This window comes from Sphaerodactylus townsendi, linkage group LG03 (assembly GCF_021028975.2).
Source record: "Sphaerodactylus townsendi isolate TG3544 linkage group LG03, MPM_Stown_v2.3, whole genome shotgun sequence".
NCBI lineage: Eukaryota > Metazoa > Chordata > Lepidosauria > Squamata > Sphaerodactylidae > Sphaerodactylus > Sphaerodactylus townsendi.
This window is the reverse complement of record NC_059427.1, coordinates 9,697,899-9,768,309: the sequence shown is the minus strand read 5'-3', so window position 1 is coordinate 9,768,309 and position 70,411 is coordinate 9,697,899. Positions and strand designations below refer to the sequence as shown.

The 70,411-nt window shown below is 45.8% G+C and overlaps 4 protein-coding genes across 8 annotated transcripts in view; 2 read left to right on the top strand and 2 right to left on the bottom strand.

The window, feature by feature from the left end:
• The window catches only part of LOC125428611 (zinc finger and SCAN domain-containing protein 22-like), a 30,903-nt gene extending 4,585 nt beyond the window's left edge, over positions 1-26,318 (top strand). The window contains exons 2-9 of one of the 5 annotated variants that reach the window (XM_048489028.1): positions 2,122-3,072; positions 8,200-8,320; positions 8,696-8,778; positions 10,657-10,783; positions 12,808-12,903; positions 15,115-15,249; positions 21,845-22,656; positions 24,322-24,505. In XM_048489028.1, the coding sequence (XP_048344985.1) occupies positions 2,347-3,072; positions 8,200-8,320; positions 8,696-8,778; positions 10,657-10,783; positions 12,808-12,903; positions 15,115-15,249; positions 21,845-22,656; positions 24,322-24,369 (2,148 nt within the window). In that variant the 5' untranslated portion in view covers positions 2,122-2,346 and the 3' untranslated portion in view covers positions 24,370-24,505. Of the gene's footprint in view, positions 1-2,121; positions 3,073-8,199; positions 8,321-8,695; positions 8,779-10,656; positions 10,784-12,807; positions 12,904-15,114; positions 15,250-19,860; positions 21,805-21,844; positions 24,289-24,321 lie in introns of those variants that run through there. The other 4 variants (XM_048489031.1, XM_048489029.1, XM_048489027.1 and 1 more) reach the window with 4 other exon arrangements.
• A 7,111-nt stretch (positions 26,319-33,429) lies between these two features.
• Positions 33,430-46,903, top strand: LOC125429926 (zinc finger and SCAN domain-containing protein 16-like). Its single transcript, XM_048491527.1, has 7 exons — positions 33,430-34,050; positions 36,342-36,468; positions 39,345-39,440; positions 41,080-41,583; positions 43,630-43,871; positions 45,884-45,964; positions 46,859-46,903. Exons 1-7 carry the CDS (start codon positions 33,511-33,513, stop codon positions 46,901-46,903), a joined length of 1,635 nt encoding a protein of 544 aa, XP_048347484.1. The 5' UTR covers positions 33,430-33,510.
• Positions 46,904-48,352: 1,449 nt separating this feature from the next.
• LOC125428835 (zinc finger protein 397-like) lies at positions 48,353-56,949 on the bottom strand. Its single transcript, XM_048489527.1, has 2 exons — positions 56,566-56,949; positions 48,353-49,379 (listed from the first exon to the last, which is right to left on the bottom strand). Exon 2 carries the CDS (start codon positions 49,303-49,305, stop codon positions 48,550-48,552), a length of 756 nt encoding a protein of 251 aa, XP_048345484.1. The 5' UTR covers positions 49,306-49,379; positions 56,566-56,949; the 3' UTR covers positions 48,353-48,549.
• On the bottom strand, positions 56,706-67,443 carry LOC125429921 (zinc finger protein 239-like). The gene is made up of 4 exons (XM_048491513.1): positions 66,917-67,443; positions 66,451-66,832; positions 65,690-65,889; positions 56,706-56,858 (listed from the first exon to the last, which is right to left on the bottom strand). Exons 1-4 carry the CDS (start codon positions 67,349-67,351, stop codon positions 56,706-56,708), a joined length of 1,170 nt encoding a protein of 389 aa, XP_048347470.1. The 5' UTR covers positions 67,352-67,443.
• Positions 67,444-70,411: the final 2,968 nt, after the last annotated feature.

The following is a 70,411-nucleotide window of genomic DNA, read 5'->3' as shown; positions in this document are numbered from 1 at the left end:
CCAAAGGAGGCAGTCAGACACAAAAATGACAGACACAAAATGGCTGCTGCAGTCAGGGCTGTATTATCCATAAGGCTACTAGGCTGAAGCCTAGGGACCCTGTTTGTTGTTGCAATTATTTAGAATCTCTATGATCCATTTCAGCCATATTCTGAACAAGCAGTCACTATGTTAAAAAAATTGAGTAGTTGCAAGGCACACTCGTAGTCAACCAGAGGCGGAGCTACCAGGGGACAGAGGGGGTGTGCATTGCACCGGTGCACGCCAGGGGGGAAATCACGGCGCCCCACCACACACTTACCTTAGTTCAGCCTGAAAGTACAGGCTGGAAAAGCGGCCTGTTCACTTGAGGCTGAAAACGGCCTGGTGGGAACTACACTTCCCAGGAGACCCTGCGAACCCCAAGGTCTCCTGGGAAGTGTAGTTCCCACCAGGCCGTTTTCAGCCTCAAGTGAACAGGCCGCTTTTCCAGCCTGTACTTTCAGGCTGAACTAAGGTAAGTGTGTGTGTGTGGGGGGGGGGGGAGGACGCAGAGTGTGCACCGGGCACAGTATGGCTCGGGCACAGTATGGCCGGGCACGGTATGGCTCTCTCAAAGAGAGAGAAAAAAAGAAAGAGCCATTGTGCTGTGAGGAAAGAGGTCAGCCGACTTTATTTCAACTGGGTTCATGTGAATACTGAACATGCAATCGATGGCATCACCATAAGCTCTGCTATCCAGAAATCTGCCTGTGAATTTGACATCTCCGTTAATAAGATAATTAGCTGTTTCCATATTGCTGTGAAACAAATTGTCTCTTCTATTGAAACGATTATCCATAAATTATATATTTCAATTCAAAAAAAATTATTCACTTCAAAATATTGCAGCATTGGACAATTATACTCCCAAAATGTGCTTCCCTGAAGAATTCTAGTTGAGCAATAAAAATATTAAAAATTGTGAGTAAAATTCTTCAGGAGACCTTCAAAATGGAAATAGGGCTATGCACTGCGGTCTAATATCTGCCATACCAGGGTCAGGCAGTCAGCTGTAGTGGGGTGAAAGATTGAAGAAGTGGCCACAGATGCCATGTTTAAATAAATAAATAAAGCTTTGTTATCTATATATATAAAAAGCTAACAATGTATTTGTTAGTGGTAGTATAACTCAGTAACTGCTCAGCCAATTCCCCTGAAAATTCCCAGCCACTATAGTCAGCCAGGTGAGAGTGTTTTTAGATGCTCACATACCTGAATTTTCACACTTGGCCCAGGTAAAACGCCTTTTTCCTGGCGCTCCATGGTGAAGGACATGAAGCTGCCTGTGTGTAACTGTCACCCTTAGAATGTTCGTGTAGCTTAGAATGTTCACTCAAATGGCCAGATATGAGCAGTGAAAACAGTACATAGGCAGTAACTCAAGTGAAAGTGAAACACATACACACACATGCACAAGAGGGAGAGGGAAGGGAGGGAGAGGGAGGGAGGGAGGGAGGGATGGCATGCAAGGGAAGAGAAGTGAGGGAGGGAAGAGAGTGAGGGGCGACATGCAAGGGACGGGAGGGAGGGGCCAAGCACCCTAGATTCCCTGAATACTGCTGTTACAGTTAAGAAAACCAGGCACGCATTACTCAGGAGTAAGCTCGGTACAGCAACCGTGACATACTTTGAATGGCTGTGTCGCGCCCCTCAGAGGGTTTCCTCAGAAGCGACACCCATTGCCACCAACCAAACTTACTCCCAGGTAAAGGATCATGACCAGCCAGCCTAGATGTGTGGGAGGGGTGCCTTTCCATTCCCCTCCCCCAAGGAATGCGGGCACACACATCAATGACATCGCACATTATCAGGCTGCGTGCTTGCATGAGCATGTACTGCTGGCCTCTGCAATTGATTTGCTGTTACTGTTCCTTTCCCATTTCACCACAATAAGTCACAGCAACACGTGGCCCGGCCCCGCTAGTGATTTTTCTATTTTGAAACAGGGAGATGCTGGAAAATAAGCTGACAACCTCAAAAGACTTTCGAAGGAAGTCACTTCAGTTACCTGTTCTTCCTTCCCTCCAACCCCCACCCCAACTCCAACTCTTGGTTGGTTGGTTTTTTCACCTTCTGTGTTGTGACTTCTTTTTGCTCAAGGTGGCGTTCCTCAGTTCCCCTGGAAGACAGTGCTTGGGATGTTCCTGATGCCTCCAGTTCCCTCATTGCTCACCTTCTGCTGTCACTCCTGAGACAAGATAAACAGCTCGAGACAGAAATCCTCTTTATATTTTTAATTAGATCAGGGTTCTGAGACCCTCAAAATTGTGCAGGGGTTAAGCGTCATTGCGCAGCCTTTCCAGATCTTTTGTTACTTGCGGGAACATGAAGGGGCAATCAAGTGCCCTTCCAAAAGAAGGGCCAGAAGGAGCAAGAAACCCTGTCAGCGTGACTCAGTCTGAATTCACAGGGGAGCGATCCAGCTGGAAAGCCACGCAAGAGAGCCGATGGGACCCCTCCAAGGGGATGCAGCAGCACTGGGAAACTCAATGGCAGGAATTCTTGAAGACTCTCCAGTCTCCTCACTCAGCATGGGGAGGCCCACAATTGGCAGAAACCCCCCTGTGGGATGATGCTAAAGCCTTCCTGACCTCCTTCGAGCAAGTGGCCCAGGCCTGCCAGTGGCCCAGAGAAGAGTGGGTGGCCCGGCTCCTGCCAGCACTCAGTGGAGAAGCCCAGCAGGCCTTTGGCATCCTGGAGGCCAGAGACAGAGAGGATTATGGGAAAGTGAAGGCAGCTATCTTGCGAGGGGAAGCCAACCGCATGGAAGCTCTGCGCCAGCACTTCCGGCAGTTCCGCTCCCGGGAGGTGGAAGACCCACGCCGGCTCTACAGCCAGCTGCAGGAGCTTTGCCACCAATGGCTGAGGCCAGAGAGGCACTCGAAGGAGCAGATCCTGGAGCTGCTGATCCTGGAGCAGTTCTTGGCCATCCTGCCACCAGAGCTGCAGAGCTGGATCAGGGCAGGCGGTCCTGAGAACTGCACCCAAGCTGCCGCCCTGGTGGATGATTTCCTGCTGACCCAACAAAAGGCTGAGACTTGGAAATGGCAGGTGAGGTTATATTTATATTTACAAGAAGAGCTGGCTTTTAGACCCTGCTTTTCTCTACCAAAAGCAGTCTGAGGCTCATTCCGCACATGCAGAATAATGCATTTTCAAACTGCTTTCAGTGCTCTTTGAAGCTGTGCGGAATAGCAAAATCCACTTGCAAACAGTTGTGAAAGTGGTTTGAAAACGCATTATTTTTCGTGTGCGGAAGGGGCCTTAGAGTGGCTTACAATTGCCTTCCCTTCCACTCAGACAGCTTTTGAAGTGGGGCAGAGAGAGTTCTCAGAGAACTGTGACTAGCCCAAGGTCACCCAGCAGGCTTCATGGGGAGGCATGGGGAAACAAACTCAGTTCTCCAGATTAAAGTCCACCACTCATAACCACTACTACACCATGCTGGCCCCCCCCCCCCCCCCAAGTCTCTAGTAGGGTGCAGAACAGTAGGTTATCGATATTATTTGTGTGTTAGACCAGCTTTTATGTTCTGACTGAAATTTCTAGCCAAGTTTTACAAATTAGTGCAGGGCAATATCACATATTATAAAAACTGTTAGACAACTGCATTGCCAACTGACCCAGAAAGAAAGTGTGCCAGTCAGTCCTTGTGCCCTAACCCTATCCTGGGCTGATTCCACATGGGCCAAAAACAGCAGTGTGAAAACGGTGTGGAAATGGTGTAAAAGGGTTTAAAACGGTGTAAAAGGGTTTATACTGTTTTCACACCATTTTCACACCACTGTTTTTGGCCCATGCGGAATCAGCCCTGGAGTCTACTTTTTGTGGCATGTAGACTGGTTGGTAACTGTGTACTATTGAAGGCTTTCACGTCCGGACTCTATTGGTTGCTGTGGGTTTTCCGGGCTGTGTGGCGGTGGTCCGGTAGATCTTGTTCCTGACATTTCGCCTGCATCTGTGGCCGGCATCTTCAGAGGTGTATCACAGAGATACACCTGTGACACACCTCTGAAGATGCCGGCCACAGATGCAAGCGAAATGTCAGGAACAAGATCTACCGGACCACCGCCACACAGCCCGGAAAACCCACATCAACCAACTGGCTGGTGACTCATCATCATCATCAACCTTTTTATTGGCATAAGTTTAAAATACAACAGGGAGGTTGAGGAAAATCAAGTTAAAATAAATAGGTTCAGACATTTCCTGCAGTTAAAACCATAAATAAATAAATAAACAAACTAAAATCTGTGGCGAATCTGCTGTGCCAGCGCCAGGAATTTGGCAACGTCTAGGGATCTCTGAGGAGACTGGTCACAAAGCAGAAAGAAGGATTTGACCTTGTCTGGTGAGTAGGCACAGAAGCTCCCGGTGTGCGGGTCTATATATTGTCCTCTGGATGAAGTATATAGTTCGCGAATCTAGGAGGATGTGCTCAAATTGTTTCAATGGCTTTTTGTGAGCAGGGACACGTTCTTTGTTGGGTATGGGATCTGGAGAAATCTGCCACTCAGGACTGCTGAAGGTAGGGCGCTCAGTCGGGCTAGCATTAAGGTATCGCCGGAGATATGGTGAAGATACATTGCAAAAGTACCTGGTGGTAGGCCCTTACCGAAGGGAAGAGGGTGGGAACCCTCCCGCAAAATGCCCTTCATGCATTGAGTAGATAGTGCTGATTTTCGGCGTCGAGTAGCCTTAGTTTATTGGCAGTTTGGCGCTTCATCCATGTTTATGAAGAAGCCCAAAGCGGGCCTAACTAATTAATTTTTTCCTTCGATCAGGAGGCTCCAAGCGGAGAGGTAGGAATCTGAAAAGCATTCGCTTTGTTAGGCTGTCCTGTTCTGGTCGGAAATGGAGGCGCAGCCAGCATCGGGGCCGGTGAGTACTGCCATATACGTGTTTCGGTGAAGATTTAGACCCACCTCCGAACATATGGAGAGAGATGACACGCTGTTCAAAATTCCAAAGTTGAAGCTTCATAAAGAAGCTAGATTGAATAGACTCAAGAGGCTTCAGGATTATGATTTAGCCAGATTGGAGCGCCTTACAAGGTTTTCGGGATCAGTTTCGCCTTCAAAGGCTCTCACCGCTGCTGGGACGCATTGACCCCTTTGGGAGCAGAAGAAACGCCTAATTGCTGTCACAAGCACTGGTTGGTGGAGAGGGAGATGTACGGTACTGCTCGGGTCCAATTCAAGCTATATTGGAAACGGATTCCCAAGTAGTTGAAACTTTTGACTTTGGTCAATTCTGTTCCCACCTCGATAGACCATGCTGCTGGCTTCCACGCTTTTGAGAATGTCACCATTTTAGTCTTCTCATAGTTTATTGTAAGTTGATTGCATTCGCAGTAGTCTGCAAAGGCGTGGAGAAGACGCTTGCGGCCTATCTTGGTATCACGAGCAATACCGTGTCATCGGCATACATAGAAGGTGGGTCATAGCGTTGCTAAGGATGGGGGGGTGAGCTCGAGCCGTTGGAAGGGAAGTTGTAAGGTCCTGTAGAAACAGGTTGAAAAGAAGAGGGGCAAGGACACAACCTTGCTTGACACCCTTATGAGAAATTATTTCGGGGGGGCATGGGCCAGTGGGATTGTAATGTATGCTGCAATTGGTGGCAGCATAAAGTCTTTGGACGAGAAGAAGCAGCGCTTCTCTATCCCCAGAGCACTTAGTTTGTTCCAAAGATGTTGCCTGGGGATGGAATCAAAGGCACTCCTCAGGTCGAGGAACGCAGCATATAGTCCAGAGTTCTTGGTTTTTCCATATTTCTCGGCGAGGTGCCTCAGTACCGCACAGTGGTCGTGACGTGGAGTGGCCCTTGATGAAACTGACCGCTCAGGACTGCTGCCAGGAATGGCCCATTCCAGAAGTTTCTCGCAGAGGTGATCCGCGTACAGTTTCCCTGGGATAGATAGGAGGCTGATTGGCCTGTAATTGGAAGGTGTATCATTATTTCCTTCTTTAAAAAATTGAACAACAGTGGCTTTGGTCCAATCTTAGGTAATTGGTCAAGCTATTATCAATTGATGCAAAAAGTTTCGCCAATATAGGAGCCCAGTTTCCGGCATAGTTGGTAAAGATTTCAGGGAATAGGCCATCCGGACCAGGGGCCTTTCCATGTTTGAGTTTTCTAATAAGGCGGAATACCTCGGTGGTAGTGACTCGAGGCCATCTGGGCAGGTCTTCAAGAGCAAGTAGCTCCACATCGGGTTGATTGGAATCTGGGTCAGAGAAGATTTTATTGTAGTGCTCCCACCAAGTTGAAGGGGTGATAGAGGAGGCCGAGATGTATGCGGTAGAGTTGCAAGAGCTGCCCTTTGAAATGAGGGTGGTTCCAAAATCTGCTCGGTGTTCTTTGCGTTGATTGTAGCGAATTGTGATCAGCCCAGTTTTTTTGCACCACCCTCGCCTCTTTATAATCAGGGCCTTTCTGGAACTGGGCTTTGAATTGTTGGTATTCGGCCATATGATCTGGCAGCTCGCATTTTCTAGGAAAATAATGCATGAAGGGCTCTGAGGTAAAAGCTTTCATTTGATAGCACTCTTCGTCAAACCACCTGGATGTTTTCTGTCCTGCGGCTGAGTATGGCACTTTGTTAGGAAGAGTAGCCTTTATCCAAGATGATAGGGATTCATACACCAACAGAGATCCTTCTAAGGAGGGAGTGTCAGACATTTTTTTGAGGGACTCTGACAGTAATCCTTCGAACCCTGCATTTTCCAAGGAGAGTTTGCACCTGGAAGACCATTTGGTGCAAGGAGCCAGGATGTCTTCCATCCTGGCTGGTGACACTTATTTTCTATCTGTAGGTGATGCTGCTGTTTGTGAAAAAGTTGGTTTCCTTAACCCTAACAACAGAAGTGATAATCTGTAGCAGAGGATTGAATGTTCTTTTCCAGTTGAACTCCTGCTGCCAGACCCCTATCCCCACGAAGATCATATTTGAATTTTCTGGAAGAAGTGCCACGTGTGGTATAGATGATTGTGCCTGCCAACAGTTTTTGGAAAATGGGCAGGTCTAGGTGGGGTTTTTTGCCTGACAAGCCTTTTGATTATCAATTGGAGATCTGATTGGCTGTGCAGATTTTTTAAAACGTTGCTTATGCAGCCGCTGCCTCCACAGAATCTTCAGTGTGTGACTGAAAATAAGATGTGTGCACGTGTTTTAAATGTGCGCGTTCATTATGAAAATTGGACAGAATAAAAACTAAGCATACAGCAAACCCAGTATGATCAAACAAACAATAGCTGTGACAACAGTGAAGAAAAGATTTCTTATAACATAACTATACTGTTGTTATTACATGCCAAATACAAGAAACAGTTATAAACCAAAGTTAATTTCACTCTTAAAAAATAAACCGCTTCAATGCAGAGCTTTGTGATTAAGGTAAATCACAAGTTAAAGTCCACAATAAATTCCAAAAGCAAAAACTTTTAAAGCTTCTCAGTACTGAAATTAAAATATTTTCTTTTTAAGCTTCTCAGTATGAAGTTTGCAACTGCTGTACTTTCTGTAATCAAGGGAAGGCATCTTTTCGAACAGAGCCTCTGCCTGAAATGTTGAAGAGTTACTATTAGAGTTATTCATAATCTTTCTCTCTGAGACTTAGCAGTTGGCTAAGCCTCCAGTGGTAGCCATTTTGAAGTGGCTCCACCTCTTTTGCCTGTCATTTTGCGGTTGCCCCCACTGTGCAAAAGGTACCCATAGGCTCAAGAAGGTTGGGGACTCCAATCTAGACTGACCTTCTGAGAAGTTATCCTTCTGGAGCAGTACTGGACAGAAACCCTAGAACCGTGGTGGCGAACCTTTGGCGCTCCAGATGTTATGAACTACAATTCCCATCAGCCCCTGCCAGCATGCCATGCTGGCAGAGGCTGATGGGAATTGTAGTCCATAACATCTGGAGTGCCAAAGGTTCGCCACCACTGCCCTAGAAAATACTTTATAACCAACTATGTAGCACCACGCAACATGGCCTGCAGGTCGGGGCATGGCTGTTCCTCCCCACAGCCCTCTGTCTTACTTATTGTTTCACCACTGCTGTGAGCGTTAGTCAAAACCTGATCCTCAGATTACCCATGCAAACAAAAAAAGATTTTGAGGAGCATGGGGTGGGGGTGGGAGTGGGGGAGTGGTCTCACTGACCAGAATTTTCCTTGCTGTTTCAGGAACCCTTGCAAGAGATGATCAGGGGCACCCTGGAGGTGGAAGAGTCTGCCTCAGACTTTGATCAGAGACCAGTCGTCAAAGTAACCAAGGGGAACAATAGCAGAGAAGCTGGTTTGCTGGGTAAGGCCTCAGTGAGTCTTTATTTACTCATCTGCACAACTCCCTGGGATCAAGTTCCGGTACATTCCCAAGTAAACGCACCTTCTGTTTCTTGCTTACGGGGTAATTTAGGCTCATCAGGAGTGAAGAGTGAAATTCGGGGGGGGGGGGGGTTAAATGTCATCTAAAGAACAGGGAACTTCACTAGTACAGTTTTCCCTCATTCCTGTGCGAGAATAATTATCTTGCTAAGTTCCCTTTTCTGTCTAAACACCCCCCCAAAATGCAAACATTCCACTCTGTTGCTTCTGGTGATCCTTGGCAGGATAGGACTTAGGATTTTTGTTCCCCGTTGTCTTCTAACTTATCCCTTCTGTCTTTTTTTTCTCTTTTTAGGCAGTCAAATGACATGTCCTAATGATTCCGATATCTCTCTTCCTCCCAAAGAGCAAGATGCTACCAAAGCTAAGCTAGCAGAGGTATGTGACTGTCAGGGTGTGCATATGAATCCAGGTTTATTCCTAACATATAAACATCCAGGTATGTGTTTATATGTTTTTGATGTTTATATCACATATTTCACATTACTTTATTTTACATGTTTTAATGTTGAAATGTTTGGATGACTGGTGCCTTCGGGGCCTGTGTCATGATCAGCCCGTTTAATCCTACCATGTCTCCTGTCTGGAGCGTGGGAACCATTCTGTTCGCATTCCCCCTCCCTGCTGTGCTCATGTTTTTCCGCTTTGCTTCTCAGGCCTTATCAGCTCAGTAGACACCTGCTGTTGTAGTTCTGTCAGTAGTGTGGAATGTAGGTAGTTTTGACCCTGTGTGGGGGAGGTGGTTTCTTCTTCCAACAGACCGTGGGGCTGGAGGGGTGCCATCCCCCCTCGGGAACTGGTAGTCAGGGGTGGGGTGACGTGACGTTGGGGATAATGGAGGCCGCATTGCTGGTTATGTTTAGTTCTGGCCATAGAAGTCAAATGCTTATTCCTGGTGCTGTTTCATGATAAAGAAATCAACTGAATACAGAGTCTTGTTATTGAACAGTCCAGGGGCACCACACCTGTTTGGGTAGAAAGGTGGCAACAAAATTTCCTAAACAAATTTATTTATTTATTTATTATTAATTGTATATACCGCCCTCCCCCTGAGGGCTCAGGGCAGTTCACAACAAGGTTAAAACATGCATTGAAACATACCGTATATACTCGTGTATAAGTCGACCCGCATATAAGTCGAGGCACCTAATTTTACCACAAAAAACTGGGAAAACGTATTGACTCGCGTATAAGTCGAGGGTGGGAAATGCAGCATCAATTGAGGCATCAGTAGGTTAAATGTTTTTGAATATTTCAAAGAAAAACAGTAAACTGGCTCTGTAAGTGGAAAAGAGGGTCAACAAGAACAATATGGTATCAACAATAACTTTAAAAGTACAAAAACCTTAGCTCATCCAGCAACCAAGCTAAAACACAATAGTTAAAATCTTCATAACTGGATTCCTCATCATCATCTGTATGTCCAAATGTAACCCAACTTAGATTTTAAGAGGGATATTATCAGAAATGAAAAATCTACTATTAGCTTCCATTGTAAACAATGGGGGATGGGGCATCCCCTTTGGGGGTCAATAACTTTGGATCCCCTGACCCAAACTTTACCAAACCTGGCTGGTATCATAAAGAGACTCTCCTGATGAGACCAGCCAGGTTTGGTGAAGTTTGGTTCAGAGGGTCCAAAGTTATGGACCCTCAAAAGGGTAGCCCCATCTACTAATAGCTCCCATTGAAAACAATGGGGAATGGGGGCACCTCCTTTGGGGGTCCATTACTTTGAACCCCCTAAACCAAACTTTACCAAACTTGGCTGGTATCATCAGGAGAGTCTTCTGAGGGTACCCTGAAACCTTGGTGCCTCTAGCATAAAAACTGCGTCCCCTGCTGGCCAGAAAAGTAAAAACACAAAAAACTTTTAATGACCCGCATATAAGTCGAGGGGAGCTTTTTCAGCATTAAAAATGTGCTGAAAAATTCGACTTATACATGAGTATATACGGTAATTTAAATATTAATTACATAAAAACAGAACCCCTTTTAAAAATATGGATGGCGTCTGGCTACTCCCCTCCCCCCCTTGTGCCCACAGGAGCATGAAAACACTTCCAAAGACTTGTGCTGGAGCAGAGCAGTGTCCTTCATCCTCTTTTCTTAGAAGAGCCAAAAAACTTCAGCTGAACCACCTCCATCACTCTTCTGCCCTGGGTTATCAGAAGCGTTTGAAAACAGAGTGTCTTTACGAGGCCCCTTCTGAACAAGGGACTTGGAATAAAAGGCAGAAATGCTCTTCTCTTCCAGATGCCAGCGACCCTCAAGGAGACTGGCGTGCCATTGCATATGGTCGAGCCAGCTCTGCCGAAGCCCAGCCAAAGGACGATGTTTTGGCAAGTCATGCAGGAAGATGAGGGGAATGCGGATTCTTTGGGTAAGGAATGCTCCCGGCTCAGCTTCAGTCGATGCCCCCTTTCTAAGAAGTCATACGTGTATACCTGTGGTGCCAGTCTGATTCTGTGGGACCCTATCCATTCCAACTCTCTATAAAGTAAAGGTACAAGCACCAGATAATTACTAATCCATGCGGTGATGTCACATCATGACATTTACTGTTGAAGCAGCGGATTTACTCAGAGTAGACCACCTTGTAGGATGCAATGTAGACAAGAACTGATAGACACACAGTCACCAGTGCAGTTCTATTTTATTGCTATTTGCTAATAAAGTGCTTCGCCAGACCACAGGTGTTTTCAGGCACACATCACACTGCTGTCTGTGCTAACTATATACAAAAGTGGTACCAATCAGGTGCCCTCACCTTATCAGGTTTACACACGGTACAAGCTGTGCACTCGGTACTAATCCTCACACGGCACCCATTTGAAGGAGGGTCCAGCTGTCATTTAGATTTTGCTCATCTAAACATTTACACATGTTCTGACATTTACTAGGCTAGCTATGGCCGTTTCCGCACGGCCCAAAAACGACGGCCTGGGGGCGGTAAAAACGCCGCCCCCAGGCCGCCGTTCGCACAGGCGGCAGCAGCGCCGACCTGACTGCGCTCCCCCCCCCCGGGCGGGCGCCAGGGTTTCCTAAACAACAACCCTCTTTAGCAGGTGAAGCGCCTTCCTCCGGGTGGCTGGTAAGCGTAATCACTGGAAGACGCTGTCTCCCTTCTCCGCCCCACTCACGATGTCTCCGTCGTCGCCTGCTGGCCGTGGAAGCTCCTACCACATTGTCCCTCCCAATCTCCAGGGGGAAGAGGGCGGCTCCGCGGCGAGTCAGCCTCTGCCGCTTGTCGGGTTTTCTGCTGAGGTACGCTTGCATGGCTGCATGCGGAGTCGGTGCTTCGCCTCCACGCCGGCGGAATTCTTGCCGGCGTGGAGGCGACAGAGAGGCCGTGCGGAAACGGCCTATGTTTACGAGGTGGTTTGTAATTGCCTTCCCTCGTCATCTCCACTTTACCCCCAGCAAGCAGGAGGATGGAAGGCGAAGTCAACCTTGAGCCAGGTATCTCAAATTGACTTCTGTTGGGAAAAATTAAGATGGGGCTCCACTAAAATCCCACTCAGCCTGAAGGAACTTCCCAGCATAACAAAAAGACAGCATGAATAGGGAGGCGCTGGAATTAGTCCCTTTCTCCCCTCAGAATGGCAGGCTATATGTCAGTGGCAAGGAAGGATCAAGCCAGCGATCATCCTTATTTTAAGGCAGTTGTTTTCCCAGGATCCAATTGTGATCTTTCCGGAAAAATTGAACCAAGGCGTATTCAGAGAAGACCGCCCGGAAGCAGCGGGGAAAGTTGGACAGTTACATACTGCCACGACTCCCTGGACTATTTAGGGGAAAGCACTTCTGTTTTAGCAAAAGTCTTTATGCAGAAACAGCGGTCCAGGTAAAATAGGCTACCAGATGTTTATTGACAGAATTGGATCTACCCAGCAAAGCCTTCCTAGAAATACAGAAAGCAAATGACTAACCCCCGTCCCCCCAAAACCACACACCCTTTTCCCAGAGAAATCCAGGAATTTGGCTAGCCCTCCTTATCGCTATCACAGGTGTCTAACAGCAACAACAGGATGTGGATTCCCAGGACAACTTGGGAAGTTGTGCGAAGAGACAGTTGACCATACCCACGTCCAGCCAGGAGGATAACTACGGCCTGGCCCCAGTATAAGACTGGGCATGACACACAGTAACTTCCAGTTCTGGAATCAAGGCCCAGCAAAATGTCCATGGTTGAATCAGCCATAGTTTAAAAAGCAAGTCCCACTTCAAAGTGCTCGAAGAATCACTGCCTGAGGAGATCATGTTAAATCTTTTTCAGCTTTATTTTTGCTGCCTGAATTTTAGTGTCTGTCAGAAAGCTAAAACCAAAAGGTAGAATCTACAGGTCCTTCTGTATTTCACAGCACTCTGGAAATAATGCTGTGTTTCTCTCTCCCTTCCTTCTAGAGGGACTTTTGGTTCCTAAATCTGGTCTGGAAAAGGGTGACGAGATGTTCGCCCAGTTCCCAGGGGAAAGTGAGCGGCTCCCTGGCCAAGATCCAGGTAAGGGGCATGATTTGGTACTTGTTGCAACACGGGCAGAATGAAGTTGGTTATGCAGGGGCTGATTTTCGTGACTCACAGAAGAGGAATGAGTTGCACACAGTTTCAGAAAAATATTCAGAAAGTGGTATTAGGATTATTTGTAAAGACGTGTCTAGAACTTAAGACAGAATAAGCTTGAATGTGAATAGATGGTGCCAGAAAAGATTTCAGACCAGATGAAGCTTAGAAAGTAGATTTGGCCGGCCTGGGGGGGGAGGGGTTGGGTTAATCACTTTTATTTCCTCTTCTCTGTTTGTGTTAATTTAAATATATGCTTTAATGTATCCCCAAATTGATTAATTTCCCCTTGCATATTTTTTTCCAAAGTCATTTATTTTATTGAGTAAAATACAATAAACACATTTCAAACAACGTACAAATTATCAAAAGGAAAAGGCTTACGGTATAGGCACTGCTAGCCAAATATATGCCCTGAACACATCGGTACAGTAAATTCAGTAATTCTTATAATCCATAGAATGACTTCTGTTCACAACTTGTTGTTATCTTAGAAAGTAACATTTTATCAATATCAATCTTTTCAATTAATAATCCATTGGAGAGAAATCTGCATCCATATTTCCTTTTAAGTAAGTAATCCATGGCTGCCAGTTTTCTATAAATACTTCTGCCGGTAGTAATCTTGTTTGGTGTACTCCTTTATCTAGAGTGAAAAATTGCCAGACTTTAGCTTTCCAGCCTTCAGGGGAAGGTATTATATTCTTTTAATTTGGTAAGAAAAATGGTAAAATTCCATCTCCCAAAACAAACAGATGATACATGAGATCCTTTAGTGAAGAGAATGACTCTTAAACTTTGCCTTCTCTTATTCTAGAAGATCTCATGGTTTAATTAAGTCACAGAATCATAAGAGTAGGAAGGGGCTACACAGGCCATCTAGTCCAACCCACTGCTCAATGCAGGAGCAGCCTAAATAATCTCTAATCTCTGGCTGCTGCTTGAAGATTCCAGTGAGAGGGGGTTCATCACCCCTGTAGGCAGCTGATTCCACTACTGAACAACTCTTACTGTAAAAAAAAAATCCTAATAGCCAGATGGTACCTTTCTGCCCATTATTTATACCCATTATTGCAAGTTCTGTCATCTGCTACCAGTGCATTAGGGAAACATCTTTCAGTTAAATTTTCAGTTACAGAATTAGCTACATTGTTGTAAGAACTCTGAAATATACCGTTTGTCTTTAAAGGTAGAAAATGTTCATAAGGAAAATTTACCTTAAGATGTTTTGGATCCCACAGGCTCCACTTTGGGGATCCCAGAACTGGTATTATGGGAGAGGGAGGGGAAAAATTCTCTCCATTCACTTTCTGTTTGGATCTACAACCTTGGAACCTGCAATAAATTTCTGCAAACAGAATTGGGGTTTCTCCCCTTTCCTGTCTCTTGGGTGACTGGGGAGTCCCAGGAACAGTGTGAGGAGAGGAGGGCATTGCAGGCCTGCAGCAGGAGATGGAAACGGGCACAAATCTCTTTCCTTGCACAGTCTCCCCTTGTGAAGACGTTGATTTTCTAGTCAACCAGTGGGGAAGGGGATTGGTTGTACTTGGTCTGGGCACACTGGGAGGGTGCTGATGCTGCCAGACCGTTGACCTTGTCATATACCTGTCCCTTTCTTCCACAATGCCAGCACCACAGGTCCTCTCCTTGGTTTCATGGGTAGAAACCTGACTGGAATTCTGGCCAGAATTGCCTGGAGCATCACTGTTTGGTGCACGCACCGGGGTTGGTGTGAATGTGTGTACCTAAGGCTGTTTTTTGCAAATCTCTCCCACCGGTTCTCGGTAAGAACATAAGAACAAGCCAGCTGGATCAGACCAGAGTCCATCTAGTCCAGCTCTCTGCTACTCACAGTGACCCACCAGGTGCCATTGGGAGCTCACGTGCAGGATGTGAGAGCAATGGCCTTCTGCAGCTGTTGCTCCCGAGCACCTGGGTAGCCAAAATTGAATTAATTGCAAGCAATATGCAGATTTGGCAGAGCTTGGAGAGTTTTGATTTTCATTGTTTAACTCAAAGCATGCACAGAAGGGTGGAGGGATGGGATTAAAAGGTGAGTTTCTGTCAAGGCCATGGAAATCAGCAGTGTAGGGAGAGGGTAGTCCAGAACAAAGCTGGGAAAACTTGGGAAATTTCTCTCTGTCTCTTCAGGTCTCGAGAAGAGAAGCCGGATCAAGATGGAGGGCTCTCGGAAGGGTGAGGCAGGGCCAGAGGAGACACAAGGGATGACAGCAGAAATATCACAGTGGAATTTTCCTGCGGCGACTGAAATTCATGTGCCGAGATGTGAGTTCAGTGGGGAACAGGGGATGAAACCCATGAAGGGTGAGAGTGAATGCCGTGAGATCACAGATGGTCTTACTGCTGCCAGTAGCAAAAACTTCTCATTGGCCTCTAAGGCAAATAATCCCTTGGTCTCCCCATATGATAGGAGGTATGAATCGGGACTCATTACAAAACATACTGGGAAGGACCACTATGTATGTTCTCTGCGGGGGAACAACTTCCAGGGAACATCAGACTTCTACAAAAGTTATATAACACCCGTAGGAGACAAATTGTATCAGTGCTCTGTGTGTGGGGAGAGCTTTCCTTTGAGTGCGAACCTGATCAGACATCAGAGCAGCCATACGGGAGAGAAACCATATGCTTGTCCTGAGTGTGGGAAAACCTTCACTTCCAACACATTAGTGAGACATCTGAGAATTCACACTGGAGAGAAACCTTACCAATGCCCTGAGTGTGGGAAACGCTTTATCCAGAGAACGGTATTAATGAACCACCTGAAAATCCATACGGGAGAGAAACCATACGAGTGTTTTGAATGCGGCAAGAGTTTCATTCAGAGAGTTCATTTGATTAGACACCAGAGAATCCACACAGGAGAGAAACCGTATCAGTGCCCCGAGTGTGGGAGAAACTTCTCTCGAAGCGATAAACTGATCAGACATCAGAGGACACATGGAGGAGAGGGCAGAGCCCTTATGAATGCCCCGAGCATGGGAAGAATTGCAGTCAGAAAACTACCCTAATTAAGTACCAGAGCATCAATGCAGTGGACTGTCAGAGTTCAAATTCCCTTGATCACCAATCATGGAAGGCGCATTTTGAGAAGCAAGTGTGGGATACTGAACTGGAATCTAAACTCCTTATGTTGTAATGTTATCTGTCTGCTGATTCACTTTTTGACAGATGTCTCCAACACCACATCAGTTTATCATTTTGATGGGCAACAGAGCTGCCTGTTGGCAGGCCTACGAAGCTGGATTAGCCTGCTGCTGTTGAAGTGAGCTTCAGGCTACAGAAATAAATCTCCCAAGTTTGTCCTTGTTAGTAATCAGGAAGTAGACCGGTGTAGACTGTTAATATGTGGCAGGAATAATTCCCATGGAACTTTATGAGTACATGTTTTTGACAGTCTTGGCAAACAGATTTTCAATTCAGGTCCTTCTGGTTGCTTTTCCCCAAAGAGTCCTGGGAATTGTATTTTGTTAGAGTGCTCAAAAGCCTCTTGGGAGATGAATGTGGTGCTGAGCCATTGCTTTTAGCCCACGCTAAGATGTATTTATTTACTGAGATATTTGTATCCTTCTTTTCTGCTCAAATGGCTTATTGCATTATTCTCTCTGCTTCCATTTTACCCTGTGAGGGAGGTTAGGCTGAGAAGATGCTATTGGCCCAAGATACCCCAGTAAGCTTCCATGGCAGACTAGCAGATTTGAATTGGTGGCCCTTTCCGCACAGTCAAGGGAAAGAGTCTGCATCAGCATTAATCATGCCGACGCAGGCTCTGGGGCCGTTCGCACAAACGGCCCCATGGGCTGCGCAGCTGTTGGAGCAAGCTCTGCACAGCCACGCAGCCCCCTTGCCTCCTGCTGGCAGCCGTCGCTCTGAGGAGGCCAGGGGACAAGCCCCACGGCCAGAGCGACGGCTGCAGCTACGGAGGCCCGAGGGCGGGTCCCCTGGACTCCTCAGAGCGGCGGCAGCCAGCAGGAGGTAAGGAGGTGTTTGGGGAATACGCCGGCTTCCACCCGCTGCCGTTCACATGGCAGCGGATGGAAGCCGGCGTTTGCAGAAAACCTCGCTCCCTGAGCAAGTTTTGAAAACACCGTTTGGGCAGGAACAGAGCGCCGCTGCATCAATTTGGCAGCGGCGCCTGTGCAAAGGGTCCCCTCCAAAACGGTGTTTTACCGGGCTGAAGTCATTGCTTTCTGCCCGTGCGGAAAGGGCCTAGGTCTCCCAGCTGATATTTTGACACTGACATTGCCAGGCTTGGCTGTGTTCCAGGTTCCTCCTTCCTTCTCTTTTTGTGTGTGCAGGAAATCCTGGTTAGAAACTGAGTAGTCATCTGATATGTGAATGCAGGCAGGCGAGTTGACCAGCGTTAGCTCCCCCAACCCCATACAAACTAAGGCTCTAAGCCCGGATTGAACTCTGGTTTTCAATCCTGGTTTGTGAGGAAGGAGGGAAACCAGCTTTGGTTAACCCACACACTTGCATTTGTGGAGACCTGGAGTTGGTTTTTAATTAGGATTCTCTGTGCAAGAAGGTGAGGAGAGACCGAGACTAACACAGAGACCTGGGAACAAGCTGGCGTCCTGGGCTGCAACCATTAAAAACGATGTCTGAATGCAACGCATTGGTCTCAGATTTCCTCAAGAAGCATAGTTTTCACTTTTAAATTAAAATGTTCTCTCTCCCACCCTGAAAATGATTCGAAGTATGAAAAATAGAAGAATGGACAGTAGGCCTAGTTTTCTCTTCCTGCCCCAGCCATGGGAAGTACAATGGGATTATGTAAAATAATGGGAAATGGAGAACTTGGGTTTTATTTAACGTATGCTTTGCACAAGCTGCAGAGAATTTGGATTATTACCTTGCTGCAGAATGTTCCGGTTTAAACCTGGGGTGGGGTGGGAGGAGGAAAATACACAACGCTTGTTATAAGGAAGAGGGAGATACAGGATGGGTTTATTGATTTATTTGAAACATTTATTAGCTACCTGACTTTTTTCAGAGCTCAGGGTGGAGAAGAGAAATCAGTTCCTTAGGTCAGTTAGCAAATATCAATGGATAGTTTGGCAGGCGTTTCTCAATCCAGCTGCAATGGAAGGCTGATAAGGAAGAGAAGTTGATAGTCTGGAAAGAAGTGACCTAGAGCCATGGACAACATTGTTCTCTGTCTGCCTGTTCAGGTGACGAGAAGAGAAATCAGTTCCACCAGGGATGTTAGTAGAAATATGCCAATGATATGTTCATGAGAGCTGAAATTTACAAGGAAAGATGTGAGCCCCATGGGGAGCAGGGGAAGAAAGGAGAGAATGAGGGCAGAAAGTGCACCAGAAATTGTACTGTTGCTGATAGTGAGATCTCTGCATTGCGTCCTGACGCAATATTCTTGACAACCTCCAAGTATGGTGGAAGGCACTCATTACAAAAAAAGTTGTTATGAAAATTCAGGACTCATTCTTTAGGAATCCTATCTTGAACAACATCAGACTATCTAAAATACAAGAGGCGGAGGGAAGTTTCAATTATGGGAAAAAGGTAAGGACCCATCAGAGGACCAATACTGGAAAGTTACCAAGTCTTGAGTGTTGGAAAACATGTAGATTAGGATTAGTGGAACATTAAAGGATCAGAGCTGTAGCTGTCCGCAGTGTAGGCAGTCGTTCCATCAAAGAATAGAGGCATCAGAGGATCCATATTGGAAACAAACCATTTGAATGTTCGCAGAGTGGTCAGTCCTTCCAACAGTGACTTGATATCAGAGAATTCATACAGGGGAGAAACCATATAATTGCCCCGAATGTAAGAGGAACTTCTCTTGAAGAGATGAATTAATCAAATGTCAGTCAATCCCTGCAGGAGAGAAACCACATGAACCAGACCATGACTGAGTATTTATTTTCAGAGAGAGAAGCTCCTTGGACATCAGAGAGCTCACAAAGGAGAGGGCCATGTGGTTGTACTGAGTGTGGGAAGAATTTCAGATGGAATAATACCCTGAGTTTAGCATCAGAGTAGCCCTTTTGCACAGGGACAGTTTCTTCACGCCCCATTAGCAGCTAAGTTGGCAAGTGAGTTGGCAGTCCTTGGGGGGGAGCTGGGTTTGACCCAGTAACCTGCTGTCATTGACCTTTCTAATGCTCTGAGTACTTCAAATTGTTGCATAGACTTTCTGATTTCTCCTCCTCAGTAACAAGTAGGATGGCTTAGGCCACAGCCCAACACCTGCCGTCCTCCCCCCTTACACTTTATGGGACAGAAAGGGTGTTTTTTAATTGGCCTGTAAATAATACATTAGACCAGTATACATCTCACTGCTTTCTCCCAAGGAACCCTAGGAACTGCATCTTGTGGGCATTCTTTAACCTCTTGGGAGACTCAAAGGTCTGTGGTACCTCCCAAAAGCACAGTTTCTAGGAACTGTTTGATTGATACCTTTTTGGTCTTTCAACAGAGACGCCATGACATGTGAAACAACCTATAGAAGGGTGATCTGGTTTACAGGGCCATTGTTTTTCTTCTTTTTCCACCCACAAACTATGCACAGTATAAGTAATTTATGCATAGAAAGTCCTATGAACACATGAAGCCTTAATATCAAGTCAAAGATTATTTGGTCTATCAAGGCCAGTGTAGTTAACTCTTGATGGGAAGTGCTCCGCCAGGGTGTCTGGTCAAGATCTTTCACATCACCTACTACCCAATCCTTTTTTAACTGGAGATGCCAGGGAATGAACCCACGACCTTCTGCATGCTAAGCAGATGCTGTATCACTGGGCCATAGCCCTTTCCCCTAAGTATGCCACAAGAAGATTGCAGTAAGCTTTAAATCATTTTTTTAAAGAGTTCACCACAGCTTGGACCATATTCCTCTCTCTGTCCCTTCAGGTGGTGAGAAAAGAAGTCAGATCAAGATTGAGCACTCTCAGCAGGAAGAGGCTAGACCAGAGAAAACACCCAGGACAGTATCAGAAGGAACCCAATGGAGCATGCCTGGGCCATCTAAAATTCACAGACAAAAGGATGAATATGTTGAGGAGCACAGGAAGAAAACAGTGGAGGGGAGGAATGAATGCAGTGAGGCCACAGATGCTTCTGAACCTTCTGTTAGTGAGACTGCCGCATTGTGTGTCCTGGCGAAAAATCCCTTCGTCGCCAAGTGTGGCAGAAGTGACCATCACGAATCGGATTTTCTGGTAAAGCATCCTGCAGAGGACTACTTTGAACATCCAACTCTAGAGGAGAACTTGGAGCAAAAATCAGACCTAGACAAATATCAGACACTCCTATTAGGAGAGAGATGTTACGAATGTCCTGAATGCGGGAAAATCTTCCATATGCGGTCTAAGTTCATGAGACATCGAAGTGGTCATATGGGAGAGAAATACTACAAATGTTCTGAATGTCGGAGAAGCTTTGCTTCCAAAGGAGCATTGACAAAACATCTCAGGTTGCACACTGGGGAGAAACTACACAGATGTTCTGAGTGCGGGAACTGTTTCATTGAGAGGGCTCACTTGATTAGGCATCAGACAATCCATACAGGAGAGAAACCTCATGAATGTTCCGATTGTGGAAGAACGTTTCCTCTGAGAGCCAATTTGATTAGACATCAAAGTAGCCATATGGGGAAGAAACCCTTACTGCTGCCCTGAGTATCGGCAGGGGGTAGGTTTCATTCAGGGAGATTCGAGAGATTCTGTATAGGACAGCAAATGTACAAAATGGCTGCTGTTAGAAACTTCTCTGGGAGAGATCAGATTATTACTCATCAGGTTTCACAGAAGACAGGTTAAAGCATCTATGTAGCACATTGGCAGGGGTTTCACTTTTAATGGGCACTTGATTTCCCCAGAGGGTCATTTCAGAACCAGGGTGAGCCAGTCCCTCCAGCTCTTGCTACTGCCAGACTTGGTCCTCTGGAAGATTTGTTCCCAAAGATGTCACCAATCTAGCATCTGAACAACCAACTGATATCTTTCAGTTTTGACCCTTGAACGCAGAGTCATTGATCTTTGCTGTACCCTGGGAATAATCTGTTATATGTACAAAGATGCAAAGTCCATCTTCTTAGTAGCAAGTAAGCTACCTTAGGCTTTAGAGGTTATATATTCCAAAACCAAAAGTGCCTGCCATTGTTTTCCTATAGGGCACTTTGGGAATTAGCATTCTCTGAGGGTGCAGAAAACTATAGCCTGTGATTGCCTCAGAAAGCACAATTATTTTAAGCTGTCGCTGTCCTCCTTCCAGAGGGAATACCTGACATAGGGACTTGATGGGTGAAATGGCAAATGACAGGTCTGTTCTTCTGTCTTTGCGGATGGTGTTCCCATTCCACTTCCAATAATAACAGCACAATCTGTGTAAAGTAGAACACTTTGTATAATTTATTCTCTTGGTCACTTCTACACATAGTTAAGTTTATCTTGATATGTATCTCTTCTGGTCATGTAATATTTTAAAGTGAAGAATTGGTGATGGTGGAAAGAGGCATCAAGTAGCAGCTGACTTACGAATAGCAACATTCAGAGGTCATTTGCCATTTCCTACCTTTGTGTCGTGACCCTGGTATTCCCTGGTGGTCTCCCTTCCAAATACTGACCAGGGCCAACCCTGTTTAGCTTCTGAGAACAGACAAGATCAGGCTAGCCTGGCCCATTCAGATCAGGGCAGGTGAAGAATTAGACCCTGGATATAAGGGGAGGTATAATATGATTGTTGAGTTATGAGAAGACATTTCAGTGGTGGCTGCCAAAATCAACCAAACCGATTGATAGGTAGGGCAGGAGAGGAGGATTGTAAAATGGAGGTTGCAGGATTCTAGTCAAGAGGTAAACGAGTATGGACAAAATTCCTCTCTCTGTCTCTTCAGGTGTTGAGAAGAGAAGTCAGATCAAAGTGGAGAACTCTCAGCAGGGTGACTCTGGTCCAGAGGAAATATATGGGACATTGGCAGAACTAGCTCAGTGGAATGTTCCTGGGACATTTGAAATCCATAAGGAGAGGTTTGAGTCTAACTGGCAACAGGAGAGGCCAGGACAGAATGAAGGAAATCAGTTCATGGAAGGCCTAGCAGATTTGTTTAGCAACTCCTACTTGACGGACACTGCAGGAAAACGGCCTGTGTTAACCAACTCTGGGCAAAAGCATCGCTACCAATCAGGACTTGTAATGATGCGTACGAGGGAGAATCCCAGCGACGACTCTCCCACGTTGGGGCAAAATGTCCAGCCAAAACACGGCCTTGATCAACAGAGGAGCCAGAAGGGTGACAAGCAGTTTGAATTAGTAGGGAAAAGGGATACTTTATTTGGGCATCAGAGCACCCACGTGGAAGAGAAACCTTGCAACTGCCCCCAGTGTGGGAAAAACTTCAGTTGCGTAAAGTCATTGAAGAGACACCAGGGAGTTCATGCCGAAGGTGCAGCCTATCCATGCACCCAGTGTGGGAAAGGCTTTCGATACAAAGAAACTTTGAAAAAGCACCAGATCATTCACACAGGAGAGAAACTGCACGGATGTCCAGAGTGCGGGAAAAACTTCACTTTGAGAGGAGCGCTGACAAGGCATCGGCGGATTCATACTGGAGAGAAACCCTTTGAATGTTCCCAGTGTGGGAAGTGCTTCAGGCAAAGGGAGCATTTAACGGTTCATCGGAGAACCCACACAGGAGAGAAACCATACATATGTCCCGAATGTGGCAGAAACTTCTCTCGAAGAGATAAGCTGACTGGGCATCAGAGAACACACAGGGGACTGAGACCTTATGGGTGTCCTGATTGTGGGAAGTGGTTTAGTCACAGAAGCACACTGACTAAACACCAGAACATCCACAAACCACATTAACATGAATTTGTATTCCTAGTAGCATTTTTTTCCTGGAGGCCATTGGGGCGGGGCGGGGGCGGGGTACCAGTGCTTTAATTCCTTATTGCTGTCTCAGATCTGCCAGAATTGTAAGGGTTTTGTTTCCACAAATTTTACAGAACGGTGTAGTGTTCACTTTTAAACTGGGGGTCCCCAACCTTTTTGAACCTGTGTGCAGCTTTGGGGTTGTGAGACAGGGCAGGGGGTGCAACCACCAAATGGCTGCGATAGGAGGTGCAGCTTGGTACAAAATGGCTGCCATAGCTTACATTCAGTCACACAGTAAAGATTCTTGTTCTGTGTTGGCAGCTGCATCTGAAAAAAAATGTTTTTAAAAATCTGCACAGCCAGTCTCCAGGGGCCAATCAGAAGGCTGGTTGTGCAGAGCCCTGCTCGGCCCCAATCACTTTCTAAAAACGCTTGGTGGGTCCCAGGCAACGAGTTGGCTGGTACCATGTTGCACCCAGGAACCATTTTGGGGACCCCTGGTTTAATCTTCCCCAGGCATTGACCCACAGGCCTAGGGAAGATCCCTTCTCTTGTATTCTGAGATTGCGATCAGTTGTACACAAAAACGCTTATTTGTGCATATTTGCAAGCAAGCTGTGACTAGAATGCTCAGGACTTGACATAAGGCTGCCAGTCATTTTTGAAACCATTGTACCTTTTGTTGCACTTTCCCACCCACCTTCTACCCCCAAGAACCCAGGCTCGCAGTTTGCAAGCATGCTGACCCCCTGGAAGGACCATTTCATAGCTGCCTGATAAAGTGCCACAATGTAGATGTTTGACCTGAGTGCACATGTACACTCTTGAAGCTGCCTTATACTGTGAGATCCTTGCATGACAATCACACTTTCCTAGGAATAAGCTGCACTGAATAGACTTGCAAAGGTTTTCGAGTGGACCTGCGCAGGGTTGCTTCCTTGCTTGATAAAGGTCAGTCTTGTCTGCTCAGACTGGACAGTGGCTCTGCATAGTTTCAAGCAGTCTTGCACACTGCCTATTACTTGATCCTTTTCAGTGGAGATGCTGGGAATTGAACCTGGCATTTTCTGCATGCAAAACAGAGCTCTACCTCTGAGCCACAAGACCCTTTCCTGCAATAGAGCTCTAACTTCCTATGGTTCCCATGGCTCTTTGGTCCTCTGTATGATTAGCAAAGAGCATGTAAAGTATACTAAGACAGTCCCAGTTGTATATTTTCTTTGGTGTACTCAGTGCCAGGTTTACAGGGGAATTTTATTTTGACACAGAATTAGAACTAGCTAGGTTCTCTTTTCTGAAAGGGAAGAATGCTGTAGGTGTAAGAGGGGCCATATGATCTTAGGAGCAGTGACAGAAAGATAAGTCCAGCAGAGGCTCCTGGATCAGCTGGGGGGGGGGAGGTTTCAGGCCCACCCACCCCCAAAGGAGAATTTGCTGGGCTTTGAACAAGCAGTGACCAGACCATGGACAAAATTCCTCTCTCTGTCTCTTCAGGTGACGAGAAGAGAAGTCAAATCAAGGTGGAGAACTGGCAGCAGGTAGAGCTGGGCCCAGAAGAAGCACACTGGTCATTAGGAGAAATCGCTCCCTGGGACAGTCCCAACACAGCAGAAATGTATGAGCAAAAGTACAAGTGCCATGGGGATCAGGGGACAAAGCCAGCAGAGGGAGAGCATGGGCGCAGTGAGGTTGCATTCACAGCTTCTGTCATTGCAAATTCTGCAGCAACACCCTGGGCAAAAAAGCCCTTAGTCTCCAAGTATGGTCGAAGATATCACTGCCGATCAGGATTTGTTACCAACCATACTGCAGAGGACTTCTTTGAACAACCCATATCAGGGGATAACCTGGAGCCCAAATCATATCTTGTTAAGCACCAGATGATCCAAATGGGAGAAAGGTCATACGTGTGCTCGGAGTGTGGCAAAAGCTTTCATCTGAGATCGAACCTGATGAGACACCAGAAGGTTCATACTGGTGAGAATCCTTACGAATGTCCTGTTTGTGGGAAAAGCTTCACATCCAGAGGAGCTGTTATGGTCCATCAAATAATCCACACCGGGGAGAAACCATTTGGATGTCCTCAGTGTGGGAAATGGTTCAACCAGAGAACAAATCTCTTGAGGCACCAGAGGATCCACACTGGAGAGAAAGTGCATGAATGTCCCAAGTGTGGAAAAAACTTTTACCGGAGAGATAAATTAAGTCAACATCAGAGAATTCATACAAGGGAAAAACGTTATGAATGCCCCGAGTGTGGGAAAAGCTTTATTCATAAGGAGAAGTTCCTGCGACACCAGAGAATTCATCGAGGCTTCTAGTGGTGTTTACACTCAGAGGATAACACCAAATAACCTTGTGAAACATCAACAAAAATTCAGCTAGCAGAGAATTTTTTGTAGTTCTTGCCTTTGCATACTTTGCATTATGTCTTTCTCCTGAATTTTAAGGAAGCTCAAATACTTTGTGCAGAAAACAGTTTGAAATGTGTAAACATTTGGGGGCACATGTGGGTTTTTTCTTGTATTCAATAAAATTAAATCTCACATGCCTCTAAAAGACATGTTCCTGAATTTAGCTGACTAGCATCAGTTTGCTCAAATGAAAGTCCCATTGTCTTCATTGACACAACATGTCAGGTAACTGTTGAGCTCTGGGATGAATGCTACCAAGGCTGTATCTCTGCTTAGAATAAAAATTAAACCACCAGGGAATCATGGAATATATTCCTTTTCAGGGGGCTTCCAAATAATGACACGACCCAGTCAACTTCAGAACCAGAATAAATTCTAGTAAAGTGGCCCCAAACAAGACATCCTGCACACCCAGATTTTAAAATCTAATTGATTCAACCAAAAGCAGTGGCTCTGAACCTAGATATCAGTCCTCCAGGATCCACTAATGGCACAAAAAGAGCAGAGACTTTGAGGAAGGAGCTTAAAACAGCCTGTAGACATCTTTTTAAAAGTGTCTGAAAATGGCTTTCCCCACTTTCTACATGCATCCTATCATGCCCCCTCCAATTAATTTTTGTGTGTGTGCTTAAGTTAATCTCTACTAGTGCTATGAAGAGCGATGATACTACATGAACAAATCCATGTTAATTTTTTTAAGTTCCCTGAATCATCCCCCTTCCACCGGGAAGTGAGGCTGCTAAGCACAGTGGGTAAAAATGTGTTATTTAATTGCATTTTCTTGATTCTAAGGATGGAAGGGATTTAATTTTGCTGACCCAGAGGTGAGGTTTGAAATGGTGGAGGCTTAAACGTGTGGAGAGATGCGAAAAGTGAGATTTTAGGGCTGCTGTGATGGCGGCCATTTTAAAATGTCAAAGCTGAAATGAACTAGCACCATCCTTTGTACTATTAGAAAGAGCCTTGAGGCTATTATTTGCCATCAAACCACACCTGGAGACTATAGGCATTCAATAAACAATAGTGATAGAATTTATTTGGGTTTTTTTTCCAATAAAGCCTTGGGATTTTGAGAAACCACTGCATGGTGTCTTTTTCCATCTTCCTTGAACAAGTTGGGACAAGAATGCTCCACTTCTTCTGAAATTTTAAATCTTTAGTTTGTATTTATTTATTTTTAGAATACTACTAAGGCTGTATCTCTGCTTAGAATAAAAATTAAACCACCAGGGAATCATGGAATATATTCCCTTTCAGGGGGCTCCCAAGTAATGACACGACCCAGTCAACTTCAGAACCAGAAATTCTAGTAAAGTAGCCCCAAACAAGACATCCTGAACACCCACATTTTAAAATCTAATTGGTTCAACCAAAAGCCCTTCCCATTGAAGCCAGGAGAATCTGTGTTTTCTTTAAAATATCCACTAAAAATGTGTATTCTCTCATTTTCTGCAGAACTCTCAAAGAAATCTCTCTCATTACAATGATGTCCGTGTCTTCTATCTTAATTGTTGACTCCTTGTGTATTTCCAGGATTTGTTCAGTCATTTCTTTGGAACTAAAGTGTATGATGTCTCTACACAGTCCTTTTTATGTTTGGATTTTTTAATGAGACTTGTAAATTTTTACAGTCATAATGTCAATTCTTCCTTAATCTTCAGAAGATCTGAAGGATCAGGCAGGGCGGCTCATATTGGAGAAAGCAGCCCTTCAAAGAATAGCTCTCTGGATCCTTGTTGGGATTAAATAAATGAGCATTTGTTATATTGAGCTTTTAAGTGTTTGAAAGCAGATCACACACCTTCATTCTCGCAACACTTTGGTAAGGTAGTCCTTTACATTTTTTTTAACAGAGCTTCCTTCCTTCCCCCATAATAAACCAGACTAATGAGGACCAAGTATCCTTTGTTGCCCTCAAGGAAGCATGGAAAATTAAGGACAGTTGAATGTAGTTTTTAAAAAAATGCAGAGGAAGGAGAAAATTGGCTTATTCAAGGTCTAACCATTGTATATTATACTGAAGGATGTGAAGTGCACGCTCCATGACTAGGGCTGCCAGGCTGCCAATCCCTTTCCCCACTGGTGACCGGTGGGGCAAGGGACTTGGCAACCCTAATAAGAACATAAGAACTAGCCTGCTGGATCAGACCAGAGTCCATCTAGTCCAGCACTCTGCTACTCGCAGTGGCCCACCAGGTGCCTTTGGGAGCTCACATGCAGGAGGTGAAAGCAATGGCCTGCTGCTGCTGCTCCTCCTGAGCACCTGGTCTGCTAAGGCATTTGCAATCTGAGATCAAGGAGGATCAAGATTGGTAGCCATAGATCGACTTCTCCATAAATCTGTCCAAGCCCTTTTTAAAGCTATCCAGGTTAATGCCAGGGTGGGTAGTGAAGGGAGCTCAGCAGCTATGTGATAGCAAATAGTCTGCCTTCTGAAGCTGCCATTTTCTCCAGAGAAACTGATGTCCGTCGTCTGGAGATCAGTTGACATTCCAGGAAACTGTCAGTCCTAACTGAAGGCAACCTCACACTGCCGAGGGTTCAGGGCTAGGCACGAAGGGAAATATCCCCAGAGATCAGTCATCTTGCCTCATGGGGGAAAATTTCCCCATCGATCGCGTGATTTGCACCAGCCCCAACTTCCCTCTGACAGGAAAAATTAAGGATTTTTGAGCCTGTGGGGCCAGTGAAACAGGACCAACCCTTGACAAAGGTAAATATTTCTGCAAACTTGGAGGGTTCCATAGGTACATAGAAAAATATGACTTTGTAATTAGAAAAACACAGCCTGATGAGGACTGAGCATGCTCAGTGACTTCCAAAAAGCAAGAAATGTGGATGGTTGCTGAGCACAGGAAAAAATAATCTGGGTTAATGGGAAAGCTTCCGAAAGCCATGCTCTTTTAGTAAAGGCTCATGGAATATTCAGCACCAGGTGATTTACTTCCATGTAGGGTTGCCAGCCTCGTTTAGAAAAAAGGAAGGTACAAATATAACTAGTAATAGCAGAAAACAAAAAACTACCAAAATCCAAAGTTGCACAAAAATGCATTCACTACTATACATGAGGTAGTTACTGCAGGCCACAGAAATCATAATTAGCCAACGGGACAAAAAAATGATTGTCTGGTATATGGACCTCATTCTTGGGCCTTCAGAAACCAGAAACGCCCTTTGACCTGGAAGCGCTTCCCCGTTATCTTCGATCCTTGCATTGGAAGAGCGGACATTGTGGTGTACTCCTCGTCTGGCGTTGTGTGTATGCTCAGAGGTACGCTTTCCTTGTATTACTTCTTCACTCACCTCATTCCTTGGAAAGAGGGACACTGGTGGCCCCACGGTGGGAGGGGGATACACAAAATCATGGCCTAGCTGAGATTAAACCTTGCAAATCAGGACAGAATGACTGAAAGGAAGGCCATTTCAAGAACTGATTTCAGCCACATTTTCTATTTTGAATTAAAGTCTGTCAGAAGCCATGTTGGCCTATTAAACAAATGTTAAAATACCAGGTGGGCATTCAGAATAAGAAAGAAATAAGAGAGAAATATTTTTCAGGCTGTGATAGGCGAAATGTTTAGTCTGTAGATGTTTAGAAAAGGAGTGCAGGATACATTATTATTATTAATAATAATAATAATAATAATAATAATAATTCAATTTAATATACCGCCCTATCTCCGAAGGGCTCAGGGCGGTGTACAACATAAAAACATCACATATAAAATCATCACAGTACTATTATCATAAATACAGTTAAAACCAGCAATTCTTTCCTAACACAGATGTAAATGCAACGAGATTATATTCCTTACAACAACCCTACAAAGCAGGCCAGTACTATTTCACCTATGGGGGTGCGGGGTGAGGGACGCTGTATTGCTTGGGCCTGTTCAATGAGTTCAGGCTGCAGATGAAATTTGAACCTGGGATTCAAACCTTTGGATTTGTGGTTTGGTCTTGGACCTGCTATATTAACCAGCTTATTATCCCCCCCCCCCCCCCCCGGGCCTTCTTCGCTTGGTTATTTTCCACCAAAAATCTCTCTGTAATTCTGTGTCTTGGATCCTAAGCAGCTTTAAAGCCCACAGAAAAGTGGGATTTTTGCTGATCTCCTGCTCCCACTGCAGCTGCCCATTTTTGACCCCCTTAAATTTTTTTCTTTTATATCACACTTTTCTCCCCAAAGGAGGGCTTAAAGTAAGTGGCTGACAAAATTCCTCCTCCATTTTATCTTTAAAACAACCCTGTGAAAGCAGTTAAACTGAATGTGTTCTAATTAACTGCTGCAAGACACTCTGAGGCTCATTCTGCATGGGCCAAAAACAGCGGTGTGAAAATGGTGTAAAAGGGTTTAAAACAGTGTAAAAGGGTTTATACCATTTTCACACCACTGTTTTTGGCCCATGCAGAATCAGCCTGAGCCTGTAAGCCGGTAAGGATGGCATATAAACCTTCCCCTTATAGAAGGGGGACCTTGGAAGCTAAACAGGGTTGGCCTTGGTTAGTACTTGAATGAGAGACCACCATGCAATGGCAAGCCACCTTTGAATGTCTCTTGTCTTGAAAATCTAACGGGGCAGCCATGAATCAGCTGTGACTTGATGGCCGAAAAATCAGTAGAATCCTGTACAGACTTACTCCGATCTAAGATGTCTGGTTTGAATGAGCTTATAGGGAAGTAACTGCATAGAATTATGAAGTATGTTTAGCTTTTAACACATTTGTTCATATTAAATTTATCTTTCTCTTGGAAACGTGTTGTTTTTTCAAAAGGAGGAATAAATAAAAGGCACACACAAGTCATTAAGAGATTAAAAATAAAAAAGCCAAAGCAATTATGCAAGGATCACTCAGCAGGTTCCCTTGAATAAGCCTGTTAGCTAAATGGGTAGGGAATTTTAACTAATAAAATATGTTTTTACTTTATTTGCACCATTGGCCTTGGCTTTTTAATTTTTTTAAAAGGAGGGCATAACAACAAACGATCCCTTCCCTTTGCAATCCATTTTTTTTCACAAACTCAACTTCTAAAAAAACCCAAAAAAACTTTTATCCCTCATTACAAATGAACCAAATGAAAATTCAAAAACCAGAAATTGGGACTGCTCCAGACCCAGATTTAGAGAGGATGCAGGGAGATCTGGATTTTCCAAAAAGAAACAGCAGCCCAGATTCAAATACATAGATCAAAACTGGCTCTCCTCGCCCAATGGTTGTTATTAGTGTGGAGCTGCCAACTCCAGGTTGTGACATTCTTGTCTTGGCGATTTAGGTGTGGATCTTAATGTCACAGAATCTGCCCTTCACAGCAGCTATTTCTACAGGGGAACTGATCTCTATAGCCTGAAGAGCCACTGTAATTCATCTTCCACCTGGAGGCTGGCCACTTTACACTGGTGGGTGAGAAAATAGCCCTGTTTTTCTCTTCCCTTTTCTGTACAAATAATGGTGAGTGGGGCAGTTTCAAGCAGTAAAACCATTTCCCCAGGAAGGTGTTAAGCCCCTTCTCTCCTTTCATTCATTGATAAGGATTGATAAGGACTAGGCCTTGAATATTTTCTTCTTTGGCTTTATTGGTCTGTGGTTAGAAGAAGAAAAGTTTGGATTTGTACCCCACCTTCCTCTCCCATAAGAAGTGGCTTACAGACTCCTTCCCTTCCCCTCTTCACAACAGACACCTTGTGAAGTAGGTGAGGTTTAGAGAGTTTGGAGAGAACTGTGACTAGCCCAAGGACACCCAGCAGGCTTAATGTGGAGGAGTATGGAAATAAATCGAGTTTACCAGTTAAGAGTCCACCACTCAGGTGGAGGAGTGGGGAATCAAACCTGGTTCTCCAGGTTAAAGTCCACTGCTCTTAACCACTACGCCACACTTTGAAGTAGCATTATGTATTATTTCTCATATAGTATAAAATGGACCATAATTTTGGCTTTGTATAGTAGTACCTCCTTATAGGCTCCCAGGCCTAAGTGTAGTTTCAGAGAGGTAGCTGTGTTGATCTGCAGAACAGCTAGGTTTGAGTCCAAGAGCTCCTTAGAGACTAACAAAATGAAGGTCTGGCGAAGAGATATTTGGCTTTCAAATGTCCAAAATCTTGTGGGTCTCTAAGGTGCTACTGGACTCGAATCTAGCAAGCCTAAATCCAGTTTTCCCCCCATAACTGCACTGCCTCCGTAACAAGAAGGAACGTGTTTGTTGGATTTTCCTTGAGGGGCAGGACAAATGTCAAGAGACACAACATTTTTTTCTCTCTCCAGGCACTTGATGTTGGTGTGTTCAGAATCTGGCCCCCTCAGCCTGGCAGACTCTGAACCGGTAATTTAGCAGAGTGCACAAAAGGCTATAGTTTGTGCACTAAAGCCCCATCCAATCTCTGTGCAGCCAGAACAAAACTACTTAGAACCTTTTTATCTGTTCGGATTAATACACTTCATTTATTACAGGAACTCTATTTCTGGATGGGATAGAGAAATATAGTTTCTTAATCTAGTCCACAGGTGTCAAACTCGCGGCCCTCCAGATGTTATGGACTACAGTTCCCATCATCCCCTGCCAGCATCATGCTGGCAGGGGTTGATGGGAACTGTAGTCCATAACATCTGGAGGGCCGCGAGTTTGACGCCTATGATCTAGTCTAACTAACCCTCATGGTTACAAGATGGAGAAAAGTGCGGGCGAGGGGAGGGTGGGTTCCGCACAGGGCAAATATAGCGGGTATAGGATGCAATACAAACCATTCTTGGGGGGGGGGGGGGGGCTTAGCACAGGTCCTGTCTCCAAAACAAGTCTGCCCCATTTTATTTCCCTCAACTCGGGTTTTTAAAAAATCACTAAACCAGCGGTCCTTTTGCATAATCCTGGGTTGGAGCTGCTCCCATCGCGCTTTATTTGCCTCCCTTCCACCTCACCAACCACAGTCAGGGAAAATCCGCCTGCCACAGGAATACATTCGTTATTGCCGTGCAAGGAGGCCCCTTCTTCTTTTCAAAAATTTTTTTCCTGATGCACATGTGCAGCCACTCAAGAGCAGCCATTCAAATTGTGGGACAATTGGCCCAGCTGCGGGGGTTCGTTTCTGCATGCCTGCGTAGCTACACATGTGTTGCAGGAAATAAAAAGAGAGAAGCATCTCCTTGCGAAGGCATGAAAGCAATCTAGATTGTTTCTGTGGGTTCTGCCTGCACGGCCTGTATGTGAACGGGAAAAAGGAAAACAGGTTCCTTTATAACGACTGCCGCCCATTGTACATTTGCTGTGCAGAATTGACTGAGGTGTGAGAAGAAACAGGAAGGAAATAAGTTTCCCTGAGAGTACCAAAGGGATAAAGTCACAGCAGTGGAGAAAGGATGCCCAGTGCTTTGACCCCTCAATCTCTCTGACTCGCTAGTCAAGTCCCGCTCTGGAGCCTGAGGTTAAGGGACAGCTCCAAGTCCTTCACTTTCAACACTTGGCAATTGTATCAGTTGTCAAATAGGTCCAGAGGTAGATCCAAAAACAGTTTAGGCTAAGGTGACCAGATGGTCACCTTTGTAAACCGGGATGGGCGGGTAGGCGGGTGGCCGCGCATGCGCGTGCAGCCACAAGAGTGCACTGCCTTCTGGGGTGCTCCCGTTTCCCGCCCTGTCACAGGGCAGGAAACGGGAGCGCCCCAGAAGGCCGTGCTCCTGCGGCCGCGTGCGCGGGAGCGCCCCAGAAGGCTGGGAGCGCGCCCAGAAGGCTGTGCTCCTGCAGCCGCGTGCGCGGCAGGCTGCCGCACTGCCTTGCGCTCCAGAAGGCAGTGTGGCAGCCTTCCAAAAATTGGGACACTTCAAAAAACCCGTGGGACGCAGGACAAATTGTTTTAAGGCAGGACTGTCCCGCCAAAAGCGGGACGTCTGGTCAGCCTAGTTTAGGCCCACCGAGAAAGCCCTGTGGTCCTCACTCACCTTGCTTCAAAAGGAGAGAGAAAACAAAGCGGGGCCATCAAGATCGAGCTCATCAGTGTACAACATTGCAAAATTGTTTCCTGAAATGAGTGGAATTTTTTTAGAACTGGGGTTTCCCCTGACTATTTGTTATACAGCATTCAAGTGTTTTATATCCTGTCTCTTTTCTGCAGCAAGTAATTTTTTTCCCCTTTTCTTATCTGCCATTCAGGAGTGTTCTGAGGCAAAAAAAAATCCCATAACTTGAGGGAAGGTTAATGAAGAACTGGAGAGGATTAGCCACAGCAGAGGCCCGTGGGATCACCGAACCTTTTCAGAAAGAGAGCCAAGAAAATTAAAAATGGAAGTGAGATTTCAAAGTGCAGGTGCAGTGCAGGGGAAAGAGTCTGCCCTCTGGGATGACGCCAAGGCCTTCCTGGCCTCCTTTGAACAAGTGGCCGAAGCCTGTCAGTGGCCGAAGGAAGAGTGGGCGGCGCGGCTCCTGCCAGCACTCAGCGGGGAAGCCCAAAAAGCCTTTTGCAGCATAGAGGCCAGAGACAGAGAGGATTATGGGAAAGTGAGGGCAGCCATCCTGTGCAGGGAAGCCAACTGCACAGAAACCCTGCGCCAGCGCTTCCGGCAGTTCCGCCCCCAGGAGGTGGAAGACCCGCACTGGATCTACAGGCAGCTGCAAGAACTTTGTTATCAGTGGCTGAGGCCGGAGAGACACTCGAAGGAGCAGATCCTGGAGCTGCTGATCCTGGAACAATTCCTGGCCATCCTGCCGCCGAAGCTGCAGAGCTGGATAAGGGCAGGCGGTCCCGAGAACTGCGTCCAAGCTGTGACCATGATGGACTATTCCCTGAGGTGCCAACAAGAGGCTGAGACACAGCCATGCCAGGTGATATTTAGAAACTGAATTTTAATTTGCGTGGGTTGTTGCATCTGGAGAAGAGGTTGCCCACTCAAGCGGGGAGAGAGTATTGTCCTTGCGTTTCAGGCATGCCTGTATTCTTTAGTCCGAAATACCTGTAAGAAAGGTATTCTCAGCCCAGATCTCTGAGGCAAAGATGTTCCCAAGATTCCCCTCCCCTGTTGTTAAAAACAAACCAGGAGTGCATGGCAGGTTCTTCTCCATTTGGAGACATCCAAATTTCGATGCCTGCAACCTTTGGCTTGAAGATTGGGGAGGGGACAAGTTGCTTGTAGAGAGTGGAACCCCAAGTTGCATGTAGAGAGTGGAGCCCCAAGTTGCATGTAGAGAGTGGAGCCCCAAGTTGCATGTAGAGAGTGGAGTCCCAAGTTGCATGTAGAGAGTGGAGTCCCAAGTTGCATGTAGAGAGTGGAGTCCCAAGTTGCATGTAGAGAGTGGAGTCCCAAGTTGCATGTAGAGAGTGGAGTCCCAAGTTGCATGTAGAGAGTGGAGTCCCAAGTTGCATGGAGAGTGGAGTCCCAAGTTGCATGGAGAGAGTGGAGTCCCAAGTTGCATGTAGAGAGTGGAGTCCCAAGTTGCATGGAGAGTGGAGTCCCAAGTTGCATGTAGAGAGTGGAGTCCCAAGTTGCATGTAGAGAGTGGAGTCCCAAGTTGCATGTAGAGAGTGGAGTCCCAAGTTGCATGGAGAGTGGAGTCCCAAGTTGCATGTAGAGAGTGGAGTCCCAAGTTGCATGGAGAGTGGAGTCCCAAGTTGCATGTAGAGAGTGGAGTCCCAAGTTGCATGTAGAGAGTGGAGCCCCACTCTCTGCCAGCAGTTCACAAGTAAGGAGAGAGGTGCCAATGGAGGGGAGTCTCCTGCCACTGCAACCCACAGGGGACCAGAGGAGTGGGAAGGAAACAGGCAGTGGCTTGGAGCGGCTTTCCTCAAGATACAATATCAATATGTCATCTAACAGACTACACAAAATGTGGGCAATCTTGTGATTTGGGGGGGGCAACCAGAAGTTAGGGTGGGGAAGCCCCACTGAGGTGCGAGGAACATCATGGGAAGCTCTGCATGCATAATGGGCCTCTATAATGTTTTGATCACACTTGATTTGGGGACAGAATCTCCAGGTGAGGATGCAGATTGGGCCTTCTTGCCCTATTTGAGGGTGAGGTGCAGAACGAGCAACCTATGATTCACTAGAAGAACGATCTCCCACAGGTTATAGTTACAGCTAAGCAGAGTTTCCAACCACATGGAGAGAAAAAAAATCCTGTCTCTTTAATTGTGGTTTAAACTGTGGAAACTTCTTAAGCTTCTATGCAGGAGACAGGATTTTGTTTTCCTCCAGGTTTTTGGCAGCCTGACCACGTTTGCTTCCGCGTGAGGATATTTCTCCTCATGGGCAGCAGGCAGCCCCCATAGGAAAGGGGAATGTCCAGAACACGTCATGGCCAATTTGGACATGACTCACCTTACTCCCATTTTTGCTGTTGTTGACTCTGGGTAAAAAGTGGACCCCGTTTTTTCCAAAGTGAATGGTGGTGTTGGCTGCAGGAGGCATCCGAACACTCCCTTGTAGCCACCTCATGGAGGGGAACAGAGTTAAATTCTCTCTTCAGACTATGGGGCTGGCAACTGCACCACACTCACACACCATAATCAGCTCTTTAAAGAGCTTTTTTTCCCTCCCTGCTTCTTTATCAAACAAGGACAACTAGGCTCAGAGACAGCTTCTATTCTAGAGCTGTGGCTATGCTGAACTCCATGGTGTCTCGTTGAAGTGGCTGTGGCTGAGTAGGGATGGTTGGGATTGTGGAAGATGGGGTGTGAGGACTGCAGAAATGTGCACATCGGGGTAGGTTTGTATTTTTGTTGTGCGTGCACAAGGACATTAAAGTTTATCTTATCAAACCTCCCTATAGTGCCCAAATGCAGATGAACAGAGCTTCCCATTGAGGTTATAAATCTGTGGTGATGGTCATGTTGAAGAATCTGTCAAGTCAAAGGCAGCTCATGGTGATCCCGCAGGCCAGGTTTCCAAGGCAAGAGATGTTCAGAGGCAGTTTTGCCATTGCCTGCCTCTGTGTAGCAACCCTTGACTTCCTTGGTGGTCTCTAACCCAAATACTAGCCAAGGCCAACCCTTCTTAGCTTCCAAGATCTGGTGAGATTGGGCTGGCACGGGCTATCCGGGTCAGGGCCAATAAATACATAAGCAACTTCAAATGGATTTAAGGTCTGAGCAAGGCTTCCCACTCTTTTTGTATCAGACTCCCTTGGATTTGAAAGAGGAGACTATGTCGTTGGAAGAGGCCGTAAGAACTATGCCAAAAGCCAGCCCAAGGTGTATGTGCTGGGAAGTTGTGGAAGAAAGCTGTGAGGAAACCAACTCTTTGGGTAAGCATCAGCTACTGAGACCCTGCTATGGATGCCTCTCCCACAAGAAACAGGGCAGGTGGCTTCCAGAGAAAAACAGTTCATCCTTTGGTTAAATCTCCTTAAAGTTCTCCATTTTATCCCCTGCCCCCTTCAGTCAGTGGGCTCCTTGGTACATATCCTTTTGCAATACCCATATGGGTCCCAACTGAGGCTAAAATGGCTTATACCATGTTTTAATAAAGGATGTACGCTTTTTCGAGCAACTTTAGAGCAAAAGGTTCACTTCCTCTTAGGTCGATTCTGCACCGTCCAAATATTCCAGGTTGAACAAGGGAAATATCACGGTTTGGCCAAGAAGTTTGCATGGTTCCTGATCCTAAAGCGGGTTTGTCCCACAATATTTCCCTCATTCCAGGTTTTCCAAAAACTGCTAGAATCACAATCTTTTTCCAAAATCCCGCTCACTAGCTGAGTCACAGCCCAGAGAGTCCAGCCCCACAGCCTCAGGATCTTGATTCCAACAGGGTCCTGGGGGGGAGGGGCAGGGAAGCGCCTGCCTGGCAGGATGCTCTCACCCCATGAATGCCCCCCAAACCAGTCAAATGTTATTTGGTATATCGGGGGGGGGGGGGGGGGGGGGGGTTTCTTGTGCTATAATTTCTTGCACACCTTTAAATGTGGATGGGACATAGTTCTCTGCCCAGTATTGGTCAAAAGTTTTCACTTTGCATAGCATAACACGCTTGCCGTGTTGTTCACTACACCAGCTCCTTTCCAAAGCTAGAAAAAAAGGGGGGGGAGTATCCTGCTTGGTTTTCCTCTTGTTGCTGTGGATCTGCCAATCAGAAGCGTTGCCTTTGGTGGGGGGGGGGAGCCAATCAGGATGCAGCACACTGGGGTTGTTCAAGCATGCGTGCTGCATCTGTGTTGTAAAAACAAAAAAACGCCAGGCTCATGCGAAAGGAATTGGACTATTTTCTCCCGGTCTTCACTCGATTCATTCACAGAAATGGGCACCCATGTGAAGAGAGAAACCAGGATAAAATAGACCTGGATTTTTAAATACCGAATGTAACCCGGTATTATTATGTTGTGCAGAATCGACCTTCAGTGCCTCATGATACTTATTTTGTTGCTCATATTTCTTAGAGGTTGCAGAGAAGAGTTGAAGGGAGATGTTTTTACATACGGGTTTTATATAAGTTTTATGGTTTTGTTGTTCAAGACCTCAGTCTAAGAACAGGGGGTCTGAAAGAAATTAATCTCCACAAGTCTTCATGTGAATAAAGCATTTGTTGTGAGCTGCCCCACAGCAAAGAGCAATCCTCTAAATAAAGAATATCACACAGAAACATTCCCAAAACACAGAACGATTTATCCAAAAGACATAACAAAGGATCCCTAGGGATTCCAGCCTCCAGGTGGACCCGAGAATGTCCCAGAATTACAGCTCATCTCCAGATGACAGAGGTCAGTTCCCTTAGAGAAATCGATGCTTGGGAGGGTGGGCTGTAGGGCTTTGTACTCCACTGAGGCCCTTTTCCCCCCCCCCCCCCCGGCTCCATCCCCAACTCTTCAGGAGTTTCTCAACCTGGATCCAGCAACCCAACCTCCTCATTAGCCCCCCCCCCCAACTCGGTAGCTCAGGGCAGGACCTGGAAGCCCTTGGAATGCCTCTTCTAATTTACTGCCTGGCACATGGCACTATTGTAGAGGAGGTCTCCCCTTGCATGTGAGAAAGAAGGGAATGCCTCTTCTCAATTGTGGAGGGACATGTAGTTGTTTTCGCCCTTAATAAAGCTTGGGGAAGGGGTGTAACCATCAAGAAAGTCACTCTGCGAGCCCTGAAATTGTGGTGGTCTCCTCCTCTTCCTCCTCCTCCTCCTCCTCCTCCTCCTCATTATTATTATTATTATTATTATTATTATTATTATTATTATTATTATTATTATTATTATTATTATTATTATTATTATTATTATTAGTTTTATATACCGCCCACCCCCGGAGGCCTCTGGGTGGTGTACAACATAAAAGAAAACACAACATACAAGAAGAGCACAATCAGAATCGCAAATATAAAAATAAATATGGCTCCATAACATTAAAATAACACATGGCAGATTTTGTATTCAAATATGATTTTATATATATGAGGGGGTAGTGTATATATGTATGTGTGAATACAAATATGTGTGTGTGTGTGTGTGTGTATGTATGTATTCAAATATATATTTTATATTTATATATACATGCACACATATATTTGAATACAAAATATAGATGAAAGGCATTCTGTGCCTGTATATATATATGAGTGTATGTATGTAATATATGGAAATAAACATATATATATAAATAAAATATATACACAAAGTCACAGGTCAATCACCAGCACTTTAATCAGCTACTCCAAGTTTTTAACTGGCTGCATGTGACAGTCCTGGCTCAAAACTGATCGTTGTCACTTCTTTCCAGAGTACTATAAAGTGGTTATCTGGCTATTGTGGGCTTCCTGGGCTGTGTGGCCGTGCTCTGATATGTTTTGCTCCTCATGTTTCGCCCACATCTATGGCTGACATTTTCAGAGGCATATCATGGTGATGCCTCTGAAGATGCCAGCCATAGATGTGGGAGAAACATTAGGAGCAAAACATATCAGAGCACGGCCACACAACCCAGAAAACCCACAACAGCCAGTTGATTCCAGCCATGAAAGCCTTCAGCCATACAAAATGGTTATTGTTATTAATTTTCATTTATAGCCCATCTTTCTTATTGGGACCCAAGGCAGATTGCAATCATGATAAACAAACTTCTCAGTCAGTCAGCAGGCAGATCATAACACAGACAAAAATATCCTCTCTTTTCTCCTTTCTGTCTTCGCTGTGAAGGAGGATTGCTTGTTCTGAAGCCTGAAGTCTTCTCTGAGCTGGAACAAGAAGAAACACAGTACATGCCAGCCTGCGATGATGGCATAGCCATTCCAGGTAGCTTCTCATGTAAGGGGGATGGGGGTGGGGGTGCACTGTTGATGGTCATTCTGGGCTCAGCATCAGGATTTTCTGGAATACTGAAATCCATATGAAAGCAAAGAGTGCCTCTGAGCATACATAGAGTACATTCTCTCACCCATGAAGTAAACACTGCCAAATATTTTGGGATGCACAATTAATCTGTGGGACTCACTGCCACTGGTTTTAGATGGCTTTACTAGAGAATATAGGCAGATCCAGAGATTATTAAGTGCAATGGGGCCTACCGTAACGTACCACTCCACTGAACAAAATTATTTATTCATTTCCTCCCCTTGTCCTTTTGGCTCAAGTTTGAAGCCTTCCTCCAATCTAAAGATCCTTCCTCTAAATGAAGTGGTTCTTCCATTGGAGGAAGAGCCATTTAAGTGGAAAGAAGACTCATTAGTGGATGGTTGGGTCCATCCCAATATCATTCCTTTGTTCCTCATCTGTCATCTATCCTCCAAAGAGTTCAAGGTGGCATTGACAACAGGGTTTACTCAATCCACCTTAACTCCCAACTACCTCCATGAAGAAGGTTTGGATGGAAGAGAATGATTGACTTAGCACGGAGATCTCTGTGGTCTAAGCAGATATTCGAACCCAGCTCTTTGCAGCCAAGCATTCCAACCACTGTACAACAATGGGTGCCGTAAAGAGGTATCTTAGATGGAACCTCCAAGTTCAGAGGCACCACATCGTCCCCTGAGTAACAGAGATTAGGGGAGGATTATCGCCTTCATTTCTTCCATGCAGGCCTCCTGGTGCATCTGGTTGGTCACTGTGCTCCCTTCCGCCCATGCAGAATAATGCATTTTCAATCCACTTTGCAGCTGTGCGGAATAGCAAAATCCACTTGTAAACAATTGGCTGAAAGTGCATTATTCTGCATGTGTGGATTGAAAGTGCATTATTCTGCATGTGAACATAAGAACATAAGAACAAGCCAGCTGGATCAGACCAAAGTCCATCTAGTCCAGCTCTCTGCTACTCGCAGTGGCCCACCAGGTGCCTTTGGGAGCTCACATGCAGGAGGTGAAAGCAATGGCCTGCTGCTTCTGCTGCTCCTGAGCACCTGGTCTGCTAAGATCACCTGTGTGGAAGAGATCTGTGGGCAAAAGGAAGCTGGACTAAATTGCTATTAGGGGCTTCTGTAGGGCTGTGTGGAAGCTCGCTATCGCTAAAGGAACTGAGCTGCAGCAAGAGTTCCTCCTGCTGGGCGGCTGCTGGACCTGCGCGGCACCAATATGTTGCCAGTGCAGTTGTGCAGCTTAGAGGGGACGTTGCTTAGGGGACAAATTGGGGACAGGGGTTCCCAACCTTTTCAAGCCTGTGAGCACCTTTGGAATTCTGCCACAGGGTGGTAAGCCCAACCACAAAATGGGTGCCACAGAAGGCAGAACCAAACCACAAAATGGTTGCCACAAGAGAGGGAGCCCACCAAAGGAGGTGGTGTCACCTAAATAACCTACATGTATATAATCCCCAATGTTTGGAGCATCCTCCTTCCCTGTTAAGAGAACACGCAAATGTATCCAGATAAAATTAACTTAAGTACCACTGCCTGTCTATGCCAGGATTTTAAATAGAGGATTTTTTTCCTTCTTCACAGATGTTGATGTTCTCATCTACACAGAAGGTGGAAGGATTCTGAGTGAGAATGAAAATGAGATTTATCCACAAGGATGCTCTGAACGAAGAGAATTGCCTAAGTCCCTCCCAGGATATAGCCAGAGCTGCGCTTCTCTAAGACCCAAGGGCTATAAAACCGGATCCAACTTGGCACAACTACAAAGGAGCCATCAAGGCAAGGGGCAGGAGAAGCCCAGCAGGATAGACGAGGGGATCACAAAAGGAATCACAAGATCCCTGAGAGAGAGAAATCACATGTTTCCTGAATACAGACACAAAACCTCTCTCTCTGCAGACCTTATTAGACACACCAGCATCAATGCAGGAGACGGCTCTTACCAGTGCTGCAAATGTGGGAAAATCTTTAAGAGCATGTCGGCTCTTAATGGTCATCAGAGAGTTCACGCATACAAACCAAGCCTCCGTGGCAAAGGGCAATCCTTTTGCTGTGCCCCTCTTTCCGAAAGGCAGAGAATGCTTCCAGGTATTTCTCAAACTTTTGATAGCTGAGGTGCAATTGCATTTTTTTTAAAATGAAAAAAAATTATTTTGAAAGGTCTTTTCAAAAATATAAGCAAAATTCATAATAGTGTCATATCAAAATTTTGTGTAAGGTTAAATACAGGGAGCCCCGTGGTGCAGAGTGGTAAGCTGCAGTACTGCAGTCCAAGCTCTATTCATGACCTTGAGTTCAATCCCGGCAGAAGTCAGTTTCAGGTAGTCAGCTCAAGGTTTCTTCCGAAATCCGGGAAAATGAATATCGGGTTGCTGGGGATAAAGTGTAGACAACTGGGGAAGAAAATGGTAAACTTGTCTGCTTAGGAAATGCCTGATATGATGTCACCCCATGGATCTGTAATGACCTGCTCCTTGCACAGGGAACGACTTTTACTGTTAATGTTAAATTTGCGTAAGAAATAGTAAAATATGCAGAGCAGGGAAGAAAATGTGAAAACAATGTGTTTTTCTGGTTTAATTTGTTAAAATATCCCTTTTCAAGTTTGCAAAGAAAAATGGCAGTCTGTGTCTACGAAGTAAACATTTGAAGTGGAAGCGCATCACTGAGAGCCAAACTAGACATTATGACAGCCACGGAGCCAAACAACAGTCTCTCTAATTGTTCCCCAGTGCTGCGTGGAACTAAAAAAGCACCGCATGGATCTGAGCCACCTGGGAGAGCTCCCCATTCTGGGTGGCCCCTTATCTGTGCGGCACAAAGACGATGGCTGGGCGGCCATACACCTGCGCAACATATAGGGAACATTGGAGCCCACCCATAGCTGCCAGTACCATATTTAAAAGTTTTTTGCCATTTGAAAATGCTCCAAGGATCTGATCTTGATTTTGCCCATGGCATGGGTGATCAGAAGATCATGTGTACCCCCTCCCTATTCACACACACACACACACACACACGTTTTGGCATAGGGAGGGGAGAAGCAACGATTCCTGGCCAGTGTGCCATGGGTGTGATCAGAATCAGGCACTCCCAGCATTTTGTAAATGGCACAGATATTCTCTAAAATGGCAGTGGCTCATGGCTATCATAACGTCTAGTTTGGCTCTGAGTCATCTTGAGATGTGTTTTCTTTTTAAAAGTCAGAACAGCCACCAGGAGCTTTTCTGCAGGGTGAATGTTAAACACAGCAAAATCAAGAACCAGTCTTTTAGGAGCCGGACATTGGAAGGAGAAAACAAAACAAAAAAAACACCTAATGCCACAAGGGCACATGATGGTAAAAAAAATAAAATAGGAAATTGTGACAATGGACAAGATCTTGGCATAGTTGAATATGGAAAATCCCCATTATATTTTATACGTGTTAGAAATAAATGGTTCACCTTTGTATCATATGCCGAAGTGGTGATACATATAAGACTATCAAAGGTTGAAAAGTAATAAAAGAAAAACAAAATAATTATATAGTAAATAAAATATAATAAAAGAAAATCAAAAGAATTCATTCTATGGTAGGAATTTCTGAACATTATTGTAATGAAATATATACATGGGGAAGGACTGTGGCTCTGGGGCAGAGAATCTGAAGAAAAGTTAATTTTTATACCCCACTTTTCGCTCCTGTGAGGAGTCTCAAAGCAGCTTACAATCACTTTCCCTTCCCACAACAGACACCTTCTGAGGGAGGTGGGGCTGAAAGAATTCTGAGAGAACTGCGACTAACCCAAGGTCACCCAGCAGGCCTCATGTGTAGGAACAGGGAAAACAAATCTGATTCACTGGATAAGAATTTGCCACTCATGTGGAGGAGTGGGTAATTGAACCTGGTTTTCCAGATCAGGGTTCATCCCTCTTTGATCCTACACCATGTTTGGCAAGCAGGAGGTTCAATTCCTGGCACCTCCAATTAAAATCAGGTAGGTGAAAGAGATTCAAAAACATCTTCAGCCAAGAGTTTAGAGAGCTGTTGCCAGTCAGAGGGTAGACTAGTATAAGGCAGCTTCATGACCTCACTAAAAATTCCGTAAAAATCCAAGTTAAAAAAACAGGATTATCTCTGTCTCCTTGCAGATGGCGAGAAGCTTAATAAGCGTGGAAAGAAGACTCCTCAGAAAGAGAGTAATGAACCACAGGAAGTTAACAGTACGCTGGCAGATGTATTCCAGAATATGCTACCTGAGATAACAGTGATTCTTGAACCAGAATGTGAGCTGAATGGACATACGGAGAAGGGATCAATAAAGAACCAAAATGACTCTATCAAGCTTGCTGAACATAATTCATCTGCAGCAGACGACACAAGGAATGTGTGGGTAAAAAAGTTAGCGTATCTCCGGAGTGAAAACTCTGCCCCCACAGACCAGGCCATATTACCCAGGGATCCCTCCACTTGGTAGAGAAACCCTCCAGACATTCTTAGAAGATAGTGCCTCAAAGACGATCAGCAAATCCACACAAAAGAAAAACTTCCTGAATACCCCAAGTGCGGGAAAAGATTTCAGAGTGGGTGAGTTATGGAACATCAAAAGATCCGCACGGGGGAGAAACCATTCACCTGCTCTAAACATGGGAGATATTTTTACTGGAGAAGTGGATTGAAAAGACAACAGGAAGCTTGTACGTGACCGAAATCGTCCACAGACAACCCTGATTCGAAAAAGATTTATTTGGTGAAGTATATGGATCGAAAAATCCACACCAGACAGACCTTTTGGAACTTTATGCTAACTAAGGTTCTCTACAGTTGGTAAGGTTTTTCCAAGCTGTTTGCAATCCATTAAAACCAGAGTTATGTTAGGATATTATAAAATACCAAAATCAGCAACAAAAAATGTAACACCAACTACATATTAGACGTATGTCAATCTCAGATTTCTGTATTTAGTGAAAAACAGTGGGTATCCCTTGTCCTTGGGGTAAGATAATTCATTCACGGGTATAGATGAATATCCTTGGGGGATGTGCCATAGTTAAGGGGAGACCACTTTAAAATTGTTTTTTGTGGATACCAATACTAAATCCATCAGAGATTAATCTTAATTAGGGCCCCACTGATTGATCTTAAAAATCAGGAGGATTCACACATGAGTAGATGCCCCTGAGGAGGGTTATTTGATTGAACATTTGAGAACACACACACAAAAACAAACATAGGGGGGAGGGGCTGGAGGCACACAGGTCTCTTAGAAACAGTTTTAATAGACCACCAGTTAATCTATACAAGAGAAATGGCGCGAGTTCTGTTTGGGAGGTTGAAGTTTAAATTCTAGTCCTTTTTCAAAGTGCTTCAAAGATCTTGGTAACTTTTAGAACATCATAAAACCCATTAATGGCATTAAAAAGTTGACTGCACATCAGAAGACCTTTAATCCTGTAAGGTGCATCATAAGCTCCATTTCTGCTTCTGGGAAGGTGCTCCTACACACAAAACAGAGGTACCTCTGCCAAGTGGAAAAGCAGGTTAGGTATTCCGGTCAGGGGAAGAGAGAAAAAGGGAGAGTTGGTTGGTTCGGAGGGGAAACCATTTGAATTTTTGTAAACAATGAAAAATATATAGTGCACTAAAATACACATTTTTCTACAAAAATTAATAAATTTGGAAGAAATCTTATGTCCATCCCATTAAAACCATGGAGACATGACAGAGTAGATGCCTTCCACAGGAGAGATGCCACCACGAAGAAAGCTCTACCTCTTGTGGCAGAGGCTGAGCACGCAACGGAAATAGGGAAGTTGATTTAGGCAGGTGAACTAGACCAGGGGTAGGGAACCTGCGGCTCTCCAGATGTTCAGGAACTACAATTCCCATCAGCCCCTTCCTGCATGGCCAATTGGCCATGCAGGAAGGGGCTGATGGGAATTGTAGTTCCTGAACATCTGGAGAGCCGCAGGTTCCCTACCCCTGAACTAGACGGTGTGGGGAAGAGATGGTCCTTCAGGTACCTAGGTACCCAGCCTTTTGGCGCCTCAATTGCTGTTTTTTCGATGGGCAGCCACCCACTGGAGCTCAGGGTTGGGAGCTTTTTCCCCACAGTGGACCTCGCAAAAAGTACCTTCTCCCTCTGCACCCAGCAGGATTTTATTATCTTTGCTCACCACCCCACTTGAGGGTCAAAAATCCTTTCCTGAAACCTCCTGGAACATACAATCTAGCCCCGTGGTGGCGAACCTTTGGCACTCCAGATGTTATGGCCAATTGGCCATGCTGGCAGGGGCTGATGGGAATTGTAGTCCATAACATCTGGAGTGCCAAAGGTTCGCCACCACTGATCTAGCCTGTCACACCCCTTGGTCTCTGTGTCCCTTCCCGGTCTCTGATCCCCAGATACGATCTGAGCAGGCCATTTCATTTTCTCCATCCAGGAAGGCCATTAGCCTTTCCAAAGCTTTGAATGTGGATACTTGGGTGATGCTTTGGATCCACTGACTTCTCCTTTCCTGCCTGTCTTCAGCTAGGAGAAAGGAAAAGCTTTTACAAGTCAACGTGGAGGTCTTACTGAGCCCGGACATCCAAGTAAAATGCATTGCTGCACAGGCCCCATCAGGACCCACAGTGCCTAACAACTTCCTGAGCAAAAAAGAAAAATCCCTGCCCCAAGGAGTCTGCATGTGCATATAAGAAGAGGGAATCTTGTGCACATCTTGTGAATCACTGGACACAGTGTGAAACAGACTTCCATCTGTGATACACCTCTGAAGATGCCAGCCACAGATGCAGGCGAAATGTTAGGAACAAGATCCACCAGACCACGGCCACACAGCCCGGAAAACCCACCACAACCAGTTGAATCCAGCCGCGAAAGCCTTCGACAATACCTTGTGCACATAGTTTATTAGTCACTACCCAAACAGGATATCTAATTGGCGGGGGAGGGGGGGGTCAGGAGCCAGCATGGAGTAGTTGTTAAGAGCAGTGGACTCTAATCTGAGGAAACAGATTAAAGATTTCCTGCCCCTTCCGATGAAGTCTGCTTGGGGATTTGAGCCAGTCCTGGTTCTCAGACCTCTCTCAGCCCATGCAGAGGCAGGCTGTAGACTTGACAACACTTTCCACCACTGTCACTTGAGCCCCGAATATGATTTGCTTCAAAGTGAGGGCATCACAATTTGGGATGAAGAGTCTTTTCACATACTAGAATTTATCTGTAATGTTAACAAGCATCAGACTGGGTCGCAACTGAAAAGACCGCTTCAACACAACCAACAAACCTTTGTATTTATCACAGTACTTGATTGGATGCCTCAAAGCGCTTCCCTACACACTTGCTGTAATCCTGACAACCCATCCCCCATATTGCAGATATGGCTGAAAGAGAATGGCTTGCCTAAGTTCACTTCTGGGTGAATGGCAAGTGCGGAATCTGAACAGCAGATTCATAGTGCGGTCTCTCTTCTGTTTGTCCAAATACTCTTTGGAGCAAGATACGTATGTGCCAGAAGTACTAAATGGGATTCTGATAGTAAATTCAAGGCACCTTCTTTCATGCATACACAAATGTTTCCATCTTTATTGGTTTCATTATCACGAACATTTGCAGAAATTTCCTATCTAAGTCTTACTGCTCGCACAAAGGGTATTTGGGCAGAGAAAGGAGATTTATTTCTAAATGCAGGCATAGTTCCCCATCACCGCCACCTCGGGAAGGAAGGCAGTATGGCATAGCCCAGTCTCATCAGATCTGAGGAGCTCTAACTAGGTTCTGTACTTGGAAGGGAGTCCGCCAAGGAAGGGTTTGCAAAGGAAGGCAGTGGCAAAACACCTCTGCTTCTCATCTGCCTTGAGAATCTTTTGAAGGGACTGCTGTAAGTGTCAAGACTCATTTAACCAGACTTGTTTGAAAACAAAGATCTCTTTATTGAAGGCATAAGATGAATCAGGAACCATAGCTAGGGTTAGGGTTAGTTCTGATTCCCAAATCAAACTTTCCACAGTATAAAGCACAGTCCCTCTGCCCCCCAGAGTCAGCAGTTGAAACAGTTGTGAGAACAGCGAACAGAGGCCTTCAGAAGCCAGACATACAGATAAACACCTGCGGGAAGAACAAAGAATTCACACAGACAGTAACTACACCATCCCCCCTGAAACACAGTGTTCACAGTAAGTCAGTTGCAACTTGATGGCACTTACAATCATACTATGGTTTCCACTCGCCAAACTAATTCAAAGCAACCCAGGAAAAAGTGTAAAATCTTCCCACTTTAAGTGGGGAAAATTAAATGAAAACAATGCATTTAAATCACCTTCATATTAGTAAATTACAAAATAAGACATGGTGGAATTAGGGATGCAGCAAACATAAGAATACCTGCAGGTAAAAGCCTTCACCCGCAGGACTGCAGCTGAGGTCCCACTGAACTCAGCAGGATTTACAAACTGGGTAACTGTCATGCAGGGCTAGTCTACAAACAGGCAAGCTGATCTGGGGCCCCCGGATTAGACTGATGGTTTCAGATCTCAGAAGTTAATCAGGATCAGCTCTGGTTAGTACCTCATTAGAAAATCACCAAAGAAATCCAGGGTCGCTATGTAGAGGCAGGCAATGGTAAGCTACCTTTGTGTGTCTCTGCCTTGAAAACCCTACTGGTTACCATAAGCAACTGGACAGCATTTTCCACCAGCACCATTGGTTGTTTAAAGACAACAGGGAGGTGGAGGCTATAGACCAGTGGTTCTCAACCTGGGGGTTGCGACCTCTTTGGGGGTCGAATGACTCTTTCACAGGGGTCGCCTAAGACCATCGGAAAACGATCTTTTTATATTTTATATATACCAATTTTATGGTTGGGTGTCACCACAACATGAGGAACTGTATTAAAGGTTGAGAAGGCAGGTTGAGAACCACTGCTAGAGACTGTATTCAAGGGCTGGCTATCTGGGGACAGTTTGGGAGGGAGGGAGGAAAACTTTTTCAGCAAAACACACCAATAATAAACAAAAGGCAGTGTCTTTTCCCTCAACAAGGAATGGGAAGTAGTCAGAAGGGTTTGCTCTCAGAGTATTAAAAAGTCCCTCTCTTCCAGATGGACTTTTTCATGTCTGTTCAGTATGGCTCTTCGAGTGAAGCTCTTCCCACACTGCTGGCACTCATATGGTTTTTCCCCTGTGTGGATTCTCTGATGCCGGATCAGCACTTCTCGCTGATTAAAACTTTTCCCACACTCAGGGCATTCATATGGCTTCTCCCCTGTATGGATCTTCTGATGTCGGACCAGCGAATCCCTCCGACAGAAGTTTTTCTCACATTCGTGGCATTCGTATGGTTTCTTCCCTGTATGAATCTTCTTGTGCCTGATCAGGCTCTCCCTCTGGCTGAAACATTTCCCACGCTGGCTGCATTCATGCAGTTTCTCTCCAGTGTGCATCCCCCTGTGTCTTATAAATCCTTCTCTCCAATTGAAGCCTTCCCCACACTCCGAGCACTGGTATAGTTTAGGTCTTACATGGATCCTCTGGTGTTTTGCAAGGTAATTCTTTTTCTGGAAGCATTCTCCACAGATGAGGCACTCATGTAAGGATGCTCCAGCAGGGATCATCATCTGATTGGTGATGTGTCCTGATTTACAGCGATACCATTTCCCAGTCTTGGAGTGCAAAAACTTATTCACCCTGGAGTGCCCTGCGGTTTCCTTCACTGCCATTGGACCTTGCATGGATTCATTCCATCCTTTTTTTCCATCAGAGTCACATCCTGACTCATGAATCGCAGTTACCAGAGGAGCCTTTCCTTGCGATACCTCCAGAGACATGCTGTATATTTCCTCCAGTTCACTGTCTTCTTGTGAGGAATACTCCTCTTTGACCTTGCTTGGATCCTCATCACCTGAAGGGAAGAAAAACAAATTCTATAAAAGTCAAATGCAGCCAAAAATAACAGAAAAGTCTAGTTGGATCTCAAAGACTAACAAACACACTGAAGTCAAAAGTTTTTGTGTGGCAAAACCCATTAAAAACTTGTTATGTCTTTGGTGGGACATGAGACTGCTAATTCAGACAGAGTCACTTGACATGGGTGGTGGATCTAGTAACTTCTATGTGATAAGGGTGTTCTTGCATGATTCCCCACATGTGATGGTTTAAAATTGTGGTTGAAATATCCACAGATCCCTGCTTCCACCTCTTTGAGATGAGATGTGCAGAAAGGATCAGCTGTCTCAGGGACTGAGTTTAATGTATTCTCTTAAGTGCAGGGAGGCGGCTTCCCTCTGTTCCCTGCCTCAAGGGCAATGGAAGAGGGATTTAAATGTAGGAGAAAGAAGTGAGAAAAGACTGTGATTGACAGGAGAAAAGGAGGGACAGACCAATACAAGCCACATGGAAAGAAGAACCATGTTAGGGAACCATGTTAGCAGCAACTATAAAGAACCAGTGCGTAATAGACACAAAGCACAATGTAAGGTAACATGTAAAGTGATTCACATTCCCATGCACAAAAGACACAATAAAGGGGGGGAAAACCCTGACCTGCTAAGATCCTATTAACCAGAGTTAATGCCTCAACTGCAAAACCATGTGTAACAGAAGCCTAAAACCTTACTAGAGCTCTGCCCCCTAGAGCATCTGAGATCTTGGATGATTGGGGTTTTGTTTTGTTTTTTGCTGTCAAGTCACAACTGACTTATGGAGACGCTGTAGGGTTTTCAGCACAAGAGATGTTTAGAGGTGGTTTGCCTCTGCATCATGCCTGGTATTTCTTGGAGGTCTCTACTCCAAATAGTAACCAGGGTCAGGGCTGGCTGTGTGTGACTGGCCCAAGATTACTCAGCAAGTTTGCACGACTATGTGGAGAGTCAAACCTGGGTTTTCCAGATCCTAATCCAACACTTTAACCACTTCACCATGCTGGCTCACCATGGAAACTCTGAGGGCCCTACTACAGCCTAGGTAAAGTATACTTAGCTGAGTTATATCAACCTTATTTTTTATTTGTAAGTCTTTGTGCTGCACTGTTATTTATCTTTCCCCCATATTTTGCTTTGCCCTTTTCCCAGCCCTTTCAGAATCCAACCACCTTTTCCCCTTTTTTCTTTTATAACAAGTTTTCTATTTTATAAAGCCATTTGGGGAGCTTTGTTTCAAGTCAGTATATTTCTCTGGGATAGTTCTCTTAATCTCTTCCCCAAGCGTTCGACTGCACAGGAACGATACAGTTTGTTATATGGTTTTTTTTCCAAGATTTACATGTAGTTATTGTTCTACTACTGTGCTAAAGGGATACTTTCTCAATGGGTCAGTCTAGCTGTTGTCAGGGGACACCTCAATGGTGGTGGGTTCTTTCCAGGGGATCTTTGCTCCCAGCAAGGGAAGGTAGCTTTCCCCCCTCCCTTCTTCTGTAACACAATTGGTTTTGCTTGCCAAATTGTAGGAAGACACCAGAACACACGTACTGTTGAAGGCTTTCATGGCCAGAATCAACTGGCTGTGGTGGGTTTTCTGGGCTGCAATTTCAGCTTTTAATATTTCGCCCACATCTATGGCTGGCATCTTCTGAGGCATGCAATGGTAGAGATGGGTTTCTCTCCATGGCACAGTGTGGGGTGTTTTGTGTAACTTGGTATCTGTTTTGTAGGTGGGGCTGAGAAAACCGTGACTAGCCCAAGGTCACTCAGCAGGCTTGACATGTAAGAGCAGGAAAACAAATCCAGTTCACCAGATTAGAGTCTGCTGCTCATGTGGAGAAGTGGGGAATCGAACCCGGTTCTCGAGGTTAGAGTCTGCTGCTCTTAATCACTGCACCATGCTGGCTCTTGTACTGAGAGATGGAATGGGTCCAGAGGAGGGCAACCAAAATGGTAAAAGGTCTGGAATCCATGCCCTATGAGGAGAGACTTAGGGAGATGTGTATGTTCAGTTTGGTGAAGAGAAGGTTAAGAGGTGACATGATAACCATGTTTAGATATTTGAAGGGATGTCATGTTGGTGAGTGAGCAAGCTTGTTTTCTGCTGCTCCAGAGACTAGGGCCAGGAGTAATGGGTTCAAGGGGAAGGAAGAGAAATTCCACCTGAACATCAGAAAAAACTTCCTGACTGTAAGGGCTGTTTGACAGTGGAACGCACTACCTCGAAGTGTGGTGGAGTCTCCTTCTTTGGAGGTTTTTAAAGAGAGGCTGGATATCTGTCAAGAGTGCTTTGATTGTGTGTTCCTGCATTGCAGCGAGTTGGACTTGATGGCCCTTGTGGTATCTTCCAACTCTATGACTCTATGATTCAATGATCCTAGGTACACCACCTTTGCATATGAGGGTTCCATTCTTGATTCTCTTAACTGCAGTCCATCATCTATTTATCCAAACCTTCCATAAGAACATAAGTACAACTATACAGAATCAGACCTCTGGTCCAGCATCCGCTTTCCAAAAGAGGGGCATCTAGTAGTCACTGAAGAAGCCCAAACACAGGATGTAGGAGCAACAGGCTCCTCAGTTTTCCCTCACCTACAGGTTCATACAGACATACTGCCACCGTATTTTGGAGGATCTGTTTAATCATCAAGGCTAATAGATGTTTTTAAAAATCATCACCAGTGTAAGTTTCCTGATCTTTGTAAGAGAGCGGATACCAAAAGAAGCCTTCAGGATGTTTCTGTAATTATTAAATTTACAATTAACAAACATACACTCCCGTGGAGTGCCATCACAGAGAAAGAAACAGAACTTGGAAACACAGGAGAAATTTGGTAGAGCAGTTTTTCATGTGGTCTCTTGTGTGTGCGGTATCCCTAACGCCATCCCATACCCCTTACCCAAGATGAGCCAGAAACAGTATAGATACAGCAAAATGAAAACCTCTGTCTGGTTCAAAGAACAGAGCTAAAACTATACCTTTAATAGAAATAATTAAAAAGTCTGAATCAAAAAATCAAAATACTAACAATAAGGAAAAATACACAACGTGGATAACACATTACAAACAGAAAGGGGATTTCAAAATATACACTTAGAATTCCAAGTCTCTTTATAAATGATACCCCTTCAGTGAAAATTCAAAAGGTAGCAAAAGTTGGAAGGATTCCAATTGCCAGATATTCAGATGGATTTCTCTTCAGGAGATAGGCCAAATTATCTAACTGGATAATTTTAATAAAAGGAAATGTACACATTTTTAATTTGTTGATTTGGGAAATGAATAGGCCACTACTCCTGCATCCTGCATTTGTAATCAGTAGCCACTGGCTCAAACAACATCATAATTAAACTTTTGTTCCCGGCAAGTTCCTAACAACATTTTTTTGACAAATCAGCTGGCTCACAGATGATTGACTGGCTAACTGACCGACTCAAAATATATATACACAGACTGTGAAACTTCAACACAAGGGCATTCTTTTTTTAAAGGGTCCAGGTGGTTAGGAACAGAACTTTTTAAAAAGCCACAACAGAAGGAAGAGCTAAGGTACGTCTTTTCTTCTTCATCAGAATAGTCCAGAGATATCCAATAGGGTGCTCAACAGACACTTTCCCTGGTACCTGCCAAGTGTTTTTAGAAACTGGGTGGGGTTCGTAAGCCACCCTGAGTCTCCTTAAAGGAGAGAAATGCAGAGTATAAATCCAACTTTTTCTTCTTCCCCAGCCAAGCTTTCAATTGACCCCCGGGAATCTGATCAGCAGCCCAACCTACCTGACAAGATGCCTGTACTGGGGAGAGGAAGGGAAAGGAGTTTGTAACCCCCTTTGAGTCTCCTTACAAGAGAGAAAGAGGGGTATAAATCCAAACTCTTCATCTGCCATGCAGGAATACACAATCAGTGTCACTGCCATGAGGTCAGCCAGTGGGAATTCAAACCTTGGTTTCCCAGATGCTAGTCCAACACTCTTACACTGGCATATATATATATATATATTTTGATGTCGAAGTATTCGGCACGTAGCGTTTATTTTAAATCGTTAACTTTTGACAGCTTTTTTTAAAAAAGTAGTTTCTACTTTCCTAGGGAACAAAAGACAGATAAAGATGTCCAACTCTGGCGCCCCAGACACCCACGGACCACAACTCCCACCAGCCCCCGTCGGAATGGCCAATTGGCATATATTATTTTGCCCATTTAACTGCCACCAGGAATGTGACTGTTTAGCACATGAAGCTTTTCTGTGTTTATTCTCAGCAACTGGTAGGCATGGCAGTGGTGGAACTGCAAGTAACTCATAGCAATCCAGTACACACACTCACACACCCCAAAGACCACTATGCTCCGCAAATAACAACTTACTGGTGGTCCCTGGCCTGAAAATTGTCTGGCGGTCCTTGACCAGAATCAGAGTATTTTCTGCTGGGGCCCCAGCCTAGTGGAGCACTCTGTCTTGACCCCGTGGGATCTCTCTCAGTTCCTTGGGGCCTGAGTTGTCCCACGAGTTGTCCCACGAAGCCGATGGCGGAGGGCCTTGACAGTGTCTATCCATCTTAGCTGGCCTGCCTTTCCTCTTCCTTTGTTTTACTGAATATGCATTAATGGATCAGTGGTTGTTGTAGATCAGTGGCTTCCAATGCTTTTTCATTTGGGTACCCTTTGGCAACCAATTTCCCTAAAATTGTACCCCCATAAAGTATTAGCAAATCCATTATGAAATTTTTTTTCATGTACCCCCAAACACTTTGGTGCGTACACCTGGGAGTATGTGTGTCCCAGGTTGGTAACCACTGTTGTAGATAATAATTAGGGACACGTGCCACTTTTCCTTGGCAGCTTTTTATTTCTGTACAGAGATGAGGTTTCCTTCCTTCCTTCTTATCCTTTTAATTCTCTTCAGTAGCAGCAGTGGCGTAGGAGGTTAAGAGCTCGTGTATCTAATCTGGAGGAACCGGGTTTGATTCTCCGCTCTGCCGCCTGAGCTGTGGAGGCTTATCTGGGGAATTCAGATAAACCTGTACACTCCCACACATGCCAGCTGGGTGACCTTGGGCTAGTCACAGCTTCTAGGAGCTCTCTCAGCCCCACCTACCTCACAGGGTGTTTGTTGTGAGGGGGGAAGGGAAAGGAGATTGTAAGCCCCTTTGAGTCTCCTGCAGGAGAGAAAGGGGGGATATAAATCCAAACTCTTCTTCTTCTGTCTCTGTCTTTCCTACAGGAAGCAATCCTGCTTCTAATTTGGAAATACTGGTAAGCGACAGAGAAGAAGCCATCAAGACCCACGTCCCACCAAGATGCTATAGGAACAGCTTGCTGAGCTTGCCTTTCAGTAGCCACAAACTGAGGCCCAGCAAGGGTCAAAACGACCAGCTGCCCAGGTTGGCCTGTTGAAAACTGGAGGGGAAGGAGTTAGGTTTAAAAATGGAGGAGAGAGTCGAAACTGTAGGGGAAGTTTCCCAGATTATCAAAGAAATGTGCTTAAAGGAAATCCCGAGACAGGTGGCCTTGCAAAAAGGTGAATGGCAACCGGATGATGGGTTGCCACAGTAACGGGCAGCCCATGTCAAGAGTTCCTGAAAGCTCTGGATTCCCTTTGTTTAGGATGGGGAAACCCACAGCTGATAAAACTTGGGCCCTGGGATGACGCCAAGGCCTTGCTGGCCTCCTTTGAACAAGTGGCCGAGGCCTGTCAGTGGCCCAGAGAAGAATGGGCAGCCCGGCTCCTAACAGCACTGAGTGGAGAAACCCATCAGGCCTTTAACAGCCTGGAGGCCAGAAACAGAAAGGATTATGGGAAAGTGAGGGCAGCCATCTTGCGTAGGGAAGCCAGCTGCATGGACGCCCTTCGGCAGCACTTCCGGCAGTTCTGCTATCGGGAGGTGAAGGACCCACGGCAGACTTACCACCAGCTCCGGGAGCTTTGCCACCGGTGGCTGAAGCCAGAGAGGGACTTGGAGCAGATTTTGGAGCTGCAAATCCTGGAGCAGTTTCTGGCCATTTTGCCCCAGGAAACCCAAATCTCTTCCCTTCCACACAACAGTCCCCTCGTGAGGCTGGTGGGGCTGAGAGAGTCCTGAGAGAACTGTGACTAGCCCCAGGTCACCACGCAGGCTCCATGTGTAGGAGTGGAGAAATAAATGCCGTTTCCTAGATAAGAGTCTTCCACTCAGGTGGAGGAGCGGGGGAATCAAATTTGGCTCTCCAGGTAAGTGTTCAACTGCTCTTCACCGCTACACCACACTGGCTCGCAGGGGATTGGCTCTGATGGCCCTTGTGGTCTCTCCCAATTCTGATTCTATCTTAATCAACCTGATAGGGTTGTTGTGAGGATAAAATTGGAGGCAAGGAGAAAGATGTAAGCAGCTTTGGGTCCTTGTTGGGGAGAAAAGCAGGGTGCAAAATATTTGGGGGGGAAACCCCCCCCCCCCAAATGAAATAAACATTTTACCAGTTCAGAACCCAGCCTTCCTTCCTTTTTCCCCAAACACCATCTGGGGGCTGGGGTGGATCTCCCCTCCCCCTGGATCAGACACTCTGCAGTGATCCCCTCTAGTCCCAAACAGGAAGTCCAAGAGGTTGGATGTTTAACTGTGTGTCACAGAACAGCCCCACTACCTATTTTTGACACTAGAGGTACAATCCTGGGCTACAGATTGCATGCAGGGTTGCCAATCTCCAGGGGGAGCCTGGAGCTCTCCCAGAATTACCACTGATCTCTAGACAACACAGACAACAAAGAACAGTCACTTTGGGGGATGAACTCTATTGCATGATAACCTCTCCTCCCCATATCCTGCCCTCCCCAGGATCCCCCCCATCCCAATCTCCCAAGAATTTAACAACCCAGACCTGGCAACTCTGAATTTTGCCTGTGCCCCTGAGCAAGTGCAGAGTGTGATTCTCTCAGGCACAGAAGAGCATATCAGAAATGGCCAGGCTGCCTGGGGTTGGAGACATCCAGCACCTAACCATCTGTAAAAATAAACTAAATCAAGCGGTGCACAAAATCAAAGCCCCTGCCTGGGTGAAGGCGGGGGGGGGGGGGCTTGACCCCAGGGTACCTCTTTCTCCATAGCAACTTTTCCCTTCTGCCAGCCAACCCCCCCTCCCCCCGTAGGCAAAAATCTCCTTCCTGTAGGCAAAAATCTCCCCCTTTGCAACTCACCTTCGCTTCACAGCCATCCAAGGCAAGGGTGCCCCCTCCCAACGAAGCAGGAAAGAGCCGGGCTGGGTCCGGGGGAAGGCGGAGGACTCCTCGCCCGCCAGCCCCGCCTCCCTTCTCAAATGTCCCCAGGTCCTCCAGCTTTAACCCTTTGGACGCCTCCCCATCCCCCGGAAAGGAAGCCCTTGCAAGCTGCACGTTTCGGGGCCGCTCCTCCTCCTCCTTGGCAACTGCAAGCCCCGTTGACCCCCCACGGGGTTGAGTCGCCAGGAAAGCGTGCACGGGGAAGCACCGGGCTGCAAAGGGTGCGGGGGAGGGGGTGGATGCCCGGAAGGACCCCAAGATGCAGGACAGAGAGTAATACACGCCCTCCTGTTTCCGGTCCCCTTTCGACACGAGGAAGAAGTCACCAGAGGAGGAGCGCTGGAGAGTCGCGTGTTGTCGTACGTGGAAACGACGGACACGCTTGTGGCATGAGATGCGTGTATCTTGCGCCTCTCCCTCGCTGCCAGGGAAGGCTTCGCTCTATCATTTGCTGCCTAATTGCTTTGGGAGAAAACGATGCTAAAATACCCTACAGCCGTCAGAGCAGGGCGGGATGTGTAAAATGCGATGGTCCAGGAGAGCATTTTAATAAAAGGAATTAAAGGAGGAAGCAAAAGAGGCTCTAGTTTGTCACGCTGTTCACTGCATTTGTCATGGGAACCTCTATCTAAAGAAGAGTGTGTGCATACCTAAGCTTACACCAGAAATAAAACTGGTAGGTAGGTAGGTAGGTAGGTAGGTAGGTAGGTAGGTAGGTAGGTAGGTAGGTAGGTATTTATTTATTTATTTATGCTTTCAATTTCTAGGCTGCCCTTCCTCTTGATTTTATCTTTGTTAATAGCTGCTCTGAGCCCGCTCCGGCGGGAAGAGTGGGATAGTAAATATAACAATAATAACATTGCTGATCTTCACCGTCAACTCCCTCCCTCCTTCTCTTGGTTCCCCCCACTGGGGGCGGGGCTGCCCTTTTCCCTTCCCAAAGTAATTGCAAAGGCCATTTTGCATGGAGAGATGGGGATAAAAGCGGGAGGGGGGGTTGTTTTGCCTCCCCAACTTAGGTAATTAGATGTGCACCTGCTTGCTCTCCTCTGTTCCCTATTGTTCATATGGACACATTTAAAGGCACATAGGAACCACAACATGTAGCATTCAAACTCTTATTAAGGAGCATGAAAGACACTGTCGGCTTAACCATCCTGAAAAATTGGCAGTGACAGAACATGTTCTGAACAAAACTGGACATAACATTTTATTTGAAAACACTGAAATTCTGGACAATACAGAAGGTTACTATGTCAGACTGCACAAGGAGGCCATTGAAATTCACAAACACCAAGACAACTTCAACAAGAAAGAAGAGACTCTGAGAATTAACAAAGCTTGGCTAGCAGTATTTAAAAACACCAGAATTAATGGCCAAGGGCATGCTAAATTCATGGACAATGGACTCCACCCCGACTCAGGAATTGCATTCATCAATACTGCTGCTGCTGCAGGGAGTGCAAATGCTACTACAATGCAAATAGACTGATAATCCCACCCACAATACAATGCACTCAGCTACACCTTTGCAAAGCAAGTTCCACCCAAACACTGATTGGTTCCCTCTCCTGGAACATGCACAATATATACCCCACTAATCATTCCATTCTCACTGGAAACAGTGTATAACAGATTTCTCTCTGTGATACACAGATGCAGGCGAAACATTAGGAACAAGATCTACCAGACCATGGTCACACAGCCCGGAAAACCCACAACAACCAGTTAATTTATTATGTTTTATTATATTTATAATTAATAGCTAATTAATGTTTTAAGCGAAATTATTATAACTGTATATACAATGTTTAATTTTAATGAGCATGAGTTACTCTGAGCCTGGCATCATTCAGGAAAGGGCGAGGTATCAAACTGAATAAAATAAAATAACTAGAACAGCAATGAAGCTTGTGAAACGATTCTCGTACAAGTACATGTAACAGCTTCAGCCTGTTTTCTATGTCAAACCCGTTATTTTAAGATGAACAGACTGGCAGCTCTGCTCTGCCTTGGTGTATCATCTGCTCTATCTTTTCAGGAGTTTCTTATGGCCCCTTGCATGTGAAGCCTTATTAAAAAGACCAGAGGCCTTCTGAGGGAAGCGACCAGCAGTTCAGTCCCTCCAGTGGTGGGATCCAAAAATTTTAGTAACAGGTTCCCATGGTGGTGGGATTCAAACTGTGCCGTAGCACCAATGGGGCTGGGCGGGGCACGACGGGGGCATGGCTGGGCATTCCAGGGGCGGGGCATTCCTGGGCGGGGCTGTGGCAAGGACGCAGCCACCGCGCCGGTCCTTGGGCGGGAAACGAATGCACGCAGGCGCAAGCTGCCACGCACGCCGGTGCACCTCCTGCTAGGCTGCTTCAAGTTCTGCGCACTACTGCTGAGAGGAGGGGCGTAACTAAGGCGAAAATCATGTGGCAAAATCACCAATTAGTAACCCCCTCTCGGCACACACAAATAATTATTAACCTACTCTCGGGAACCTGTGAGAACCTGCTGGATCCCACCTCTGAGTCCCTCCAATTGTTCTGGGAAGATGGTGCCATTTTTTCCTTCTGTGGAGTACCTCCACACTTTAATCCCCCGCCTTCAATGGACTCATGGTGACACAAGAGAAGTGTCTCTGCCACTAAGCATCCTTGTTGTGCGTTTGGAGGGTGGGGGTGGCAGCACTCAAGAAAAAAATCCTTAAAAACTCATATGTAGAGCTGACTCGGAGACCAAGGGGAAGAACCCTCAAACTCTCATAATATCCTGGATGGGGGGGGGTCGGGTCAGGGTGTGCCCATTGTCTCCCTGCCCCCTCCTCCTTTGTCCCCCCACCCTTAAATCAGGCTCTGGGGGTTCCCACCTTACATTTCTGGAGGTTGAGAAGCTTGCTCAGGCCTCACTGCTCAGATGGTTTTGGGGTGGGTGGGGAAAATCCCTTTATTCCATCCCTAAATTCTTTTGTATACCTAGGAAGCCCCTCCTCCCCAACCCGCACTGTTTGGGAGTCTTACAGAGGGGGATCAGACCAAAGAAATTATAAAAATGCTGCAGTTCAGTTGAAGATGGGTGAAAAAGGGGACTGGGTAAAAGTGGGACCTAGATGAATTTAGACGCATCCTCAGGAAATCATAGAATTTTTTTATAAAAGAAAAACACACATATAATGTATCATGTCCACAGCTACAAGTAAAGGGCTAGCTAGACTATCTGGCCCATGGTGAAAAGGGAAGATTGTAGCCCAAAATGTGACAACCAGCATTTTTTCTCTGCATAATGGAAAACTCCCCGCCCATAGAATGGTACCTGTGCCCCCTGTCTTTGCTTGTATGAATCAAGTCTGAGACTGTCTCCTAGGCGTGCCTGATTGGGACCTTCGCTCTATTTTTCCATCCAGCACCCAGCACTGCTGGCCCTGAAGGGATCCTGCAACTCTGGTGCATCTTCTCAAGGAGCCTGGGACTCCCCACTTTGTACACATGTAGCTAGTAGAAAAGCAGCCCAGTCTTTGCTCAGGGGTCTGCCCTCCCCAAGGACAGGACACCCTCTGCAGACTCAGACCCTTCTTGAGTGAGTCTCATTTGCACAGTCCTTGAATGCACCAGAGAACATAAGCAACCCCCCTCCCCTCCCAGCGTTGAGTTACCTCTGGCGATTGGAGATGTTGCCCTTCCCTCCTCCCCGGAAGCCCCACCCCAAGCAGGAAGAAAAGACGCCCCGGAGGCAGAAAGGGGGTCTCCATGGCCAGCCTCCTCTTCCTGGGCAGGGGAAGGGGGTGTCCCAGGAAGCTGGAGAATCTATCCCGGGGATTTGGGAGGGGGGGAACTGGATCCGGCTGCGTGAAGAGGCTGGCAAGGAGGAGGCGGGGAGGTAAGGTAGCCCTTTCTCTTTTGGAGATAATGCACTGCTATGATAATGGAGGCATCTCCCCCTCCCCAAAACCCCGCTGTCTTCCCTTCCTCGTGCTGCCCCCTCCCTTTTTAATCTTTAAACCTTGGGTGGCAAACTGTTTCAGTGCTGTCTTACATGAGGTTTATCGTTTGGATTTTATGATCTCTATATATAAAAAGCTAACAGTGTTTTTGTTGATGATAGTATAACTCAGTAACTGCTGGGCCAATTCCTCTGAAAATTCCCAGCCACGATAGTCAGCCAGGTGAGAGTGTTTTTAGATGTTCACGTACCTGAAATTTCACACCTGGCCCAGGTAACACGCCTTTTTCCTGGTGCTCCATGGTGAAGGACATGCAGCTGCCTGTGTGTAACTGTCACCCTTAGAATGTTCCTGCTGCTTAGAATGTTCACTCAGATGGCCAGATAGGAGCAGTGGAAACAGTACATAGGCAGTAACTCGACTGGAAGTGAAACACATACATACAGGAGGGAGAGGGAAGGGAGGGGGAGGGAGGGGTGGCATGCAAGGGAAGAGAGGGAGGGAGAGGAAAGGGATGGAGGGGGAGGCATGCAAGGGAAGAGAAGTGAGAGAGGGGAGACAGTGAGGGGTGGCATGCAAGGGAGGGGAGGCAGGGGGCCCAGCATCTTGATATGACCCACCCACCCTAGCGGAGGGAAAGGGAAGGGAGGGGGAGCATGCAAGGGAAGAGAGGTGAGGGAGGGAAGAGAGTGAGGGGCGACATGCAAGGGACGGGAGGGAGGGGCCAAGCACCCTAGATTCCCTGAATACTGCGGTTACAGTTAAGAAAACCAGGCACGCATTACTCAGGCATAAGCTCGGTACAGCAACTGTGACATACTTTGAATGACTGCGTCGCACCCTTCAGAGGGTTTCCTCAGAAGCGACACCCATTGCCACCAACCAAGCTTACTCCCAGGTAAAGGACCATGACCAGCCAGCCTAGATGTGTGGGTGGGGTGCCTTTTCATCCCCCCCCCCCCAAGGAATGCGGGCACACACATAAATGACATCACACAGTATCAGGCTGCATGTTTGCATGAGCACGTGCTGCTGCAATTGATTCGCTGCTACTGTTCCTGATAGCGGAGCCAGGAGAGAATCCCGCTCCTGGACTATGTCTGAATTAAAACGATTGGAGGATTTATTCCGTTTTGTATTTATTTAGGTAGAAACTGGTTTGTATTAGGTAGAAATAGGATTTGTAAGTTTCCCTGTATTTGTGATTGTATGGAACCTCCTTGGCCCAAGGCAGAGAGCCATCTCTGCCCCACCCGGACCCTTCCCATTCACGTGTAAAAGTCTCCTGATGCACGCGGACAAAGGGAAACCTCGGTCGAAGCGCCTTGCCCTGCCTAATCTCGTCAGCAGGCAGATAAGGGGACTCACGTCATCGCTCTTTGCTTCCTGACCCCGGACACCTGGAGAAAACCTTTGTGTGTCCCCCGTCAGTGGACACGTCATCGCCTCGCCCTGCTCTGGCGCGAAACTTGAGAAGGGGATGCCTATCGGACACTGATTGGTTCCTGCATGTTGCAAATGAATGATTGGTTGTTTTGAATTTTGTTAATGAATGGTGGTGGGCTGTCTTTGGTTCTCCCGGGCCCCCGACGGGAGAAAGTGTACTTAAGGGGTTGCAAGGCTGCTAGGCAGCGCAGTGTTTGTGCGGAAGGGAGGTGCTGACACTTAGGTCAGCATCTCAATAAATCACTTTTATTTATCCAAGCCTTGTCGGGTCTTGCTTGGGTTCCTGGGCGCTGCCGAGAGCGGGATACCTCTGGAATGGAAAGTGTTATCCTGAGCAGCGCGGTAACATTCCTTTTCCATTTCACCACAAAAAGCCACAGCAACACGTGGCCGGGCCCCGCTAGTTTTATATAAATGTAGTTTATCTTTGTCATTAGCTGCTCTGAGCCCGCTCCGGCAGGAAGAGCGGGATAGTAAATACAACAACAAAAACAATAACATTGCTGGTTCCCCTCACTCTGGCCAGCCCTGGTGGGAGGGCTGCCCTTTTCCCTCCCCGAAGTAATTGCAAAGGCCATTTTGCATGGAGAGCTAGGGAGAAAAGATCAGGAGAGGGGTTGTTTTGCCTCCCCAATTTAGGGACAAAAGTCCCCCACCCCACCCCCACCCCATTATCTCTTCCCCACAGAAACTGATGCCAGCCAGTTTTGCATCTGCGGCCTCCTTTTTTTTTAAGCAGGCACGCAAAGCACAACCACCTGGAAAGCAAAAGGAGAAAAGCGAGGTGGGAACAATATTCATCACAGGGATTACAGATGCCATATCCAGTCCTGGAGATATGTCAAGAATTGGCACAAAGAGACCAGACTTTGACAGGGAGCAAGGGCCACCCCAAAGAAAAGGCTTTGGGGCTGCGCCCTGACTCCTCCCCTTAACCCTGAGAAGCACGGGGGAAAGCACGGGGGGGGGGGGGCAAGTATCCAGATTCCAGGCCCTTCCTTCATTTCAAGGCACTGAGATTTGCAGGGTGGGTTGGAGGAAGGTCTGGATGGGCCCTAAGGGGCATGGGACTTGTGAGTCAAGGAGAGGGAAAGAGGAAGGTAGCTGGAGGAGTTTTTAAGGACTGATTTCCCCCACCACCATCACACCCACAGAAGGGTCTCTCAGGGGCCAGTGGCTGGATCAAAAGCAGACTGAGAGCAGATATAACACCCCTCTCTTAATACAGGGGGTCTGCCAGCCCCCCCCCCCCCACTCCTGCAGCCTGCACTGGGCCACCTGGCATTTCATGCCTTTGGAAAAGATGTGGGGAGTCTGCAGAAATCTTCTATTTATTCAGTTCTAAGGACTTTCTGTGAGAGGGAGATATGGGATGTGAGTGGGGTTGCAGTGCAGACCCAAAAAACGGGGGAAATCCACCCGTACCTAATTCTCCCCCCCCCCGCCTCCACGACCTATAGAAGGCATGACTAGGAAAGGGCTTTCCTTCGGGGAAGGTGGTTCATTGGTCAGAATTGGGAAGCAGAAGGTGAGGTAGATTGGGGTGGGGAGAGCCTCCCCCCAACCCCTCTCCCTCCTCTGCTTCTTGCCACCCTTGCTTCAGAAAACTTTTCCTTCCTTCCACCTCAGGATCCCAAGCAATGCAGCCATCTCCTTTGCTCTTTGGGAAACTAATGAGGGGGAGCCCCCTCCAATCTGTGTGTACAATGGGATGTGTGTTGTGTGTTTCTCCAGGCTCCCTGTGGTCATGAGGCAGAGTGACAGGATCTTTCCAGGTGTGGGACAGAAGAAGAGACAACCTCCAGTCCAGCACATTTCCACCCCAATTTGTACAACCGGAAGCAGTGGGCGGAAACATTCACAGCTGTCAAGTTCAGAGCTGCCTGCTGTTTTGAGCTAGCCAGTGTTCTTCTGCCTCCTCTGGGCCTTCCCTCTTCTGGATCTCTCCCCAATGTTTGCAACAGGATGGAGAGTCCTGACCTAACTCTGAAGTGTGGCGGGGGGAGGGTTGTGACTCCCAGCAGAATCAGGGACTCAGCACTCAGGAATAGATTGGATTTTTAGATTTTACTTTGGTTGTTGGATCAGGACCACAGTGTTCAAGAAAAATGGACTTAAAAAAGAGGAGTTCTGCAGGATCAAACCAAAGGCTCATCTCACACAACGTTGTGTTCACAGTGGGGCCAATCAGCTGTCTCTAGAAGCCCAGAAACAGGATGACTGCAACAGCATCCAACCCCAATACTTCCTAGCAATGGATACAAAGAGGTGTACTGCCTCTGCTACTGCGGGGAGTAGAGATCTGTCACAGTTAGTCACCACTGAAAGCCCCATCCTCCATGGATTGGTCCACTCTCCTTTTAAAGCCTCCCAAGTCAGCAACCAACACCACACCCTGCCGGGGCAAGTTCCACAGTTCGACTGTGCCCTGTGTGAAGAAGTACTTCCTTTTGTCTGTTCTGCATCACCCACCCTTTAGCTTCCGTGGATGACCCCAGGATCTATCCACTCTCTTCACATCCATGTAATTTTATGGACCTCTATTGAAACGCTGCTTATTGCCCTTTTTTTCGGCTAAACAGCCCTGTATGTTTAACTGATGTTTATAGTGCAGCTGCTCTAATACCCTGATCATTTTGATTGCTCTTTTCTCCACCTCCTCCAGTTTTGCAATACCCGTTTTTAGGCATAATCATCTGAACTGAACATAATATTGCAGTTGTTGTCTATCCTTATGTGTGGACATTTTCATCGAGCTATTCCCTAACACCCCAAGATCCTTCTCTTGGTGTCTTTCTGCCAGCTCAGATCCTACCAGTGCATATATGATGTTGAGTTCTTTTTCCCCCAACATTCATCTGTTGTTTATACTTGCTTCTGTTCAGTCATATTTGCCAGTTTCATGCTGACTCCCGCAGTTTAGAGAGATCCTTCTGGAAGTGTTTGCAATCTCTTTTGGTTTTTACCATCCTAAGTAATTTAAGCCTTTGCCCGGTTTCTGTTTCTTCGCCTAAAACAGGGTACAAAGTTCTGCCACTGAGGCAAGACGGCTACGCCACCACAGAATCTGTTGGCCCCAACTCTCATAGTCCTCCTTTCTGTTCCCCTAATAAGATCCATAAGATTGGGCATAATTGGGTTTTGTATGGGGAATGTGATCTTGTATAAATCACCATCTGGGGTGCAATGATCAGTGCTGGGATGTGGTATTTTGTTTATGAGATGTTTTAATTATGAAGGATCTAAAGGATTTTGTATGATTGATTTAGTCATGTATGTTAGCCATTTGGCAGTGACTACAGCAATTAGTTTAGAGAGGGAGGGATATAAAATAAAATTTAAAATTTCCTTCATTTCTGCACACAGATCCCATGATGCACAAGCTTCATGTCTCTCTATTAAAAAATTTGATACTTTATTAATAAAAATAAAAAATACAATTACACAGTTACAATTATTATGAAAATAAAAAGATATGTAAATATTAACAATAATAAAATACAGTTGCAATATCTACAGCCCCATTAGTACAATAAACCTATTTTGAAAACATATAATTCTATCAAATTATTAATTATTTTCCACATACCCTAACAGAGCTGTAGCTGGGCCAGAGTGCGCCCGGTGCACACTCTGTATTTTCCTCCCCACCCCTGAACGTCATCACACCCTCCCGCCCCACAGCCACAAAGCAGCCTGTTCCGAGCATTCAAAAGGCCTCTCCTTTGTGTGAGTTCTTTGATGTTCCTGGAGCTTGCCACTCCGACTGAATCTCTTTCCACACTCTGAGCATTCCAAAGGTCTCTCGTTCGTGTGAATTCTTTGATGCGTTTGAAGAGTGCTATGGTAACTGAATCTCTTTCCACAGTCTGAGCATGCAAAAGGTCTCTCCTTTGTGTGAATTCTTTGATGCAATTGAAGAGTGCTACTCTTACTGAATCTCTTCCCACACTCTGATCATTCAAAAGGTTTCTTTGTGTGAGTTCTTTGATGCTCTTGGAGATTGCCCCTCTGACTGAATCTCTTTCCACACTCTGAGCATCCAAAAGATCTGTCCTTTGTGTGAATTCTTCGATGACTTTGAAGATGGCTACTCTGACTGAATCTCTTTCCACACTCTAAGCATTCAAAAGGTCTCTCCTTTGTGTGAATTCTTCGATGCCTTTGAAGAGTGCTACAGAGATTGAATCTCTTTCCACACTCTGAGCATTCAAAAGGTCGCTCCTTTGTGTGAATTCTTCGATGCCTTTGAAGAGTGCTATGGAGATTGAATCTCTTTCCACACTCTGAGCATTCAAAAGGTCTCTCATTTGTGTGAGTTCTTCGATGCCTTTGAAGACTGCTATTCCGACTGAATCTCTTTCCACACTCTGAGCATTGAAAAGGTCTCTCCTTTGTGTGAATTCTTTGATGCCTTTGAAGAGTGCTACGTAGCTTGAATCTCTTTCCACACTCTGAGCATTCAAAAGGTCTCTCATTTTTGTGAGTTCTTTGATGTACTTGGAGATTGCTGCTCTGACTGAATTTCTTTCCGCACTCTGAGCATTCAAAAGGTTTCTCCTTTGTGTGAGTCCTTTGATGACCTTGAAGACTGCTACTCTGACGGAATCTTTTCCCACACTCTGAGCATTCAAAAGGTCTCTCCTTCGTGTGAATTCTTCGATGCCTTTGAAGAGTGCTACAAAGATTGAATCTCTTTCCACACTCTGAGCATTCAAAAGGTCTCTCATTTGTGTGAGTTCTTTGATGTACTTGGAGATTGCTGCTCTGACTGAATCTCTTTCCGCACTCTGAGCATTCAAAAGGTTTCTCCTTTGTGTGAGTTCTTTGATGCCTTTGAAGAGTGCCACTCTGACGGAATCTCTTCCCACACTCTAAGCATTCAAAAGGCCTCGCCTTTGTGTGAGTTCTTCGATGCCTTTGAAGAGTGCTATTCCGACTGAATCTTTTTCCGCACTCTGAGCATTCAAAAGGTCTCTCCTTTGTGTGAATTCTTTGGTGCACCAGGAGCTTTGATCTGCAGCTGAAGAACTTTCCACACCATAAACATTTACGTGCCCTTATTATACTCTTCTTTGGAAGATGTTCATTACTCTTTTTTACACCAGAGAAGGCCCTTCCACTCACTATGCGGGTTATTGGATTCTCTCCTGAAGGAGTCCAAGAATGGTTTTGAGTAGGATCTGATTTTTGTGGGAAGCTCTTGCCAAAGTCTGTGCAGCCACAAGGTTTCTCTCCTTTAAATGTTCTTTGATGGCTAGGACGCTCTGTTCTGCTAACATAATTCTTTCCAAACTCCAAGCATTGATGTGTCTTCTTTCCACTGTGCATTTGCAGATGGACCTCATATTGGCTTTGATCTGAGAAGGTCACCCCACATCCCAAGCACTTATACACTTCCTCTGCTGTTTGGACTAGTCCAGGGGTAGGGAACCTGCGGCTCTCCAGATGTTCAGGAACTACAATTCCCATCAGCCCCTACCAGCATGGCCAATTGGCCATGCTAACAGAAACTGATAGAATTTATGGATTCCATTTATCAGGCCTCCCTGGACTAATCCATTAATCTATATCTTCAGCCTTGTGACTTCCTTTCTGCTTATTAGGTCTACTTCGATTCCTGAAGATTCCTTCTAAATCTTTATTCTGGACTTTATTTAGTGGTGCCTCATCACCCTCATTCCACTGCTCATCCCCTGCTGGAATAAAAAAAGAAAGCTTGTTAGAATCCAGGCAAGGAAGTCTGATCTTCCCTATAAGTTCCATACACACACAAATGTTTCACCACATTGTTATTCACTTTAAAAGGACATTTCAGCCTGCTGCATCAAAAAAAGCTTGGTTTGTGGGGCTTCCGGTCCGACTTCCGACAGAAGTGCAAGTTCCGACATTGATTCGAGCCTCTCAGCTACAGTTCTTTTTAGTTAAAACCCCAGCGGTTTTACTCTTCACCAACATCAAATCTCCAGTATAAAAGATCTTTGCAGAGGACCTCCAGTGCATTCATCTCCTCGGAGGTGGGAGAAACGCCACGCCAAGCCCGAGAATCGGCGCGGCACGGGACAATGCCTCTTAGGAGCAAATTGAACTGTGGAGATAGCCCAGCTTTATTCTGAGCCAGTATTCCTTCATGGGATGGTCTATGACATCTCAATAACAACAACAACAACAACAACAACAACAACAACAGAAGAAAGAACAGTACATACTCCAGAAATAACAGGAGAGATCATAATAGAACTGCTAGATGAAAACGCCAGCACAGGAGAGAAAATAATAGTACAGCCACCAGAGAAAGTCCCCATAACAGAAAAAACTGATAGACTGACAGAAAGACAAAAAGAACTAAGGGAAAAGATCATCCAGTATGTACAATTAAATGAGGAAAGACAACGGCTGCCAGAATTGAAAATGGTGCCCAAAAAAGACCTGGCAACCATAACAAGGTATGTAAACATGGCATTGATGACAATTGAAACAACATCCATCAAACAAACTAATCAGCTCATGTACAGTACGGCACTAGTGGTCACAAGAGAACTGGGCATTGAAATACCTAAACCCAAGATAAATCAACCATCAAAATTAAAGTGGAAAATTTGACTGGAACAGAAAATCAAAAAATTAAGATCAGATGCCAGTAACATGAATGAACAAAGATTAAAGAATGGCAAGATCATGAAACAATTGGCTAGACACTAGAACAATTGAAGAAGCACTGGAGAACACCAAACAACAAACAGCCACAGCGAGAAAAATTGAAAGATATGAAGCAAGAAACATCCAGTACAGACAAAAACAGCAATTTCGTTCAGACCAAAGGCATTTCTACCAAAGCCTCAACACAAAGATCAATGTTGAAAGCAAAAAACCAGAGAAAAATGCAACACTTCAGTTTTGGAAAGATCTGTGGGAAAACGAGAAAGATTACAACAGTAAGGCGCAGTGGATAAAAGATTTTGAAGAGAGTATACCCAGAGGGTACACTGCGGGAATCATCAACTGGACACAGACTGAGTTGGAAGCATTGGATAGAAAAACTCGGAAGCTTATGACAATGCACCATGCCTTACACCCACGCAGTGATTATACCTTCCCCAGAGATCTGGAGGCAGGGGCTTACTGCAAGTACAGCAAACAGTGGAAGAGGAGAAGCATGCACTGGCTGATTATGTGAAGGAAAGTCAAGAACAGGCATTGATTGAAGTGAAGAACAGACATTTGCTGCAAACCCAGAAAACCAAACAAGAATACAGAAAAAATGTGATTAAAATGAGGACTGAAAGCTGGCACAACAAAGCACTGCACAGCCAATTTCTGGAGAAGTAACCAAAGACAATGTGGATAAATCTAAAAAAGACTGGAACTCTGAAAAAGGAAACTGAATCCCCGATTTTAGCCGAATACCAAGAGCAAGCCATTAGGAACAAATTCGATCAAGGCCAAAAATCGAAAAAATCCTCAGATGATGCAAAATGCAGATTGTGCAAAGAAGCTGATGAAATTGGGATCGCGTCCTCAGCTGCTGCAAAAAGATTGCCCAGACTGAGTACAAACAGATTAATAATAACTCAGTGGGCTAAGATGATCCACTCACCCTATGCAAGAATTACAACATAAGAACAGCTAAGAACTGGTGGGAACATTGTCCAGAGAAAGTAATGGAAAATGAGAAGGTCAAGATCCTGTGGTACTTTTGAATCCAAATGGACAAAGTGTTGAAACACAATACACCAGACATCACTGTGATCAAGGACAAGAAAGTGACCATCATCAACACAGCAGTCCCCGGTGACAGCAGGGTCATTGAAAAAGAACACGAGAAGGTCACTAGATACCGCGATTTGAAAATCGAGCTTCAGCGTCTATGGCAAAAACCAGCTGAGGTCGTCCCAGTGGTAGTCGGCACACTGGGCGCCATCCCAAAAACACTAGGGCAGCATTTGAAACATCTTCAAATTGATAAAATCACCTCCAGTGGACTACTGCAACTCGCTCTATGCGGGCCTTCCCTTGTGACTGATCCGGAAATTGAAGCTGATCCAGAATGCAGCAGCTCGGCTTTTGACAGGTGGTTCCTTTAGAGATCATATTACCCCTGTGCTGTACCGTCTGCACTGGCTCCCAGTGGAATTCCGGATTGTCTTCAAGGTGTTGGTGTTAACCTTTAAGGCCCTTAGCGGCTTGGGGCCTTCATATCTGTGAGACCGTCTAACCCCATATGTCCCAAATAGGCCTCTGCGTTTGGCGGAGGCCAATTTGCTGGTAGTCCCCTGCCCCTCATCGATGAGGCTTTACAGCCCTGGCCCCGTCCTGGTGGAATGTTTTACTATCTGCTGTCCAGGCCCTGCGGGACCTTGGCAAGTTCCACAGGGCCTGTAAGACCGAGTT

Coding starts and splice junctions, on each gene's coding strand:
- LOC125429926 (XM_048491527.1), top strand. CDS start 33,511: ATGGAAGTGAGATTTCAAAGTGCAGGTGCAGTGCAGGGGAAAGAGTCT. Junction 36,469..39,344: donor TGAGGAAACCAACTCTTTGG/GTAAGCATCAGC, acceptor TTCGCTGTGAAG/GAGGATTGCTTGTTCTGAAG. Junction 45,965..46,858: donor CTTTGAATGTGGATACTTGG/GTGATGCTTTGG, acceptor CCCATATTGCAG/ATATGGCTGAAAGAGAATGG.
- LOC125428835 (XM_048489527.1), bottom strand. CDS start 49,305: ATGTCTCTGGAGGTATCGCAAGGAAAGGCTCCTCTGGTAACTGCGATT.
- LOC125429921 (XM_048491513.1), bottom strand. CDS start 67,351: ATGCACAGTGGAAAGAAGACACATCAATGCTTGGAGTTTGGAAAGAAT. Junction 66,833..66,916: donor ATCGAAGAACTCACACAAAG/GCGAGGCCTTTT, acceptor ACTCACACAAAG/GAGAAACCTTTTGAATGCTC. Junction 56,859..65,689: donor TGTGGCTGTGGGGCGGGAGG/GTGTGATGACGT, acceptor CACCCTTTGCAG/CCCGGTGCTTCCCCGTGCAC.